General features: G+C 52.2%; 3 protein-coding genes across 3 annotated transcripts in view; 2 read left to right on the top strand and 1 right to left on the bottom strand.

The window, feature by feature from the left end:
- The first annotated feature begins 37,723 nt into the window (after positions 1-37,723).
- Positions 37,724-45,531, top strand: LOC116827310 (serine protease 27-like). The gene is made up of 6 exons (XM_032784723.2): positions 37,724-37,889; positions 38,334-38,360; positions 41,466-41,628; positions 41,839-42,110; positions 44,528-44,697; positions 45,142-45,531. The coding sequence occupies exons 1-6, from the start codon at positions 37,832-37,834 to the stop codon at positions 45,439-45,441; spliced, it is 990 nt and encodes a 329-aa protein (XP_032640614.2). The 5' UTR covers positions 37,724-37,831; the 3' UTR covers positions 45,442-45,531.
- Positions 45,532-47,722: 2,191 nt separating this feature from the next.
- LOC116827309 (prostasin-like) lies at positions 47,723-52,646 on the bottom strand. The gene is made up of 5 exons (XM_075064685.1): positions 52,570-52,646; positions 52,200-52,226; positions 51,295-51,535; positions 50,618-50,788; positions 47,723-49,926 (listed from the first exon to the last, which is right to left on the bottom strand). The coding sequence occupies exons 1-5, from the start codon at positions 52,644-52,646 to the stop codon at positions 49,663-49,665; spliced, it is 780 nt and encodes a 259-aa protein (XP_074920786.1). The 3' UTR covers positions 47,723-49,662.
- Positions 52,647-64,944: 12,298 nt separating this feature from the next.
- LOC116827307 (tryptase-2-like) overlaps positions 64,945-69,749 on the top strand; it is a 5,005-nt gene continuing 200 nt past the window's right edge. The window contains exons 1-6 of the mRNA XM_032784719.2: positions 64,945-65,113; positions 65,852-65,878; positions 66,051-66,213; positions 66,427-66,698; positions 67,802-67,980; positions 69,746-69,749. The exon at positions 69,746-69,749 is cut by the window's right edge and continues 200 nt beyond it. Coding sequence (XP_032640610.2) covers positions 65,041-65,113; positions 65,852-65,878; positions 66,051-66,213; positions 66,427-66,698; positions 67,802-67,980; positions 69,746-69,749 — 718 coding nt within the window. The 5' untranslated portion in view covers positions 64,945-65,040. The remainder of the gene's footprint in view (positions 65,114-65,851; positions 65,879-66,050; positions 66,214-66,426; positions 66,699-67,801; positions 67,981-69,745) is intronic.

Here is a 69,749-nt window from a genome sequence, read left to right as displayed (position 1 = left end):
ATGTCTTTCTGAATAACATACTGGGTAAGCTGTGTTAGCAGTATGTAAAAGAGAAACGAGTCCTGTGCAACCATGATCATGACTAAGCCAAACCGATGCTACACTACTGCAGGTACAGTGCTAGGGGTAGTTAGCAGCTGTCTTCAAACAGACTGTGTAGGGGAAAGCACGCTGCAGCGTGTGAAACTGACAAGCCTCACCAGCCACAGCGGTGCTGAGACAGTGTGGCTCACATTTGCATAGGCATTACCGGTGCTGTTGGAGTGGTGCATTGTGGGGCAGTATCCCGACAAGAGCACCTCATCCCATTTTTGCGGTGCCCTGTGGGCTTGGGGAAGCCGGGACAGAAGGAGTTGCGGGTCAATTTCGCTTCGTGTCCAACCATCCCCCGTGATGCACCAATCGCTCAATCTCCCAGACAGTCACGTGTTTTTTCCGTCCAGTAGTTGGCACCATTGTGACCCTCTCCCAACGGTTTCGTGTGCAGCTGAATTTCCTGTGGGATAATGGACTGAGCTGCGGGGAGTATGCCTGATGATCTCGCCAGCACAGTTCGCGTTTGGCAGTTTGAGTTTATCCTCAAAGCCCTCAAAGTGACAGTGAGGATCCTGATCGATGATATGCGAGATCGCAGCCTGACGCTGTATCACACACTAAAATTGCTGTGCGCATTCACAAGAAATGCTCAGAGCACCGTGGAAGGCCGTTTTGGGCTCTGGCGAAACAGCACTGAGTGGTGGGAATCACAATCACTCATGGAGAATCCGTTCTGGATGATGATCAGTGACGCGAACGTTTCGGATGAGAAAAGCCATCTTCATTGGGACTGTGTGTCTAGTCCGCCTCGTCACCCTGTGGCACTAATACACAAGATGGAGAGCTGCCCTGCAGTGGAGCAACAGCGGGTGGCTATTGCAATCTGGAAGCTGGCAACTCCAGACAGCTAACCGATCCGTCGTGAGTCCAGGTTTGGAATGGGATCGACCTGGTTGTGGAATCGTATTGATACAAAAGTTTGCAGGTCCATTAATCGCATTCATCCCTGCTAAGAACCGTGACCTCTTCTGGGGAACGTGCAGGAACAGTTGTGGAGGGACTTTGCTACAATGTGGTCCCCATCTATCTTTTTGGGACGTGGAGTGAATAGTGAGTCGAATTTTATCAACCGAAGTGGACGCAGCAGAATTTAACGAAGCCACGCATACAATGTAATAACATATATGAAGAAGATAAGTAATGCTAAGCAACAGAAACGCCGGTAGCAAATACTCAGAAATGGGGGCAATAAGGGACGTTTATGTATATTCCTATTTTTGGCACACCTCACCTAGTTCCCAGACCGCAAGATCACAGTAGGGAATGTCGAAATGCCCATTGTGATTCTTGGAGACCCTGCTTACCCATCAATGCCTTGGCTCATGAAACCATACACCGGGAAGCTTGACAGAGCAAGGAACGGTTCAACTACAGGCTGAGCCGGTGCCGAATGACTGTGGAGTGTGCTTTTGGCCGTTTAAAAGAGGCGCTGGAGATCTCTCTACGGAAGCTAGACTTGGGGGGGGAAGCAGCATCCCCTGTGGTTATATCCGCGTGCTGTACCCTCCATAATATTTTGTGAAGAAGGGTGAAAGATTCAGTCAGGAATGGACCTCTTGAGGTTCAATGCCTGGAGGCTGAATTTGCACAGCCAGAGAGCAGGGCTATTAGGGAGGCCCAGCACAGGGCTACAAGGATTAGGGACGCCTTGAGGAGGAATTTGAGGCTGAAAACCAACAGTAATGTTTGGTGCCTTGCATGGGAGTGAAATGCAGTGGTTACAAAGGTTAGTAGGACCCTGTTTTTTCCTAAATTAATGATTTGCCAGTGCCTGTTTCTTTCCTGGGCTATGGTATCTTTTGAACTTTTCTGCACAATAAAGACTGTTTTTAAAGCCAAGAATTCATTTATTGAAAGAAAATACTTTCTTGACAGGACACACAACATTTTGGGAACCTAAAAGGGCAGGGGGATGGATGGTGTGAACTGTACAGTCAAGGGTTTGAATATGGTCCTGTCTGGAGTTGCTGTGCACAATGACTGCTGCACTTCAGGATGAAAATACTGCATGGTGATGGGGGTTGAGTGTAGAGGGTAAGGGTCGTAGTTCTCAGGACTGGTTGGTGAACGTACAGGTTTTGGGGGCAGCTGGTGGAGGTAAGAACCAGGATGCTGGGGAAAGGGGTTTGGAGCTGACATTGGGGCACAAGGGAAAGAGCTTTGGGACGGAGGTGGGCCAGCACGGTAGTGCTCTGCCTGCATGGCTACGAGTGACTGGATAGAGTCCGCTTGGCGCGCCCGGATGCTTATCAGCTGCTTTGTGCTTTTCTCCTTAGCCGCTGCATTTCTCTGGGGGTTCCTGCTTTCCCTTTCCCTCCAGTCCTGCAGTTTTTTACTCTCTCTGGCAGCGTGGTCCATAAGTGCTTTAAGCATGTCTTGTTTGCTTTTTCGCGGCTTCTTCCTGAGGTTTTGTAGCCTCTGCCCAGTGGATGATGCGGGCAGTCCAGTAGTCAAGGATGCTGTTCGAAAGACAAAAATGGCAACAGTTAAAACAGGACACAGGCTGCATTGTTTATAATCTCACCCAGACAGTTATTCCCACACAGTGAAGGAGTTTACAGTCTTCACTTTAGCATACTTTTCCCATACCAAACAGAGCGCACCTAACCCACAGGAGCCCTGAAATGGTGAGTAAGGGGGACTGATTGCTTCAGGGATGTGCAGGGGTTTTTGTGCCTTGGGGGCATCTACACTGAACACTCTCCCAACATTTTCCACAGGAGTTAATCCTGGAGGATATCTCGCTGCTGTGGGTCACCTGGGAAGAGCAGGAGGGTCTTCTACAGCAACACGGATTCCACCCTGGCCCCTATGCAGCTTGCCTGTGTGCAGCAATGGTCTCCCCACCCCTCGTGGCACAGTGACGCGGATGCGTTAGCCTGACTGGGACAAGGCCCACAGTGGCTCTCCTTATAAACTTGCACAAGGCATTGCCCATGCTCTGGCTGAAATTTTTGAAGAGATTACCGAGGCCGATTACCACGACATGATAGACCACGTCAATGGGCTATTCCACATCTAGGCATGCATGCATGCAGCCCTAACCCCCCTCCTCTCCCAAAACATTTCCATTCTGAAAATAAAAGCTGATTACCGGGAACCCGCTCCTCTGCTTATCCTTCTCCAACTACCAGCTGCTGCGACTGGCTACCTTCCTCCTGGCTTGAGAAGAGCTCCTGCCTGCATGTCTCCTGGGACTCTGGGGTGTCTCCCTCCATCCCAGTACCCTCACTCTTGGTTTCATCCCCCCTCTCCCTTCCCCACCCCGACCCTCCCCTGCTGCTCTGAAGTGTCCATCGTGGTTGTCGGATTGGCAGTGGGGTCACCCCCAAGTATCGCATCCATCTCCTTGTAAAAACGGCAGGTCGTGGGGGCAGCACCTGAGTGGCGGTTTCCCTCGTGGGTTTTGCAATGGCACTCCACAATCCTTTCTTTCACCTGCACTGCCGGTGCGTCCCTGGCCCCTCCATATGTGGCCTTGAATCTGCCATAGGTTTTAATTCCTCGGTGGAGCCAGCTGGGACTGCCGCTTCTCCATCCCAGACTGCCTGGGTCCAGCACACCATTGGTCATGTGGGGCTGTTTGGCTTGTGGGGCATGGTACCTGGAAGATTTGTGCCTAGCTTGGAACTGAGGAACAGGAAGTGGATTTTAATCCTGGGGAATTGAAAGGCGGATTGCATCGGGTTGTCATGAGGCAGGGCGTAGAGTTCGAATTGGTCATGAGCAGAATGCTAGAGAGGGCTTCTTGGATGGTTTTAGAGGCAATCAGGGCTTTGGTGCCATAAATCCCTGGGCGCAGCGCCTAATCTTATACCTCTCGCGGAGGTGGGACAAGGCGCGCTAACTGTGGCGATCAGCGTCTGTATGTTGCTTGCCGTCGTGGAGGGGTGAGTACGCACTTCAGCACCCGCACCGTGTAACCTGATAGTGTGCAAGGTCGTGTTGGGTCCTAGGCTATGGCAGGTTTTCTGTTGTCACTGGACCTCCTGGTTTTGCTTCTTCATGACTACTTGCTGGATTCCTGTTGTAAAGGGGTGGAGGTTCCTGCTGCGGGGCTTTCTTGGGCCTCCAATGCGTGCCTACACCAGCGTGGTGTTCATTCCCAGTAGGCTCCATGCTACTCACCCGACGAACGGTTGTTGGGAGGAGAAGGCCTGACTAGGTTTAGTTGTTGACAGCAAAGTACTAGCCTGTTAGGAGCTATGAACTACTAATCAGTGCCTGCACGTGGGTTACTCAGTCCACGCACAGGAGCTGGTGACCTCTCCAAAAGTATATTGGATGGAAATAGGTTCAGAAGGGGCATTATTGGAGGCTGGACGGTTCGTATGAGGAGCGATTATAGATGATTTCTAGTGGGAAAAGAGCAATAAAGTGGGGGGATGTGATTTGAGTCATCTAATCTGCTGGTGTGGGAAATAGATCGGAGTTGTTTTACTCTTTATAAACAGGTCAGGGGGTATCAAATGATGATAGGTCGCAGCGTTTAACACAAAAGATATTTTTCACGAAGCGCAGTGGTAATTTCAAGATATTGCATTTTTTGCCGCAAACTTGAATTTTCGTTTACCTAGTAGCGGACCAGACACTGGTTGGTATATCAGTCTTCTGTTGAATGGATCTGTGTGAATGGAGCGAGGGTGATGATCTTATCCTGATATTCCCAACTCTGAGCCAGCGTTCCGGATTAGTGTTTAGCGTTGGCAATAATTTCATTTGTGTGTATTTTTCGAATATTTTTTACAAATGGGTATGTCTTTGTTTTGGTTTTATTTTTATCCCTTTTACTGCGTTATTTTGTTGAAAGAAATGAGAATTTGGGTCAAGCATCCGATTTAAGAAAGGAAAAGCTTTTTTCTTGGTAGACGAATGGATTTTGGATTCTCGTATTGACTGAAAGATGCCATACCTTGTCTTTCTGTAATGTTGAAACTATGTTGAAGCAAGTTTTCCTTTGAACTTAATGGTTGTGTATGGGGTGGTTTATTGTTTGCATGAGAAAGAGATTCTGTATGGTTGGAGGACTAAGAGGTCATTTGCCAGGCTAGTCAGGGGACCATCCGCAGACAGAATTTCCCGACAGCCCCTCAAAGACTGAGATTGAGCTCACAAACGCGAGGTTTAACAGACTAGTTTTAAGCCACTAAGCTATCCCTCCTGATCTCTTAGGTCAGGCACAAGCAGGTGTGTGTGTCATTAAAATACCAGTTGCTCTCCCAGGCAGCAGGAGGTAGTTAGACACCAATATATGGTCTTCAAATATTGTTCAAGTTCTTAGACATGTTGATGCTTCTCTTTGTCTTTCCCTCTGTTTCATGCAGTTCATCTATCTGAAAATCCCCCTAGCAAGAAGCACGTCCAATCACAAATACACTTAGAGAAGCACAGCAAGATTTTAATCAATATCTGCCAAGATTAGAGCTGTGAAGACAGTTTCTTTCAGAGCAGCAGGACTAGACATCTGCTGTGTCGCACAGCCAAAGGGCAAGGAGCATTCTGCTGCTCAGCGCTGAGCGAGAAGGAACATTTGAAGCAGAAGCATGAGAGAGAGAGTCCAGTAAAAAGTCAGGAATGCACCTGCAGGTGCCCGTCCGATTCAGATCTCGATTGGCGCTGTCAAGGGCCTCCTCAGCAAAGAGCCTGTTATGCCACACATGCATTTAGCTGAGCCCTGGCAGGATCCTTATCAGGCAGGATAACGAGGTGATGCTGCAGCTGGGAAGGGGAAGATCCTGCCAATGTCCCTAAAGGCCAGGATGTGACCTCACATTAGATCAGGAGGACCAGTTTGGAGAAGATAGCACTGAAAACTCTGGAGAGGGGATGTGCTGGCCAGAGACTGGAAGTCAGGTGGTTACTGCAAACTCTCTAACCCCTCCTCCCATTTTTTCTAGAGAAATTGGACTTTCAACACTGAGGATTGGTAGGTTTTATGGCCAAATAATTTACTGTCTGGATATTATGCCCTGCATTGCTGTGTGTGCCCATCTGGGGGGTAGTGCAGATGCCACAACATTTGCATGGCCTCTCTCCCTTCCCTCCCCTCCATCAGCCTCTGCTGGGCACAATCCAAGTGGATGCAGAGCACTGGGGGAAATAGGTTTCGGAAAAGCAGCTTTGCTGTTTATCCAAGAGTTCAGAGTATGGGTGTATGGCTTGTGCTGAAGCCCACGGTCTGTAGCAAGTTACACCCAACTAGAAATCAGTGCCCTCTGGCTGTTTCACCACAGGCAGGCAGGTGGGGGTGGAGGGTTCAAACACGGCTTGGATCAATGCTCTCCATCCTAGCTCAGGCTTTGGTTGGTTCCCTTCATTTCCCCCCAGTCCTGGTAGCTTGTTCTGGAAGTTTCTCAGGCAGCAGGAATTCTCCATGGCCTTTCAGGAGGAAACGGGGAGTGCAAACCTGCTCGGGCCCATAACTAAGCCAGGTCCCTACAACATCCAGGCTCACTTTGACTTAATTTACAAACCCTCTGGCCTTGAAATTGACCAACCATGTCACCATTTGATGTTTCCACCTGACATTTCCTGGTATTGTAACCATGGGGGTCCACCAAACTGGAGAATGGGGAGTTCAGAGGTTGTTGTGTGGGGCAGGGGTCACAGCATGTCACCTCTCACTTGTGTGCTGCCTTCAGACCTGGCTCCAAGGGTAGTAGCCAGCAACCTTTCTGAAAGCTAGAGGAGGTTCCAGATGTGCAGGAAGGTCCCTGCTGTTGGGAGCATCTCGGTCAGCTCATACCCTACGCCTCCCCGCCACTACTTGTGGAGGCACTCGGCTCCTCTACCATTTTTCGGAGCATCCAGAAATAAACCCTGAGCCCCAGAAGGACTGCAAGGAAGCCTCGAGCCCCCGCTGCAGAGTTCAGGGCAGAAGCCCCTGAGCTCAGGCACCAGAAGCGCCGGCAACAGGAGTGGGAGAGGGGCATGAAAGCCCTTAGCCTGGTGCCCCAGCACTGGCGCACCACACGAGGGGACCAGAAGCTCCCCTGTCCAGGCACCTAGAGACGTGACTGAAGCAGAAAGCTGCCAAGACCAAAGTCCTGATCCCAACGCCGGGCTGATGCAGCGCACTCACTTCTGCATTGCCTTTGCAGAGTGCTCTGATCATCCTCCCAGAGAGGAAGCCCTGTCAACCAGCCGGGCAGAGAAACAGCTAGGAGGCCAGTACTGGGTTTCTCCTGTCTGAGGGGTCCCAGCAGACGGGGTTGAGATCGGATTTTCACGGGCAGGGCTAATTCGATCTAGCCAAAAAAGCACAACAAGAACCAACAGCTGCCAGCTGAAGCCAGAGAAATTCAAATGAGACGGCATTTAGGTGACATTTTCTGACAGTGAGGCAGACTAGCCACTGGAACAAATTACCCAGGGAGAGGTGGAGTTTCTGTTTTCTGGTGTATCTCACGTTACAACTGCCTGTCATTCTGGAAGGTGCCTTTTAGGTGAATTACAAGCAATTGGGCTTACATATGTGCAAAGTGTGTGAAATTTCATAGCCTGTGAATAGAGGCCAGATTAGAGATCGAATTGAGTTTCATAATCTCTATGAAAAAGCTCAGTGTGGGGTGAGGAACAGACTCTGCTGTTTTACTGGGTAGCCTGCTTGTTCCCAGAATTCAATAATGTGAGCAAGTGGTGATCCGGGGTGCAGCTCAACATCCAGCTGGGCTGGCCAGGGGCAGACAGGTCAGGCCTGCAAGGCAAGTGGACTGCGGCACATGACTTTGGCAATCAGGTCTTTGGCAGGAAAGATGATGAGGCGGCTGTGACCTCACAGAGCCTCCTTGACAACAGCAGGTAGGACAGGGATGCAGGGACAGGGGGAACCTCGGAGAGCCCTGTAGCCTTGCTGCAGCAAGCCCTCCAAATCTCATGGTCTCTCGCTGAGGACAGAGACGTTGGTGTGCAGGAGATTCAGTGCGTGTGTCTGTCATTCCTGTGTGGATTTTTTTCAAAGACATTGTCATCTGTGTACAGGTAAGAAAAAATATAGGTTCTAGATGGAGATACAAGATCAGGGGACTCTATCCTCAGCAGAGTCAAAGACATCACCACCCTCCCTAGTGAAAAAGTTTTTTCCTAATCTCCAAGCCGTTCACACCTGCAACTTGAGAGCATTGACTCCTTGTTCTGTCTTCTGGCCAACTCTAAGATTTCATGAGAATCAGTCTTTCATAGGAAAATAATTCAAAAAAATGCAAATACAAAATCTTGAGTGAAATCAACCTATCCTGATCTTTAGTGTCTGGGAGTGTGGGCTTTGGGGGCCAGACTGAGACCCTCCTGGGCTAGTAACACCCAGGAAACCAGTAAAATAATTCCAGTTCTCTTAGCATCCAAGCCTTCCTAATCCAAGGAACACCTGAGGGCTGCGGGAGACAGAGGGGTGCTGAGAAGGTCTAACTCATGACTGAAAATACAGAGATGTGTTATTGGCTTTGCTTGGGGGACAAGTAACAAATCCGTTGGGATTCTTGCCACAAACAACGATCGCCCATTGCTCTTTAGAGCACAAGGGCCCTAACACGCCTGACTTGCTCAAATCTCTCCCCTGCTACGACTGAGAGAATTTTCTCCATCCCCCGTGATACCGAGGGAAAGAGAAAATAAGTGACCTCTCTTTGGTCACACAGCAAGGTCATACCAGAGCTGGAAAGATAAGCATAAGAAAGAAGTTGTATCAAAATGTTTTGCATTTCAAACTAACTGATTTCTTAAACAAAGGCGATTTGATGTGTGCTTAGTGAAGTGAAATGATCCATTCTTGTCTCCATGTGTTTCTAGATTGATGAACCAGTAGATCTATCCCCTAGTTTTTCTCCATAGATTGAGGGAGGAAAAGAAGTTTGCCTGTTTTTTGAATTCCCAATGGCTTTCTTGAATTTCTACAAACAAGTCGATTGAACTGAACCATTTGAATAAACTGAAAGGAAGACAATATTTTCTGCACCTTTCAAGGAAGCTACTGCTGCCCAAAGCTGGGTTAGCATTTCACCTAACTTTGCTTCCAGGGCCTTAGCTATCACATCAGTGGTGCGACTGTCTGAAAAACTTGGCAGTGAACATTTTCTACTGAATGTTATTTTTTCTCTTCTATTTAAATTATTTAAAAGATTGTCATAAATTTGGCCCTTCTCAGAGGCTGTCAATTTCAAATGTAATTCTGACAGTGAGGGAGACTAGCCACTGGAACAAATTACCGAGGGGAGAGGTGGAGTCTCTGTTTCCTGGTGTCCTATCATCATAACTGGTTGGGAAGGTGCCTTTTAGTGAATTATACACAATTGGGCTTAATAGGGTGCTAAGAGTGTGAAATTTCATAGCCCGTGAAATAGATGCCGGATTAGGAGACTGAATTGTTTCACGACCGATGCCGCTATGAAAAACTCAGTGTTGGGTGCGGAACAGACTCTGCTGTTTTACTGGGTTTCCTGCTTGCTCCCCAGAATCAATAATGAGCAAGTGGGGTGATCCGGAGTGCAGCTCAAACATCCAGCTGGGCTGGCCAAGGGCAGATGTCAGGTCTGCCAGGGAAAGGTTGGTGTGGCAGGGACTTCACAAAAGCTTTTGGCAGGAACTCAGCCCATTGAGCAAAGACAATGAGTTTGGAATTGGTCCTGCTTTGAGCAGGGGCTTGCACTAGATACCTCCTGAGGTCCCTTCCAACCCTGAGAGTCTATGATTCTATGAATGAGGGGTCTGTGACTTCACAGAGCTCCCTTGACAACAGCCAGCAGGACAGGGATGCGGGGCAGGGGAACCTCGGAGAGCCCTGTAGCTTGCTGCAGCGAGCCCTCCATCTTCACTTTACCAGATAAAGTTATGAGCAGACAATGGCTGGAAGTTGAAGCTAGACCAATACACATTGGAAATAAGGCGAGGAGCATTTTTAACATCAGAGTTTGGAGCAATTCACGGAGGGTTGTGCTGGATTTTCCAAACTGGCCTAATTTTAAAATCAAGCTTGGGTGTTTTACTAAAAAATCTGCTCTAATTCCTATGGGAATTATTTTGAGGCACATTCTATGGCTGAAGTGAAACAGAAAGTCAGATGACAGTGGTTTTCCTCTAGGCTTGGAATTTTGCTTCCCTCTTCCTCCTTCCCTCTTGTCCCTTCTTCTCAATTGGAAAACAGGCCACCAGAAAAGCCTGATTTCCACCCTGTTCCCCTTCCATTAGTGCTGTAAGCTGAAGGGCATTGTGACTTTCGAAGTGAATTCAGCCAGTCAGTGCTAACTCCCACAGGTGATTTTGCATAAGTCAGTAAATGAACCTGCAGGTTCCGTGGGAGCGATGCCCAAGGCAGGGCTCAGGCTTGGGTTTATGCTCAGGGTTAGTGGAGTCAGGGAGCGACAGGTGGCTGAGTTACCTCTGGTGTCACAATGTTACTGCTCGGGTTCCTCTGCCTGCTGCAGCACCTGAGCAGTGATGTCTGTCAAGGGGAAGGTTTTGTGGATTTGAAACTTAGAAAGCAGGAAGCGTCAGAAGAGGAATGGCTTAGACAGTTTGGCAGTAAAATGTAGGTTTTGTGGCAATATCCTGTGCGATTGCTACTGGATCCGGACGGAGACAGCATTCCTGCCCCTCCTACCACCTCTTAGCTGGGCCTCCATAAAAGAGACCAAGTAGAGTTTTGCACACTTGTTTGTTTAAGAGTGAGCAAATAAGGCCCAACAAATTACTGCTAGGATGAATTTTGCTGCCTCCCTCCTTGACTAGAATACAAGCAGTTTCTGATTCTTTCAGATGAACTAGTTCTTCTAAAATCAAGGGCAAAACCAATCAATGGCTTTTTCACAACCCAACCCCACCGCCCCAGAGATTTTTTTTTTTTTAAACTGGGTTTTTTAAGATTTATATTGAAAAAAATTTTTAAAAAAACCTATCAAGTCTAAAATGTGAAAAACGATGACAAGTGATGTTAAGGCCTCTAGTTGCTCCAGCCTATTAAAGTAATTGAAATAAATACCTATATGAAGAAGTCCATGTTTGCTGCCAAGTGTCAGAGGAAGTCAAAGCACTGAACTGTTGGAAAGTCATTGCCTAAGCACCTGGGGGTCCAGAAGTTATTGAAACACTCAGCAGATTTTGGCCAAATCACGGGCAGCGCTAGCCTCTTCTGCGGGTGCAGAAAGAATATTTTTCTTCATTCCAGTTGATGCAGCTACTTCATTCAAATGTAAGAAACTGATTGGGAGTTGAAAAAGGATGAAGGCTTCTTTTCCTCTTGTGATATATGAATAAACGGCTAGAGGAGAAGGAGATTGAGCTACTACTTCTAAAATCTGGAAGGACATTATGAGCAGGAACACTCAGTTCAGTGCACGAACTAGAGAGATCCTTCTTACCTCAGTTTGTTTGAAATGAAAACAAATGGTTCAGTCAACCTTTTTGTTTGTATGTATCCTGCAAAACCAGCAAGTCAACATGTTTGAATGGATCCCTATCTAGAATCCTAGAAAGACTAGGGCTGGAACACAGACCTCAGGAGGTATCTGAGTCCAACCCCCTGCTGCAGGCAGGACCAACCCCAACTTCATTAATCATGCCAGCCAGGGCTTTGTCAAGCTGCCCTTAAAACTTGTAAGGATGGAGATTCCACCCACCTCCCTAGGTAACCCATTCCAGGGCTTCACTACCCTCCTAGTGAACTAGTGTTCTTCCTAACAGCCAAGCTAAGCCGTCCACAGTGCAACTTGAGACTATTGCTCTGTGTTCTGTCATTGGCCACCACTAAGAATTTCATGAGAATCAATCTCTCCTTAGGAAAATAACTCAAAAATACAACTACAAAACATTTGGAATGAAATCAATCCACCCTGACTGTAGTGTCTGGGGATGTGGGCCTCTGAGGCTAGCCTGAGACCCTCATTGGCTAGAACCACCCAGTGAGCCAGTAACAATATCCAATCCTGTTACCGTCCAAGCCACCGTAATGCAAGGAACAGCTGAGGGCTGCGGGAGAATCAGAGGGGGTGCTGAGAAGGTCTAAGTCATGCTTGCCAACCCAGAGATGTGTTCTTGGCTTTGGATGGGGGACAAGGAGGGGGGTGCAAATCCGTCAGTCCACTACAACAGGTCCACTCGGAGCCAGGGAGACTGGGAATTGAGTCCTGCTGGCACTTCCAGCTCTGGCTTTCTGGAGGAGAAGGGAAGACATCAGCTCCCCTAGCTGACCCTGAGGCACCTTCTGGGCCCAAATGGGTGGCCCCGTACAGCTATGGAGTGTGCGAGGAGCGTTCCGCTAGTGGCATTGTATTGTTTTTCACAGCCAGTTTCGATCTCTGGTTTCTACCCCTTGCCCTGCTGGCAGGGCATTGTGCGGCATCAAGGACCCGTTGGAGGCCACCTGGGTGCAGGAGATCGAGGAGGGTGAAGGGAGGAGCAACCCTGAGCATCTGCCATCCTGCACCTTCCGATCTAGAAGAAGTAAGTGGAGTTCTCCAGAGCCATCCCTAATTGTGGTGGGAAATATCCCAGCACTAGGGCTCCCAACCCGTGCTCTTGTCAGGGATTTGTTTCCCCAGATTGAGGGTTCTGTGCAATGGGGTGGATGTGTCGGGAAGAGAAATTGCCTCAGCAGAAGGGAGGTGGCAAAGGAGCAGGCAGGCTCGTTAATGAGAGGCTTCTTTGAAGCCAGACTCATGGCTGCTCCCCACTCACTTCCAGGATGGAGCGAATAAGGCAGATGCTCAGGAGGGAAGGCCAGGCACGTGGCTCCAGAGCCAAGAGGAAAGATCAGCCAGTCTTCCCAGGAGGAGAGCGGCCCTCTGTCCCCGCAGGCGGGGAAGAGGCTTGTGGGCAGGGGAAAACGAGGAGCTGCATCCCATGCTGGAGGAGAAGGAAGATACCAGCTCCCCTAGCTGACCCTGAGGCACCTTCTGGGCCGAAATGGAGGTGACCTTGGGTTCAGCTATGGAGGAAGGAGCCAGGAGAGGCCAGGAGCCGGGGAAGGCAGCTCTGGAGCTTCCTTCGCAGGAAGCCAAGGAGCCAGGAGCTGCGTCCCGGGGCCCAGCAGGAGCCGTCCTCGACCATGGCATCTGAGGAGCCCTGGGCCAGCCCGACCCTGGCCGCTGAGGATCCTCCTGCCAGTACCACCCTGGCCGCTGACGATCCTCCCGCCAGTACCACCCTGGCCACCGAAGAGCCTCTCGTCAGTACCACCCTGGCGACCGAAGAGCCTCTCGCCAGTACCACCCTGGCGACCGAGGAGCCTCCTGCCAGTACCACCCTGGCCGCTGAGGATCCTCCCGCCAGTACCACCCTGGCCACCGAGGAGCCTCTCACCAGTACCACCCTGGCGACCGAGGAGCCTCTCGCCAGTACCGCCCTGGCCGCTGAGGATCCTCCCGCCAGCCCAGAGCAGGAGTTGAGCGACTGCGAGACAAACACCAGCAGTTCTGCCTACTCCTGCGGTGCCAGCAGCTCCTCCATGGGGTCTGGCAGCCTTGAGATTAAAGGCTCCCTCTTTAGAGGTGAAGGGAGCCCCAGTGGAAAGGGAGGAGGACTGGGGCGGTGGGGGACTAGTAACATCCTGTGCCCATCGGCTCGCCAAGGCGCCGGGACTAACCCATGGGAGCCCCACTAACACCAGTGGGGGTGGCACAGCCACGCCCCATGGCAGGGGATACTGGGCAGAGTTGGGGAGCTCCAGCCTCCCCTGATCCTGTTGGCAGGGGGAGGGCTGACTGCCACTGGGCCCTGAGGCTGATGGAGCTGAGGGCGTCTCTGGGAGGGGCAGGGTGGGGCCCTTGCTGCCGTGAGGCTCCTTACACAGAAAGGGGAAACATGGAGCCTTCTCTGTCCACTGCATCCCCCCAGCAGCAGAAGGGATTAAACTTTCTCCTTCCCTCCCTGATGCAGACACCCCCAGTGCCCAGGTGTCGTGGGCTGAGGAGGAGGAAGAGGAGGAGGAGGAGGGGGAGGAAGAAGAGGAGCAGGAGGAGGATTTGTCCCCCGTCATGGTGATCCAGCAGCACCTCCAGGGCAGAGCTGAGGTACAAAAATCCCCCAGCTGCGCTGCCACCAAGTCTGTCCTGCTCCTTGTTCCATCCCCAGCCAGGCAGGCGGGTCTTGTCCCAGAGAATCCCTCACCCCCAATGGGGGGACACATCTCCTCTGTTATCTGGCACCCCAAAGTGGGGACATTTGTCCCACGCAGGCCAAGGTTTCCGCTCCTCGCAGACACTATCCCAGTTACAACCCCTGTCTGTGCAAGGCGACACTGGTTTCGGGAAGGGGGCGGCTTTCCCTGTCCAACCCCATGGAGGTCCTGAGTCCTGGAGGTGGTTTGGGATGGGCGGGGAGGTCCCTATGTAACAGGCTCTCTCTCTCCCCCCACCACACTCCTAGCTGGTGGCGGACATGCCCTAACAGCTCCGCTTCCTCCACGCCGTGCGGTGTCTCTGCATCTCGGCCCAGAAGCAGGGGCAGGACACCCTGGAGCCCCTGGTATCCAAAGCGGCCCTCGTGGACAGCATTGCAGTGAGTGGGACCCTATGCCCGGCCCCTGGGACGAGGGAGCCAGATATGGGAGGAAGCATTAGTGGGGCCCGAGCGGGAAGCAGAAGACATGGGTTCCTGGGGCGGAGGGCTGGGGAGCAGGGAAGGGGATAATTGTGACACTGATGGGGAGCTGGCAGTGCGGGGGGGGGTGCAGAGTTGAGGAGGAGAGGGGGAAGGAAGTTTGATGAATGGGAGGAATGGGGGGGGCCAGCTGGTTGGGGGTGGGGGTGACACTGGCTGTTTCTGCAGAGCTCTTTGGGCTCCTCCCGGGGAAGTGCCAGTGCGTCTGCAGGGCCTGAGTCTCACATGCAGTTTTGTTTTCCTTGGGTCTCCCAGGAGCTGATTGAAAATCTCTCTGGCCCGTCAGAGCCAAGCTTCATCATCCCCAGCTCCATGGCCACAGTTTCCTGCCTCAGGTACCAGGACCCTCCCGTCCAGCTGCACTAACCCTGGTGTGATCGGGGTCAGAGCCGGGAGTCACAGCTCCTCCGGCCTACCTGGGTTACCCCCGGCTGTGGCTGTTCCATCCCCCAGCAGGGGAGGGGAACGTCCCCTCTTTCCTGGCTGGGGGTTGATTTCACTCCAGTAACAGTTAGAATGGCCGTAGGGAGGGGATCACTGTGGGAGAGGGGGTCATGTCCATGGCAGTGCCAGCACCACGCTGGTGCTGCAAAGTGTAACATGGGCTCCTCTCTCCTGCCAGAAAACTGAAGCCGCCGCTTGCCCTGGAGCTAGAATCTCGCCTCCTGCGGGCTCTTCTGAACAGGATGTACACCCTGGGCACTGGGCAGGACACACCACACACTTCCGCGGGTAGGTCCTGATCTACTTCTCTGGCCCAGGAGCAGGAGCAGGCTCTAGTCCCTGCTCCCTCGCTTTGATGGAGCTGCTGAGAATAGGGGAGGGGTGAGCAGAGCTGGGAACAGGCCCGGGACAAACTGGCAGGGAGGGGCCTTCATTCCCTCCAGAGGGGATTGCGTTACCCCTCCATGGCTGATCCCAGCCTTCCTCCTCTCCTCATTCTCTGATCTCTCCTGCTGGACTCTCCCCAGGGATCCTACCTCCCACCCATTGCAGTTTGGCTGTCCATACTCTGCTGGGTACCAGGCCCTGCACAGAGAACTGCTAAGAGCAAGGATTGAAGAGGCAGCAGGCATCCGGCCATGAACTCTTGCTAAGTGTCCCTGGAGTGATGTGAATGGGAGAGGCCAGGATGTGCCTTTTGAGTCTTGCCAGGGCTCCTGGAGAATCCTCCTAATTTTCCCCTGACTGGTGTAGCCCCATGTCCCATGACTGACGGGTGCTCCCTCTTCTTGCAGGCTCTGCACAACAACTATTCACAGAGCCTGGACATCCTGCTCAGGGGCCTGCTGACAGAGACCCCCACCATGGAGAAGCTGCAGCACCTCCTGGAGGTGAGTAGAATGGGACGGTCTGGGGTGGAATTTCCCCTGAGCCCCGTGGGAGGGCAGCAAAGGAGAGACTAGAAGAGCCACGTTTCCATTGTGTCCTCCCAGCTTGGACCCAGCGGCCACACTGTCCAGAGCTGCCAGTGCAGGGGGAAGGAGCTGGGACTGTCAGCCAGAGCTCTGCACGGTTGCATTAAGCACTAACAGTGAGCACCAGGCCTGGCTGGGGCCTGAGAGACTGAAACCCCTCTGTGAGATGCAGGACATGGGCCTCTGAGAAAAGTCACTGGCTCCTCTCTAGGAGAGACCCTGAGATACAGGAGGGAGCCTCAGGGAATCAGCTCTTCTGTCCCAGGGACACTGCAGTTCCGGAGGATTGTCCTCATGGCCGTTCCATCCATCCTACCAAGGCCTTTGCAGCTGGGCTCCGGGGTCCAGGGCATGTGCCTTGATCCTGACGTGCTGTTTGTGGATCAGGGGTTCAGAGCAAATAGACCAGCCCCAAGACTGACCATTGTCCCAGCCTGGAGAGACAAGGAGCTTGTGCCCAGCAAGACGTGGGCAGTGTCATGAACCCCCTTTTCAAGCTCTGCAACCAGGGCTCGGCTACTCCACCCTGAGCACAAAGTCTGAGCTCCTTGGGGAAGGGGAGAGGCTGATCTGTAGAGCATGTACGCCTGCCCGCTGACCCTCCCCTGCCTCCTTCTCCCGCAGAACATCCATCTCTCTCTCTGGCCAAAACACCCAGGAGAGAGCCAGGGCCGTACAGACCAGCGCGGCCCTGCTCCAGTTTACCATCTCCCTGCCTGGATTTGACGTAAGTGACCTCTGACCCCAGCATCCTGCAGAGTCAGGGCTTGAGTCAAGTTCCTCATCTCCTGGCTAATTGGTCCCCCCTGGATCCGTAAGGCACTGCGCGTTCCGTAGCCCGCTGGCTGGCAGGATCGCGCCTAGCCTCAGGGCTCTTGTTATTCTGGACCAGCAAGGCAGCGAGTGCTCAGAGAGGGCCCTTGCCCTGCTCCCTTTGCTCCGAGCTCCCTTGGGGGCAGAGAGGAAGAGGGCTCTCGCTCCTCTCCCCCAGCGCCTCTTAAAGAGAGGTGGGAGCAGAGCTCAGGTCCAGGGGCGCTGGGGAGCTGAAGGGAGAATGGTGATGGATTCCCCTCTCTCCTCCTTCCACCAGACCTCCTCCGACTTCTCCAAGGCAGGCGAATTTGTGCTGCAGCTGGGTCTCTGTATATCCCACCCAGCCAGTGACATCAGTCGGCAAGCCAAGGGTGGGATATATTGGCTTTACTGGCTCCTGCTTCAGAAGAGGGTAAGAAACCCAGCTGGGCAATGGGACCCCATGGAAAGGAGCCTCTGGGAGACTAGCTCCAGCTGGCCATTGGGACGCCTGTAGAACTAAGGCCTCTCTGCTTAGACCCACTGTAGCGTGGCAGAGGAACCCCAATGGAAAGAAGGCCCCTCCTTTGAGACTCCCTTTTCTGGGCAATGGGATCCTCCAGAAAGAAGCCCCCTCCTCTGAGACCGACCTCAGCTTAGATGATGACTCTTTCTCTCCCCCTCTCTCTGAATTAGGGAGATGAGTGTGAAAGTGCCAGGGAAATTGGCTGCTTTATCTCAGAGCCCGGCTCTGTCCCCAGCCCAGGGAAATCAGCCACACCCCGTGGGGCAGCCAGCTCGTGAGGGGACAGGAACGGAGCTGTTGAGATACACATGGAGGGAAAGAGCCCATCATGAGGGCAGGGGCAGGAGCAGGCACCACAGGGGATGGACACAAAGCTTGTAGGATGTCACCAGTTGGGTAGCCAGGGCCAAATCCTGACTTCAGTGGGGTGTGGGGGGTTCTCAGTATTAGACACCCCCATGAAGAGGCACCCACTCCCAGAGCACAATGACTGTAAGGGTCACATGATTACTGTGATGGCTGAAACAAATCCCCCTTCTGGTACTAACCGCCTGCTATACGGACCCTGCGATTCCATTGGCCATAGATGCCACGAGGAGACTGGCCAGTGTGCACCCAGAAGGAAAGAGGCACTGAAAGCGGAAGGCCAAACCTCCCCAATGGGTGTGTCTTTCTCCCCCAGGGCTCAACACCAGAGAGGCACCAGACCTGTGGTGCCGGATGGGCTCCATAACCCCGAGAGCCTGCGGTATAGAAACCTGGCCAGGGTGGGAGAGGTAAGGACTCTCCGCCGGTGCATTACAGCAGCTCAGGTGGGAGCTGTCTCCCGCTGCAGTGAGTGTGTCATGGACACAAGGCAAGAGCCTGCTCCTTATTTTTCAGCAGAGTATGTGAGGCTCCTGGGAATGTCCGTGTGGTGAGACGTGGGAATGAACCCTATCTAAAAGACCCCTAAACTCTAGCGGGTGAGCTGCAGGAGCTATCGCTGCTGGGAGCAGTAGGGGTCCTGCGTTGTCTGTGTGAACTGGGTTCCAGAGTGCGCAGACACATTCCAGCATCTCATTGCACCTGCGATGAATCCTGCTCCAGAAAGAGCTATTTGAGGCCTCAGTGCCTGCAGCCTCCCCATCCCCCTCAAGCCTCCTCACCCCCTCCAGCTGAGGGCTTGGGAGGCTTTGGGCATAGGCCAGGGGGTGAGAGGAAGTGGACACCTTTCCCCAAGGGATCCCCATCTCCTAACATGATGCCTATGGGACAGTGGCTGCTGTGAAGGGCACTATAAGCCAGCCTCTGCTACTGACTCCTCCAGTTCCCCAGAGCAGCGGGGGTGGATATATAACGCTAGAGCCCGTAGGAAACCGTCTGAGGCCCGAGGCGAGAGGAAGCGCTCACAGGGTGGCATAGCGGGTTGTGCAGCCCCATCAATGAAGCAATGGCAGATGTGTCGGATGATGTCACGCCTCTTTAGGAAATAGCTTCTCTGCGAAGCGTCGGTTTATGCCCTGCTTTGAGCTGCTCAGGGGAACAAGCTGGCACACGACCAATGGACCTGCCTGCGTCACCTTCTCTCCTCCTGCTGGCGCATGGGCATGCGATGGGAGTATTTCAGTGCCATGGAGGTGAAAGGCCCTGGGGTTCCCTCCCCACTTGATCCCTTTGGTACCTTGTCCCCTATCAAGCTGGCCGGCTTCCCAGGATGAAATGTCTCAGCATCAGGCATCCTGGGCTGACGCGCGAGGAGGGGTCGTGGATGCCAGCACCCCGCCGAGGAAGATCTTGTTCTGCTCCTCGCGTGAAGAGCATTGCGAAAGACTCAAAACCAAAGAACCAGAGCCCTTGCAGTGTCCCAGAACCAGTGCTCCAAATCCCCTAGTGTCTCCAAGTAGAAAGAGTCCGGGGGCAGCCTGGTACCTGTGGGGTCTGTGCAAATGCCGTACAGTTCGCTGGTCCATGCTTCATCTGGGGAGCGGAGCTGGATTCCCACTGGGTTGGGAGGTAGAACTGTTTTCGCGGGGGGACTGAGAGGAGTGGGGGCAGGAGTTCATTCCACAATGGTGGGAGAGGGGATGGAAGTCGCTAGAGAAGAGAGAAGATTTTGCCTTGGGGGTTGGGTGAGGGAATCCGTCCCTCAGACATGGGGAGGAAATTTTGCTGGCTCCTGGTGCTGTTAATACCCTTCGTTCTCTTGGGTGTCCGAGTCTCTGATTGATCCTTGTTCCTTTGCAACAGGGGGACATTGAAGCAAAGATGCTGGCCGAGCTGTTTAACATCAGGTGCTTGCGCCAGGTCCCCAAAGCCCTGCAGGGGCTGTGCTCCGTGGGGCAGCAGTGAAGACCCTCCCGCCTTCGTAAGACCAGCTCCTACCCACTGCCGCAGGTACTGCTCTGTCTCACTATGCCTGGGGGGAAGGGCTGGGGGAAGCAGCCATAGAGCCCACAGCACTGAGAGAAACCAAGGCCGAGCACTTTGCTCTGAACACCCTGCCCCACCCCGACCTCTGGAGCTGGGGCCAGGCCAGATACTGGTTCAGAAGAATCAGGCTGTGGGGCTGGCCCAGAAGTGAAAGCATCCGCAGAAGCAGGGGTTATGCTCAATAGGCATTGCAGTCTGGGCGGGGTGGCCTGACATGGAGCCCCTCGCCCGTCATCACTGCTCAGACCTTCCCATGGCCCAGTGTCACCCCTGACGCAGCGAATGTCCGACCATCCCCCACCTGGGGCCCAATCCACCCACCTGGTATGAGAACCCTTCCCAGCCAGGAACGAAACTCCCCCCGAACACCCTGGGGCAGGGGAGGATCCTCCCCATCTGGCAGGTGGGAACTGAGACGCAGAGGAAGGGCTGTGGGCCTGGTCACACAATCCTGGGAAGTGGACTGGGTCCCAGCCTAGATCCCGTCTCCCAGGGGCACCTTCGCTTTCTGCCTCTTATTCTCCCCTCCGACTAGGCAGTCTGTGAGTGTGAAATGAACAGGGAGGGTGACAGGGTCCTGGCACACAGCCTGGATGGGAGCTCCCCTTGGCTTGGTCCCCAGGGTCAGAGACATCTTGTCATCCCGCTGTCCTTCTGTTATTGCTAAGAAAGGAGTCCCCCAGTGAAGGGTCTCCAGGGCTCCAGTAAGTCATCCTCATTCCCGCTCGCATGTACCCCCCTGCCCTGCCCTGCCCTGCCCTGCCCTCTGTGGGAGTGTTTGAACTGACAGGGAGGGTGACAGGGTCCTGGCACACGCCTGGATGGAGCTCCCTTGGGTTGGTCCCAGGGTCAGAGACATCTTGTTTCATCCCGCTGTCCTTCTGTTATTGCTAAGAAAGGAGTCCCCAGTGAAGGGTTCCAGGGCTCCAGTAATCATCTCATTCCCGCCCGCATGTACCCCCTTGCCTTGCCCTGCCTCCGGTTTCTCTCGTGTTGATTCCGGCTGGACTCTTGGCTCCAGTCTCTGGCTATGACTTTGGCGTGACCCTTCCTGGCTCCAGATTGGGGTATGAACACTGGCTCAGTATTCTCCTTGCCTTTCTCTAGCCTTGCTCCAGGCTTCACCCATCCGCTCCACAGCCTGCCTCCTCCTCTCCTGATCTTCCCCAACCCCTCGGATTTCGACTACATTGATTCGACCTTTGGCCTGGATATGGACTTTGGCTCGTACTACTGACCACCCGCTTCGACTCTGGCCCGGACATGGGCACTTGGCTCCAGTTCTGCCTGGAACGTACTCAACACCCGGCAGCAGTAGAAAGCCCACCATTAATCAACCGTAACCCCACCATGACCCTTAGTCCCTCACCTGTCACCGGAAGTCGCCCCATGGGGGTATTTACTTCGTGGTCCAGGCGGCCACATGACTGGAAGCAAGGTGTGTCATGTGACCCCTCTAAGAAATCCTCCACCCTTCTACAATAGGATGGGGTTTGTCCAAAAGGACCACCCAAGAGGAGATTTGACCAATCAGAGGCGAGTTCTGGGGTTGGGAAGGTGGCCCGTCCCGACGTGGGTCTTGTGACCCTCTAAGAACTCCTCCCACTGCCCTCACCAATTTGGATCGGTCTTGTCCTGACAGACCAACCCCAAGAGGAGATTCTGACCAATCAGGGCGAGTCTGGGCAAGGTGAGCCGATCCGGGAAGTGGGCCCATATACCCCCCTAAGAACTCCTCCAAGGCCTCTTGCCATCAGAGTGCAGCACCATCACCCCTTATCCAGCGCTGACGGAAGAGGCCATCCTCTGTCCAAGGACACATGGTTTAGAGATTGTGGAGGGCTGCTGCGAGGAAGCCGGACTCCTTCCCCCGTGAGAACTTCGGACTCTGTCTTTGCCCCGAGGCTCTGTTGACCGTCCGCGAGAAGCGCTAACATTCGCGACAGTTCCCGAGGGAGGAGGAGGAGCGGCGAGGGAGCCCTTTGGCCAACCGTTGATGGATATACTGGAACCCGACCAACTCCAATTACTTGTGAGACCACCCGATGCAGCATAGTAGTGGCCTCTCTTTGTTCCCCCTTAGAGGTGGGAATGTATTGCGGTCGGGGAGTCACCGGCGGACCAAGGTGAACCAGGTAAAGAATGATTAGTCAGGGTGAGTAAGCTTCCAGGACTTATCTGTACTGCTAGAGCCTGAGGGGCATGGCGGCAACCGGAAGAAGCAAGGCCTTTCAAGATTTAAAGGTCCTTGGAGCATCGGCTGTGGCTGGAGCCAGGGCCTTTAGATCAACCCGGGGCTAAGGGGCAATTTAAAGGGCCAGGGCTCTGGCCTGCTGCGGAGCCCAAGCCTTTAAATTCCCCCCGCAGCTCCGGCAGCCGGGTTCGGCGTGGATTTTAAAGGGCCAGAGTTCTCACCGCTGCAGGGGAGCCCTGGCCCTTTAACATCCAGCCAGGCCTGCTGCCAGAGCTGTGGGGGAATTTAAAGGGCTCTGGGCCTGCGCAGCTCAGGGATCTCTGAGCCCATTAAATTCGCCCAGCCCGGCTGCTGGGCTGCGCAGGGGGAATTTAAGGGCTCGGGCTCCTGCGCCTTGGGAGCTCTGAGCGAGGGTGAAAGTTAAGCCCCGTACCGTCCAGTACGGCGTAGTGGCCAGGGCCATGCCATGACGGACCGCACCAGCTTCCTCAGACGGGGATTTAAAGGCTTGGAGCTCCCATGGGCTGTGGGAGTCAGAGCTTTAAATCTCCCCCGCAGCTCCGCGGTGGTCTGGTGCCGGGATTTTAGCGCTCGGGGTTTCTGAGCTGCGGAGCTCCGGGCCTTTCAAATCCGGCCAGCCAGGCAGGCTCGGGCTCCCCGCAGCAGTGGAGCTCCGGGTGGCCGGGCCTTTAAATCCATGCCCAAACAGCTGCCAGAGGGGCAGTGAGAATCTATATGGCTCAGGGCTCCGCGGTGGCCAGAGCCCGGGCCCTTAATTTGCCCTGAGTCTGGGTTGATTTACAGGCCCGGGAGCTCCCAGCCACAGCCGGTGCCCAGAACTTTTAAATCTGAGAGGCCCTTCTCTTCTGGTTGAGGGCCACACCCTCAGCACTCCGGCAGTACCGGTAAGTCTGGAAGTTACTTTCATTTCTGCTCTTGAGCCTTTAATCCTTGCCCCAGCCTGTGCTGGAGCTGCGGGGGGATTTAAAGGGCTCTGGGCTCCCGAGCAGTGTGGGAGCTCTGACCAGAGGTGAACGTCAGCCAGTCCGTCCCGTACAGCGTAGCGGCCAGAGCCAGTACACCATGCCAGACCGCACCAGCTTCCTCGGCGGAGATTTAAAGGACTCGGAGCTCCCCATGTGCTATGGGGGAGCCAGAGCCCTTTAAATCCCTCCCGCAGCTCTGGCGGCCAGTCTGGTGCTGGGATTTAAAGGGCTTGGGGGTCCCTGCAGCTGCAGGAGCTCCAGGTCCTTCAAATCCCGGCCCCAGCCTGGCAAGACTCGGGCTCCCCGCAGCAGTGGGAGCTCCGGGCAGCTGGGTCCTTTAAATCCACGCAGAAACCCGGCTGCCAGAGCTGCAGTGAGAATCTAAAAGGCTCGGGGCTCCGTGGTGGCCAGAGCCCCGGGCCCTTTAATTTGCCCCTGAGCCCCAGATTGATTCACAGGCCCTGGGGCTCCCAGCCGCAGCCGGTGCCCCAGAACTTTTAAATCTTGAGAGGCCCTGCCTCTTCCGGTTGAGGCCACACACCCCTCAGGACTCCGGCTGTAGCGGTAAGTTCTGGAAGTTACTTTCATCCCTGCTCTGAGCCCTTTAAATCCTGGCCCCAGCCCGGCTGCTGAAGCTGTGAGGGGGATTTAAAGAGTTCTGGGCTCTATGTAGCTGTGGGAGCTCTGAGCCAGAGGTGAATGTCAGCCGGTACGGTCCAGTATGGTGTAGCGGCAAGAGCCACTATGCCGTGCTGGACCGCACCGGCTTGCTCGGCAGGGATTTAAAGGGCTCAGAGCTCCCACGGCTGCAGGGAGCCCAGAGCCCTTTAATTTCCCCCCGCAGCTCCAGCAGCCGGGTTAGGGCCGGATTTAAAGGGCTCGGAGCTCCCGCGGTAGCCAGAGCCCCGGGGCCCTTTAATTTGCCCCTGAACCCCGGGTTGATTTAAAGGCCCTGCAGCTCCCAGCTGCAGCCGATGCTCCTGGACCTTTAAATCTTGAGAGGCCCCGCCTTCCCCGGTTCAGGCCATGCCCCCTCAGGACTCCAGCAGTACCAGTAAATCCTGGAAGTTACTTTCACCCTTGCTCTGAGCCCTTTAAATTCCGGCCCCAACCCAGCTGCCGGAGCTGCAGGGGGGAATTTAATGGGCTCTGGGGTCCCAGCAACCGCAGGAGCTCTGAGCCTTTTAAATCCTGGCCCCTGCCCGGCTGCTGGAGCTGCAGGAGGCAATTTAAAAGGTTCCAGGCTACCTGCAGCCACGGGAGCTCTGAGCCCTTTAAATCCCCGCCGAGGAAGCAGGTGCGGTCCGGCACCGCGTACTGGCTCTGGCTGGTACTCTGTACCGGAGTGTACCGGTTTACTTTCACCTCTGGATTAAGTGATGATTGAGGTCGTGAGACGTTCCCTAGAGCTCTGTTGGCCGCAGTGCCCATGACAGAAGGTGGTACGTTCCGTTCCGCCATGACATTCATAAACACATCCCATCTTCAAGGTCCATGTCTGCTGGGAACAGAGCGCGTCTGGGTCACGGCCCGGACTAAGTCGAGCATATTAGAACCATTCACCACAGAGCCTTTGTACACAAAAGCCCCTTTATCGTTCCATGAAGAGAGATTTGTAGCCTGGTCCAGCTTCTTTAGCAATACTAATGCATTTTTCTTAGAACGTCCTTCCCGTTATCCAGCACCTGCTGAGCAACAGAGTCCGAGGGCTTTGGTGTTTCTCTGGGGTAGCAGTTACATTCTCTCCCTGTTCTGGTAGAAACAGACTGATTTTCACTTTATCCACGTCGCTCGGCTTCACCTACATTAGGCACCTTTGAAGCTCAGCGCTGTAAGGTTTAGCCTTTTAGTATTCGGCTAAGTCAGTTGTTTGAAGAACAGACTCGTTTCAGCATCCAGTAAGCGAGTTACAGTCGGTTGTTAGCCCCCCGAGGATACAGAGGTCACCAGTGTTCTGAGTGAAGTGTCAGATTTTTCCCAGCTCTTTTTAGAATGCCATCCCCCCCGGGGACACAGCGTCCATCGGTTTTCTGAATAAAGCATCAGAGTCTTCCCAAATACTGGAATATAGGGGACTGGTGATGAGCTTATGGTTTTGGAAGAATGGTTTGTCAGTCCTTGGTGTTTTTTTCAGAACCCCTTGAGCGCATGCTCCGGGTTTGTGAATGTGTGTGGTTCTACACACGTTCAGAACCCCTCGAGCGTATGCTCTGGGTTTGTGAATGTGTGTGGTTTTTCTCAGGGTTTGGTGTGTCAGTGGCCGCTGAGGAACTGGAGTTGTGGTTGTTTTTTAGCAGAGTCTTGTTTTGCCCTTGGGTTTGACTGATATGAGGGATCTCTGAGCCCATTAAATCCGAGCCCCAGCCCAGCTGCTGGAGCTGCAGTGGGAATTTAAAGGGCTCTGGGCTCCCTGCAGCCATGGGAGTTCTGAGACAGAGGTGAAAGTAAGCTGGTACCGTCCAGTACAGCGTAGCGGCCAGAGCCAGTACGCCATGATAGACCGCACTGGCTTCCTCGGTGGGGATTTAAAGGGCTCGGAGCTCCCATGGCTGTGGGGAGCCCAGAGCCCTTTAAATCCCTTCTGCAGCTCCGGTGGCCAGTCTGGTGCCCAGATTTAAAGGGCTCGGGAGTCCCTGCAGCTGCAGGAGCTCCGGGCCCTTCAAATCCTGGCCCCAGCCCGGCAAGGCTCGGGCTCCCCGCAGCAATGGGAGCTCTGGGCAGTCGGGCCCTTTAAATCCAAGCCGGAACCCGGCTGCCAATGCTGAGGAGGGAATCTAAATGGCTTGGGGCTCCATGGTAGCCAGAGCCCCGGGCCCTTTAATTTGCCCCTGAGCCCCGGGTTGATTCACAGGCCCCAGAGCTCCCAGCCGCAGCCGGTGACCCAGGACTTTTAAATCTTGAGAGGCAACACCTCTTCCAGTTGAGGCCACACCCCCTCAGGACTCCGGCAGTACCGGTAAGTCCTGGAAGTTACTTTCACTTCTGCTCTCAGCCCTTTAAATTCTTGCCCCAGCCTGGCTGCTGGAGCTGTGGGGGGGATTTAAAGGGCTCTGGGCTCTACGCAGCTGTGGGAGCTCTGACCCAGAGGTGCATGTAAGCCGGTCGGGTTCGGTATGGCATAACTGCCAGAGCCAGTATGCCGTGCTGGACCGCAGCGGCTTCCTCGGCAGGGATTTAAAGGGCTCAGAGCTGCCACAGCTGCAGGGAGCCCAGAGCCCTTTAATTTCCCCCCGCAGCTCCGGCAGCCGGGCTGGGGCCGGAATTAAAGGGCTCGGAGCTACCACGGTGGCCAGAGCCCCGGGCCCTTTAATTTGCCCCTGAGCCCGGGTTGATCTAAAGGCCCTCCGGCTCCCAGCTGCAGCTAATGCTCCAGGACCTTTAAATCTTGAGAGGCCCCGCCTTCTCCGGTTCAGGCCATGCCCCCTCAGGACTCCAGCAGTACCGGTAAATCCTGGAAGTTACTTTCACCCCTGCTGTGAGCCCTTTAAATCCTGGCCCCAACCCAGCTGCCGGAGCTGCCCGGGGGAACATGCTCCGGGTTTGTGAATGTGTGTGGTTTTGCGCATGTTCAGAGCCTCTCGAGCGCATGCTCCAGATTTGTGAATGTGTGTGGTTCTGCGCACGTTCAGAGCCCCTCGAGCGCAGGCTCCGGGTTTGTGAATGTGTGTGGTTCTGCGCACGTTCAGAGCCCCTCGAGCGCAGGCTCCGGGTTTGTGAATGTGGGCCTTTTCTCAGGGTTTGGTGTGGCAGTGGCCGCTGAGGAACTGGAGTTGTGGTTGTTTTTTACCAGAGTCTTGTTTTGCCCTTGGGGTTGACGGATATGAGGTTTGGACTGCCCGGATGCTTCATCTGCACTCTTGTGCGGGTTTGCGTTGTTAAAGGTCTCAAAGCAGATTCCTGGTTCTTTGGCGGTTCTGGAGGATGTGTCCTTGTAGCGCTGACTAAGCATTGTCAGAAAAGTTGCCCATGTCTATTAAGGGTGAGGGGAACCATTTTACAAAACTGAACTTTACCATCTTTCTCACCCACACCTATGGATTCACTTAAAATACAAAACCTTATAGAACAACCAAACCAATAAGCAAAATATATTTTCTGGGCTTCATCCGTCCATCAGTCACTGATGCTGGTGAATTTTCCCTTTCAGCTGTCTCGTTCCCTTTTCTTCTCAGCTTGTTTTCCCTCTGCTCTAAGGATCTCATGTTTTCACCGTACTGTGGAGCAAACAGCATTATTATAAAACACAAGAAACCGTCTTGTAAACTTCAAAACTAAATATTCATTAGAGTGTTTTTCTGTTTAAAAAGTCAGCGCTTTAAAACAAATCATCCTTTTCAGGCTGTATGACAAAGATAGGTTTTGAGTTTATTTCTGCCACTTAAAAAACAAAACAACAAACAAACAACAACAAAAAACTCAAACATTTTTTTAAAATACATCTCATTTTGCAGAATAAAAACCAAACTCCTTTTAAAGTCTATTTTAAACCACATTTTGCACAGGAAAAAAACTCTGTTGGTTTGAAACAAACCAAATACATTTAAAAAACTCTACACCTATGCCTTGCCCAGACCTCTCTCACACACAAATCAGCAACTTTAGAAACACACCAAACCAAGTTTGCCTCCATAGACTTTTCAATACCCCCTTCCCCATGCATTTAAAAGTCAGTTGCAAAAAAGTTCCCTTTTACTAAGGGATCATGTCTTGCAGGCACATGCTTGTTCTGTTCCCCCCACTGTGTGTTTGGGCCTTCAGATTAAAGAACAAGCAAAAATGTGAGTTACTGTTACCACCAAATCCCTGTACACACTGTGCAATACCTAAAGTTTTTTAAAACAGTATTAAGCACAACTATAGTTAAAATGGTTTTTACCTTGGCCTGGTGGTGAACTGCAGCTTAAAGTTACTGGGTCCATGCTAAGCAGATCACACTGCAATGAAGATAGGCACCACTATTTTCCTAAGACAGCCTGGGCAAAGAGTGGCATTATACAATATAGAGTTTCAGAGTTAAAGTAAGCAAGCTGTACCTCTGTCTGCCGTCCAGCAGCCATTCAAGAAAGTTTCTGTTGAAAAGGACAGTCTCCAACAGACATGAGGTTTTTATACCATCTTAGCCCATTGGTTCAAAGAGACTTCAGCATAGTAGCTAGCAGGTTAACTTTATCCCCACAGCTCTGAACTAATAGATCCTTAAGGACTTTAGGCACCCCTCCCATAGCACACCCTGTTGTGATCTGGGGTAGGGGAACCAAGCTGTCTGCACAACAAGGCTTTTTTTTTTCTTTTTTCTTTTTTTCTGTAAGTTAAAATAAATTTTTCTGTGGGGCCTTCTTACAGTATTGAACAGGACCCATTTCCAAGCGGGGGGCCCTTTGCAGATATCAGTGAATGTCTTGGGGCTTGAGGTTTTTTTCTTTTAAACATGTTTCTTTCATGCTTTAAGTTTGGGGTGGGGGTGATTTCTAGAAAGAATGACCCATCGCGTTCAACCAATTCCAGGACCATATTTAATCTGTCCAATAGTGTTCCACCGACTCCTGGGGTCATATTGAAACTGTCCAGTTGAGTTCTGCCAACTCCAGCAGTTATATTTAAACTGTCCAATAGCAACTGCAAATTCCTGAGGTTTTATTTCATTTCATATTAATCAGAATTCACCATCCACCCCCACCCACCTCCATCAAATTTAACCCTATGGCAACAAGGGTAAGTAATCGCAGTAACCCTGGCTATTCAGTGAGGTGGTGTGTGGTTAAACCCCCTCAGTTCAACAGGATAAGTCAACTCTATTGTACTCAAACACGTATCTGAACAACCTGTTTGTTTTATTGTAAGCACATTTTTTAGGATTTTTCCCCCCACCCACAACACACATTTCAGCTTTTTGCTGTAAATGGGTCACTTTTACACACAACCCACAAGCGCTAGGTTCTCACAAACAATTGATTTTTTTATTGAAAAAACGTGCAGCTCCTTGAAACCAAACCAAGATGCTTCATTAAAACTTTTAGCTCATTTAAGGGCCAAAGGCCTTCTAACAGAAACACAGTCACAAAGCCCTTTTCAATAGGTTTTCTTTTTTTTAATTTACAGCTACCAAGTTTTCTATCATGTGTTTGTCCTCTCACCATTCTCTAACTGAATCCTTTTAGATTCCTTACAAATAGTCTTTTCCTTAAGCAGGAATCTGTAACTTTTTGTGTGGACTAGATGGCCAATATCATGCCGTGTCGTGGAAAAAAACGCCCCCGCCTTGTGTTTGGATCAGAATCACCTGAGGCCCCTTTATTACGAACATGGGGGAGAGGACCAGCTAACTGGCGTCCCCCTGAATATAGATTTTTCAACAGGTTTTCTAGAAAAAAAACACAATTAGTGATACACGTGTCCTTGTTCACATGATTGCCGTAACTGGAGAAATGCTGTGCAATTGAGTAGAGACCCTGACTGTGTTTTAAAGAAAATGAACCTGAAAATGCCTGCAATTTTTCCACTCCAGCTGTAAGCAGGTTATTTTCTTTAAAACACAGTCAGGAGCTCCACTGAATTGCACAGCATTGATCAAGGTCCCCCCTTACGCTGAATGTTCTTGGCTTAGGCACAGACACTGCACAGCATAACCTCTGGCAATAACGGTGTTTAATCAGCTTTCCAAACCCAGCTCAGCACACAGGCCCCGGAGCTTGCAGTTGATATCCACTGAAGTCCAAGTCACCCAGTCATGGGGCCATTGGGCTGGCACATCTATGACATGGCCCTCGTAATCTTCACAAAGCTTTTCCCTAAGGCAGTGCTTAAAGGCAGCATAAACAGCAACACGTACAATAGTCCGCATGACTTTTTTACGCTCACGATGTGGCACTGGCCCAGTTAGTTCTATGCCAAGCCTCCTCCGAAACACCTCATGGCCGTCATCCTCAGAGTCCTCTTGAACAATTTGTATCAGCGTTGAGCAAAACCAACGTGGGCCCAGCTCATCTTCCCTGCTTGATGCAACGCTGTCCAGGGCTTCCGAGCCATCTAGAAAGGCATCTTTGAGCTATTGAGAGCTTTCCAGAACAGAAACAGTGTAAGCACCCTACTGCTTGTTTTTAGGTTTACACAGCCCCCGGTTCCTTACCCATTAAGAAGCGATTGTTTGTTAATCATTCATTTACCTATGTGACGTCTTTTCCATTCACCTTGTCCACCGGTGATTCCCCTGAGCCTCAAATCACATTCCACCTCTAAGGGGGTGGACAAAGAGAGGCCACCATGCTCATTGGGGTGTCTCACAAGCAGTTGCATTTTGGGTTCTGGTTCCGGTTTATCCATCAATGGCTGGGACGAAGGGCTCCCCTCGGTCGCTCCCTCCTCCTCCTTGGGACTGTCACTGATGTAGTGCTTTCTCCGTGGATGGTCAAAGACCCTCAGGGCTAAGACAGAGTCAGAAGTTCTCAAGGGGGTGGTGAAGGAGTCCAGGTTTCCTCTCAGCAGCCTTTCCACAGTTTCTAAACCATGTGTCCTTGGTAAGAGATGGCCTCGTCTGTCCGGTGCTGGGCCTTATGGGGTAATGGTGCTGCACTCTGATCGACAGAGGGCCTTGGGAGCAGTTCTTAGTGGGGTCACACGGCGCACTTCCGGACGGGTCGCCCTGCCCCGGAGTTCTCCCTGATTGGTCAAAATCTCCTCTTAGGGCAGTCCTATTGGGTCAAAACCCATCCTAATTGGTAGATGGCAGTTGGAGGAGTTCTTAGAGGGGTCACACGACCCACTTGTGGACGGGTCACCCCACCTCGGAACTCACCCTGGTTGGTCAAATCTCCTCTCAGGGTGGTCCTTCTGGGATGAACCCCATCCTGATTGGTAGAGGGTGGCGGGAGGAGTTCTTAGAGGGGTCACATGACACACCTTGCTTCCAGTCATGTGGCCATCTTGACCCCGGAATTAAAACCCTCCATGGGGCGGGACTTCTGGTGACAGGTGAGAGGGACTAAGGGGTCAATGGGTAGGGCTTGGGAGGATCAAGGGGAGGGGTTAGGGTTTGATTGATGGTGGCCTTCCTGATAAATACCAAGATTACATGGATACCTTAGAAAGAAATGTGGACTCGTTACCTCCGGACCGGGACTATGACTGCCCTATTGACCTACCACCTTGTTTGAAAGTTGCTTTTCCCTGTATTTACGCATTGTTGGGACCAGAATTAGTGGATCTCCCTGCGTACAGTCATGGAAACCAGTGCTAAGAGCAGGCCCTTTTGGGGAAGAAGAAATGTGGGACTCTGCTACGCCTCTGTTTAGACAATCAGCTCCTGAACAAAGTGATCATTTGAAACCATTGCCCTCTGCTGTGAATCTCACAATTGTTGGCTCACAGTAAATCTGCAAAGGGTTTCATCAAACTTCATCTGCAAGGATTTCCAATCTCACGCTCGTTTGGGCAAGGGACAAATAGATGACAGATTTCAAAACACACGATGGACATTTTAATGGTCTGATATGCTAATTGAGCTAACCAACTGTCCTCTGACCTTGCAACACTTCATCAGTGGTGTATTTGGGGACAGTGACATCTATTCGGGTGACATATGTCTCTTTTTGGAGAACCCAGAGCAGCACACGCAGCACATCTGAACCTGGAGAGGTTTCGGCAGCATGGTCTTAACACAGAACTGGAAAAGCAGAACTTCCAGCCAACTCTCCACAGAGTTTTTGGGGTACATCCTCTCCCCAGAAGATGTTACGATTGATCCAAGTAAGGTGGAAGCCATTCATAAATGGGGTGAAGTTGGAAGTCCTCAAGACGTGCAGCGCTTCCTAGACTTCACTCATCCTGTGAAATGGAGACGTGCTGGCTCTCAGTGATGCGTAGACAGAAAACCACGCACCCCACACAGAGGTTGGAACCACCCACTCCCTGGTTGTCCTGAGGAGCCATGATTTCTCCAGGAGCTGGGTAAAGGGCGCAGGGATCAGTCTGTCAAAGGTAGGGGAGGATTGGGTGAGGAGAGGGTCTGAGAGGAGGAGGAGCGTGGGCTAGGCTCTGTATTTGGGTTTGGCAGGGATCGAGAGAAGGGACAGGGCTGTTAGAGGGCAATGCGAGGTGCGAGAGGGGTCGGAGATGGGGGCAAGGCCTGAAAAGTTCAGCTACTTTAGATCAACTGTGCCAGAGAATCACTGGTTGGAGTGACTGAAAGCTCTGACCTGGGGCTGGCCAAAATCCTCCTCCTCAGATGGGAACATCCCAAGAGTCTGCAGAAGCTGAGCCTCTGAGGTGAACGTTGTGGCCCTAACCTCTCTCTGCTCTGTACCTCACAGGATTCCAGCCGGCTGTTCCAATCCAGCAGGAAAACTCTGCCACCCAAGTCTCCCAGCACCTGGGCAGTGAAGTGCCACTTAACACCGCTGTGATGCAGAGACCTTGCCCTGGCTGTCTGCACAGGGCTGAATTTCACCCCTTCAGAGTGTAAGGAAATAATTGGCTGAAGTCCTTTTTCTTTTTGGACATCTGTCTAGTGGGAAAGAACCATGGGGATTTGTAACCTGTTTTGCTCCCATGCCTGGTGCTTCAATGATGCAGAGACGTGCTGACGCATTGGCTGATTTCCCCACCTTTTAATCTACTATCCTTCTCTTTTAACAGGTATTCTAAGTCCCCCCTGTGCGTGATATGGGCATTCTTGGGGGTGCAGATTGCATCAGACCTGCACCTGAGTAAATAATAGGGAATGAAAGTTCTGCGGCCAAATTCTCAGAAACCTTCCTCTTCCATGTAGGATCAGGATTTTGGTTTGAACTGATCTTTTTAAAAAGTGCTGAGCAGATGCTACCCTGTAAGAAGAGGAAATAGAAGCAAAAACTGAAAGACTGTTACTAAAACCAATGAACAGCTGCAGAGACTGGAGACCTGGCAAAGCAAACAAATGAATAGTGTGAGTAAATAACCTGAAAGCAAATGGGGAAGAAAATCTCATCTGGGTAATTGTGGCTCTTGGGGCAAAAATCGGGTTCTTGATACGTAGCCTGGCTGAGATCATCCCTTTTCCCTGGATCCCAGACCTGGGATTCAAATGTCATTTTCTGTGTGGTGTCCTTATTTTATTCCTAGGAGAAGGATCTCCAAAGGCGGTGTAAGGATCAGGGACTCTAGTGTCTGCCAGAAACTTCAGCCACCTTCACAGGTAGAAGTCACTGTCTTTCCTACAATGCCACTCGTTCTCTTCCTGCTCTCCAGATCTGCTCCCTCCAGCAGGACAGAGACACCCCTTAACTCCCCGAGTCCTGATTTCCTGCCATTCAAAGGGCTGGGGGTTTGCATTGCCCCCACCGCCACCATCAGAGACTTTTCCTATGGGAATCTCCCTAAAGCAGGGGAGAAATCTGTTCTTCCATTAGAACCAGTCTGCTCAGTAAATCCACCCACACTGACGTCATCTCAGATGCTTTGTTTATCCGAGATTAGTGGTCTCTTTGGAAATCCCTTAGCGTGTCAGGTGGAGCAGGGGATATAGGAGCACCAGCACATTCCCCTGAAGAACACCACGCTGTCTTTCTCTGGTCAGGTTAGAGCTCGCCGTCCATTGCGGAGGTGAAGACCAGATGGGAGCTGCTGAATTGACCTTGCTGTGCCATGTCCTTATGTGGATGAAGGACCTACATTGCAGGCATGGCCAGCAGCAGATGTAATACGTGTGTCCAGGAATGGGCTAAATAACCTACATTGAGAGGTAAGTAAAATCATGGCCACATGATGACATTACAGGAATTGGTGGGGATTGACCCAAGGTCCTTCAGCACAAGCCCCTCTCACTCACTGTCAACAAATCCAGCTCCACCCACTAGACCACACTCCATTCCAGAGCCCCAGAACCCAGGAGCCCTGATTCTCAGACCTGGGCCTCACATCACAAGCCAAACCTCCTCCCATTCTTCTCTATAGAAGGGACCATTGGCAAAACCTCCTCTACATTCCACATGTCAGAAACTGCAGCCACGGGTGACAAGTGAATGAGCTGAGATCTCCCCTGTGGGAATCCAAGGGGCTGCACATTTGGGGTTTCACAGGGAAGGCCTCTGGCAGCCGTTGACGGAGTGTTCCTGGGAGGAGATTTTCCATCTCTAACAAAGGGTTTCTGTTCCCCCCAGATCTCAGCTGCTCAGGAGAATGCGGGAGAGCCGAGTGCTGATGGGCTAGAGGGGTCCCAGGAGTCGCTGTGTAGCAGGGGCAGGGTCTGCAGTCACCATGGGCCACACCCTGCGCTCCAGACAACCCAGGCTGTTTCCCTGGATTGCAAAGAGGACTTTAGTTTGGGGAATCAGTGCTGGTGCCTGTGTCCACAGCTGGGATGTTTACATGAGGCTACTCGATGGTCCATGAAGCACCATGCAAGCAAAGGGATAATGGACATTAGAGAGCGAGGCTGGGACCTTTGCGGGGCTGCTGCAATCGAACATCCACAGCCAGAAGAGAGACAATGGGAAACGCGCTTCGATGGCTGGCCACAGCCACAGCAGCTGTCTCAGAAAGCTCTGCTCATGCTCCAGCCCAGAGGCAGGATGAACAGAGAGCCACACAGGGAGATCCTGGGTTGCAATCAGCAATACGCGGTTTTTTCAGTGAATTATGCTGCCCTGACCATCTATTTCCTGCAATGTGCACATCCAGCCTCCCTGGCTGACCTCAATAGGAGTTAGGTTCTCCGTGCCCACAGGACAGGACCGGCCTTACCATGAGGTGAACTGAGGTGGCTGCCGCAGGTGCCAGACTGTGGGAGGATGCGACTAGGATCCAAAGTGTAGAAAATTGTGTCTGGTGCTGGTGCATATGTTTTCTCCTTGCTGTAGACGCACAGAGATGGTGGAGTGCTGTGCTGGAGGAAGGGGGGCACAAGAAACATAACAGGCAGGCAGGGCCGGTGCAAGGATATTTTGCGCCCTAGGTGAAACTTCCACCTTGCGCCTTCCCCACCCCCCTGCTCTCCCCAGAGCATCGCTTATTGTAAACTTTCAGAAATGAATACTGCATAATGTGGCCTTGGTCATTCGAATTAATACACGTTCGGCTTGAAAACATATTAATTTCATTAGTTAGTCGACATATTGAATAAAAATAAAGGAATAACCTGACAGTGTTGAGATTGTTGTTTTCACTTTGCACAACATAGCCTGGATCTTAACATAAATCACATACATTATACACAATGCACTGTCCCTTCCTTTCTTCATTCTTCCATACCAAAGTCTGCCACATTTTATTCTACCTTTAGAATATCCAATTATTGTTTTTAATAAAGTTTATAAAATTAGAGCCTTGCATGGGGTCAAGTATCAGGGGGTCACTGTGTTAGTCTATATCCGCAAAAACAAGAAACTTGTTGGACTGGGACTGACCTGAGGGATAGGGGCTGCAGGGGAACAGAACAATGGGGGATACTGTGATAGGCTGAGTGGCTGAGAAACCTGCCTAGGAAGGTTAACCGCAAGCAGCGCAGCAGAGAGAGTGCCGGCACGTGCACCCTCAGTATGCACTTCTCTGGCCAGGTCAGCATGCGAGTTGCCCTGTTTGGGGGGTATCTCAGTCCCTCTTGACAAATGGGCTCAGGCAGTCTTCCTGCTCACATCCTTGCTGGTGGCTTCATCAGTGGCTGGTCTGGGGACTGGGGACCACCCTCTCCCCTGGGTCCCAGCCCAGGGGCCCTCTCATTAGCAGCCCAGGTGCAATCTTCCCCACACCTCACTGCTTTTCCCCTGAGCCTTACCTACCTCTCTGGCTCTCCTCTCTGGGCATGGCAAGCCAAGTCACACTCCCTCTTCTCAGGGAGTGACTGGAAACTCCCTCCCTCCCACCTCTTCTGTTGCCAGCTTCCTAGCTTATATAGGTCCTGCCTCTTCCTGCCCAGCGGAGTGTGTTCTGCTTAAATCCCTGTTCCCTGGCTCCTTCTCCTGCTGCACCCTGGGCAGTTAATTGTCCCACTCAGCCATCTTAACCCTGCCAGGCAGTGTGCAGGGTGAACTCCCCATCACAGAACAAATATTTAACAATGGGCTGTGACGTTATCTGATTACAATATAACCATACAGACCATTGTTGCAATCACTGTTAAATATTTGCAGCAAAGGTTGTCAAGGAAGGTGTCTATGAAAAGGTTATAAAACTGCTTGTTATGGTTATGCTAGCTGAATGCGTGTATCACTTTTGTATTTGAAGTTGTAAGTACTGGCGCTATACCTGGATTTCAAAAGTTGACTCCTTGCATAATGCCACAAGGTAACACTCAGCACATCTTGGAGGAACTGTTCAAATTAAGCGGTTCATGAAGAAACACTTGGTTGACAGAAGACTATGGAAGATGCCCATCTACACTGAGTGGACTATCGTGTAAACATGCTGTCTGGAGTGTAGGTAATGGCTTCCTGCAATGACTGAGGGAAATTGGGCATGAACAAGTGGCTGGCCCATGTCTCTCCAAACTCCATCTTGTTGCTGTAATTTTCAATCCTGCTTCTTACCTCTGGAGGAACTTTACTACAAACTGAAGCTCTGAACGATGGACTGAATGACCCATCCAAGCTGTGGATGCACTCCAGAGACTTAACTTAGTCCAGCAATTTATGCCATCACTACTACAAACCTGAACCAAGAACTTTGCCATTGCCGTATGTGATTGATTCTTTCAACCAGTTTTCTTTCTTTCTTTCTTTCAATAAACCTCTGGTTTTTAGATACTAAAGGATTGGCACCAGGGTGATTTTTGGGTAAGATCTAAGTTATATATTGACCTGAGTGTGGGGCTGTTCCTTTGGGATCAGAAGAACCTATTATTTGATTAGATTGATGGTAAAGAACCATTCATCTCTGAATCCAGTGGTTTCGGGGGTGATATAAGAACTGAAATGCCTTTATGTTCTCTTGTTAGCCAGCCTGGTGAAACAGGAGTTTGCTTTTGTGGCTGGTTTGGTCTATCTTAGAATGACCACCAGTTCTGGGTTGTGTTTGCCCTATTTCATCCTCAATTTGGCATTCTCAACTGTGACCCACTAAGGCTCGGTTACAGTTTAATTGGCCCACTCAGCCATCTGAATCTTGCCAGGCCCTGTGCAAAGTGAACTCCCCATCACAGGAGCAAATATTTAATAAAGGCCTCTTCAATCTAGCCCACAAAGGTCTACTATGATCCAATGGCTGGAGATAAGGTGTAAAATTTTTAATGGGGAGAGTAATTAACCACTGAAAGAATTTACTAAGGGCCATGGTAGGTTCTTCCTCCCTGACAATTTTAAATCAAGACTGGTAGTTTTTCTAAAAGTTCTGCTCTAGAAGTTATTTGAGGGCCATTCTCTGGCCTGTGTTATACAAGGGGTCAGACTGATCTCAGTGGTTCTTTCTCACCTTAGAATCTATGAACCCCCCTGATAACCGTACCCCCATTGCAGCCTTAGCTTTGCCAGGGCCATGTCCTTGGCCAGCTGTTCTTGGCACATTCAATTGCTAAAGAAACAGAGAAGAGAAAATCGCCATGCACCTCCTCTTGTTAACCTTGGCCATTGCGAGTTTTTGTTTGGTTTTTCAGTCTGCCACTCGTGGGGCACTTACAGGCAGACCAGAGTGAGAACTGTCATGCCTTGCTCACGTGCTGAATTTTGAAGCATTTGTTTCCTTGAGCAGCTTATTGTGGGATCAATCATATCTGTTCTCCCTAGCTCTGGGAGGGTGGAGGCAGGAGCTGTGTCTATAAAACCCTCTCCAGGCGTGTTCATTCCCCAGAGGGGCTTTGGTCGGAGAGATGGAGGCAGCTAGTTTTAGCTAAGACAGGACCAGGTGAGGCTGGATCATGGGACATCTCTGCTCCCCACTGGCCATAGCGCTACTGGCAACGAGCCTGGCTCAGGGTGAGTGTGGGATGGAGGTGAGATGGGAGACAGGGCCCTACCTCCCATGGGGAGGGGAGAGAAAAACTGGCTTGTTGGGGAGGGAATTGGGCTAGTGAAGAAGAGGTGGATCCAATCCCTTTGCCATTCATGGAACCCCCGCTCCCCATCTAGCCCCTATTTCTGCATTCACTCCTGAGCTTCCCCCTTCAGACCGCTTGTTGTTGGTGACTATGGAACCTACAGATGATGAGTTGAATAGCAATGCTTCTAAGATGTGTAACTCTTGCTGTGGATAGCAGAGAGGTTTCACGAGATTGAGTGGAGCCTGAGAACTGTAGGTGAAGCTACTGTCATCCATTCTCTCAGAGACACTGTGCAGACTGTGTATAATGTACAGCAATAACTGTGCATCACTCCCCCCGTCCTTCACACATTAATATCTGTGACTTCTTTGCTCCCTAGGTGCCCAGGGGAGTCAGAATCAGGCAGGTAAGACACTCACAGGAAAATGCCATCCTTGCCTACCGTGGGCATGTGGAATGAGAATGAGGTTGGGAGCCAAGGCTACTGGGTCCTATCCCAGTCATGGGGTGGGAGAAAGGCATAGTTAGAACAGGGTTGATAAATTGGTATTATCAGGGTTACCGGTAAGGGTTAAGGTTATTTTGGGGTTAAGGTTATCATTGGGTTAGGGTTAAGGGTATCATTGGGTGAAGGTTATCACTGCGGTTATGAGAAAGTTTATAATGGGAGGTTAGGGTTGAAATATGGGCTTTCTTGTTTGCTTGCTTTTCCACAGAGTGGCAGAAGCAGGGTGAGTTAAAGTTTTACCAGGACAGCTTGTGAAAATTCAATTTTCTTATGTAAATAACACTTTTACCTTTAAATGCCCTGGGGCTGTGCTTGTGAATTGCGTGGGAACCCAGGTGTTCTGGTTGCATTCCACCTCCCAGAATTAGTCTGTGATTTCTATGGGATGCAGAGTTCTCTCTCTCTGGCTTCTAGTGCCCCTGATAATACCTCAGCATAACCCTGATGATAACCCTATACCCATTATAACCTATCCTAACCTTAACCCTAACACTATGATACCCTTAATCTTAATCCCACAATAACCTTAAATGCATGATAACTGTATCTTTACCACCATGAGAACCTTAATCTAACCTCCATGGGAGCCTCAACCTCATAATAATTCCAGCCCTGCCTGCTCTTTCTTCACTCCCTAAGCGCTTAGAACATATCTATACCCAAACTCACCCAGCCATGTACTGGCAAGGACATTATATCTGAGTCCAGCCAGTGACAATGAAAGGGGCTCGTGGGATCTCTGTTAAAAGCTAAGTTTGAGCTGATTGCCATGGTTATTGCGAGACATTTGTGCATGGAATTAGGTTTACATAGGATGTTGTGCTCCAAATCTGATGGGGAGTCTGAAAACTGAGCAGCCATGGAGATTGCCTCTCATCACTGGTTGGATGAGATGTGGGTTGGAGATTTAAAAAGACAATTGATTCACTGGAGAATCTTGGAAGATGGGGACTGTGACGTTCCCCTGGTGTTATGTGGACTGGTGATCTGCTAGTTCACTCCAATCCTTAACCCTGGGAGCCAGTCTGACCCTGCTCTGCTGTGAGAGCCCCCACTCCTGGGCTGTTCACGTGCACCCTCTAGCATGTCAGCTGCCCCCTTGGATTGTGTAACCAAATGACACTAGCCAATATCTCTGGTCCCAGACACAACTCTAGGAACCTCTGTCTAGTTATGCCCACTGGCTGCTGCAAGCTTATATGAGTTTGTCATTTTAACAAAGAAATGTATATGCACCTGGCTTGTTATCCCAAGAGGAGCCTCTGACATGCTTCGAACCAAATGCACTGCTTCACGTGGAACAAACAAATTTATTAACTACAAAGATAGATTTTACATGATTATAAGTCAAAGCACAAGAAGTCAGATTTGGTCAAATGAAATAAAATCAAAAACGCATTCTAAGCTAATCTTAACACTTTCAGTGCCCTTAGAAACTTAGATGCTTCTCACCACTTAGAAGCTGGTTGCCCTTCAGTTAGGTTCTACCCTTTGGTCAGTGCTTCAGTTGCTTGGTGATGGTGTCTGTAGATGGAGGTGGAAGAGAGAGGAAAAGCAGGGCAAACCTCTCTCCCTTTTATTGCGTCCTTTCTTCCCTCTTGGCTTTGCCTCCACCTTCAGAGTCAGGTGAGCATTACCTTGTCGCAGTTCCAGACTGACCAAAGGGAGGGGAGTGACTCACTTGAGAGTCCAACCGATCCTCTGTTGCTGCGTAGGCCAGTGTCCTTTGTTCCTGTGAGGCTGGGCTGGGTTTGTCCCATCCATGCCCTGATGAGGTGTGAACTGCCCCTGTGCTCCTGGAGAGTTTTGCCTGGGCCTGCTTTAAGCCATCAGGGCACATTTTCAGCCCCATAACTATATACAGAACTGCCCCTCTGCTCCTGGAGAGTTTTGCCTGGGCTTGCTTTAAGCCATCAGGACACATTTTCAGCCCCATAACTATATACATGAAATTACAGCGTATAACATCACTATAGCATTACTGTAACAACAATTACTATAACATCACTCAAGTCTGACATGACCGACTTGACATTGGATACCACACAATGATATTATAAGGATGAACATAGGGGTGCAGGGTATTCCCCCGAGATACAGAATGTCACAGGGACCTTGTGACTGGATAAGAGCAGAAGGTTGGTCCATTACAGTGGAACTGGATGTGAGTTGTATCCCAGCTTTATGGGCTGGACAAGGGCTGGAAGAACTAACCATTGGGTGAGAAACACCTTAGCAGATAGACAGCACCTTGCTAACAGGTACAGGCCCTAGACTGTGTTTTATGTTTTTCTTCTACCTGTGACCTTACATTTCCACGTTCTGTTCCTTGCCTTTAGTTTGAATCTCTGCCTCAACCTCTGCTAAATAAACATCAGCTTGGTTTTAGTATAGACATGTCTAGGTGTCAGGAGCTAAGGAGAGGGTTGAACCGAGGGGAGAGCAGGGTGCTGGGGTGTGCTGTTTCCCTGGAGGCAGCGGATCGCTGTGCATTGTGGGTGCGCAGAAGACAGGGGACTGGGCCCTGGAGCGTAACAGAGTTGGGTGTGTAAAGTGCTGCCTGCAGAGGGATAGAGCAGGGCTCATGGAGCACCTGGGATGCCAGCCACTGGTGGCTGGGAGGGTTTCCCCGGGTGGGCACAGACTTGCCTCCCTCCTGCTGGGAGCAGGGGGTTACCACAGAAAGTGTCACAGTGCTCGTGGGAGTTAGAATCAGCCAGGTAAGGTGCCCAAAGCAAAACAGTAGCATTAGCTGCCCTGACGTGCAACCCGCGTGTGGCTACAAGCCAGGACTCAGGGGTTCTAGCCCCAGCTCTTGGAAGGGAGGTGGGGGTGAAGGGGTTACAGCAGGTGCATTGGGAGTCAGGACTCCTGGGTTCTTTCCCAGGCTCTGGGAGGGGAACAGCTGCTCTCTTATCATCAGGGAACACTTATAATTATTTATACTTTCCCCATTTTAGCTCCCTTGCCTGGGGATAATGCATTTCCCTCTTTTCTTCCCAGCCTGTGGCAAGCCGTTAGTCTCAGGGCGCATCTTGAATGGTCAAGATGCCAAGGCCGGGGCCTGGCCCTGGCAGGTCAGTGTACAGAGATACGGTTCTCACATCTGCGGCGGTTCGCTCATCTCCGAGAGCTGGGTGGTGTCAGCAGCTCATTGCTTCGATTCGTGAGTATCCCAGGCAGTGCAGAGACAGTGACTGCAGCTGTTCTGGAAAGAATCCCACTCCCTCTCCACTGGCTTCCTATTGTGCAGCATCACTGTGTGGCTGTTCCCCAGCCGCTCCACCCCAGAGCCGGCTGTACCTCAGCGCCAGGCGAGCTGTCCTTGTGAGGCATTGCTGGGGGCTTTTCCCTAGTCAGATTTTCTTGCGTTCAGGTCTGCAGCCAATTCATCATATCGGGTGCTGCTGGGTGAAAACAGGATTGTCGGTGAGACCCCAACCCAGATGTTCTCATCGGTGAAGAGGGTCGTCCCCCATCCCAATTACAACAGTAGCACTTTCCTTGCCGACATCGCTCTGGTAGAGCTGGAGAAGCCAATTGCATTCACGGCCTCCATCAGCCCTGTGTGCCTGCTCGATGCCTCCGTCCGTGTGCCTGCTGGAGACGCCTGCTGGGTGACAGGCTGGGGGAACGTTCACCCCGAAGGTGAGGCACACTTGTAGCTGTTAGAGAGGGAAAGGACAGGGGAAAGGCCCAGTACTGGGTGAAGGTTACGGGCGGGGTGATTGTAACCTCATCGGTACACAGATGGACTGAGTTACACAGTTCCATGGTTCCATGGTTATCCAGGCACAGTTGTGCAGTTACAGAGTTATAAGGTCGGGAGTTGATAGAGTTCTTTACAATCACGAATGGGAGAAACCAAATGGGGAAGTGATATTTACCCCTTCAGATAACACAAGAGCCAGTGGTCACCCAGTGAAATGAATAGGCAGCAGGTTTGAAAAAACAAACCAAAGGAAGTATTTCTTCACACAACACACAGTCAACCTGTGGAACTCCTTGCCAGGGGATGTTGTGAAGGCCAAAAGTTCAAACAAGAACTAGATAAGTTCAGGGAGGATAGGTCCATCCATGGCTATCAGCCAGGATGGGCAGGGATGCAACCCCATGCTGTGGGGGTACCTAAGCCTCTGACTGCCAAAAGCTGGGACCTGACAACAGGGGATGGATCACTCAAAATGGCCCTGTTCTGTTCATTCCCTCTGAATGACACCAGCCACTGTCAGAAGACAGGATACTGGTATAGGTGGAGCCAGTATGGCCGTTCTTATGTTTAAACGGCCACAGTTTCGCAGGTCCCCAGTAATATAGTTACACAGGTATGGTTGTACAACCACAGGTTTGTGTTTATACAGGTTCAGTTGTATCATCATATTGTTATACAGCGAGAATTATATGGTTATACAGGTAAACAGTTGCACAGCCGCACAGTTATGCAGGCACCATTCTACACGGGCCTGGAAGGGTTTGATTTTTGTCAGTCCGTGTTGCTTTCACTCTACACTGATGAAAAAATGTTTCCATTGCTAATCACTGAAATTTACAGGCACGCAAAGGGAGAGACACGCTGTTTGAGAACTTATTAGAGTTTAATTTAAGGATATTTACTTGGCTTTTTTTGACATAGGATACTGACAATTTGTGTTTTAATTTTCATACAACTTTGATTCTTTGAATCTCAGCCTCTGCGGTCATTAAATTATTATTGTCTGGCCCAACCCCATGTTCTTCCAGAGCTGTGAAAATTGAAATGAACAAAATGAAAAAAAACCCAAAACCCTTAAATCCATAATTTTGTGAAAATTTAAATGGCTGAAAATAAAAATAACCCTTAAAAAGAAACATCAATAATATCCATCCAGTTATAATAGTTGGATTCTGCCAACCCTAGTTATACAAACACGCAGTTGTGCCGGCAGCTTTATATGGTTAGACAGTGAGATAACCGCAGCTCCGAGTTATACACCGGGGACAACCCTTAGTTACTCCAGTACCTCAAGCTGTGTGGATGCTCTGATTTTGCTCGAAAGCTGTGTTATCTTCACCATTTCAGAGGAGGGTTAAACTGAATGAAAACTAGCCACTCTTGGAGCTGTCTGTTTCATTGTGTGTGTGTAAGAGAGAAAAAGAGCATTTAAGGGACTCAATTCCTGGCACAAGGAAGGGATGTTCCTATTTGGGGGCGGGGTGTGTGTGTGTGTGTGTTCCTGGCGCAATGAATGGATGTCCATGAGTGTGTGCCCTAATGTGGGTTTCAAAGCACATCTGTGGGTGTAGTTGGCACCTGTATCTTTACCGATGCTGGCTCCAGACCAATAGGAAGCAGTGTCAGAGGTGGCCACCAGCTGGCACCCAGCAGTATCAGATCACACACCTAATTATATCTTCACGGCCATGTGATAACCTGGCCTGGAACTGAGCAGCATCTGCTCAGAGATTTAAACCCATTAAACCAAAGCAGGGCAAACTGTGTGTAGACAAGGCTCAAAAAGTTCATATGTGCTCTACAGGCTTGAGTGTTAAAGGGGTTTAGGCACGTAAAGATTCAGACAGGCTCCAAACTGGGTTACTCAAACGTCGCTGTGCAGGTTTGGTGCCTAACTCCCATTGACTCTCCCATCAGATTTAGGTTTGAAAGTGTCAGCTTTTGCAGATGCCTATGAGCTTTCCAGAATCCCACTGGGCACCTTCCTGCGCCTATTGGTGCCCGAATCCCTTTGACAATCTGGCCCCAAGTGGGGCTGCAAAGCTGAGCAGAGCAACACCTAAAGTATCTTTAAAATCTGGGTTGTTGCCTTTAGCGTGAGTTAAACTGGCCGACTGCCCTACCCCCACCCCAACCCACACCCACACCCGACCCTGCTCCCCTTCCAGAGCCAGGCATGGAAATCAGGAGATCTGACTTCCAGCCCCACCTGGTCAAACCCATAGACCTGGTAGCTCTCCCCGCCCTGCCCCTCAGAGTTGAGAACTTCTTATAGATCCTTAATGTGACAGCTTTTTATGTGACTTCTCCTCATGCTACGTGCGTCACCCTGCCCTCGGGCCTTTCATTTCAGTGAGTTCTTCCCTAGCGGAGACACTGCAGGAGCTGGAGGTGATCACCGTGGACACCACAGTCTGCAACGATCTCTTCCGGGAAGCATTACAAAAGCCTGCGGGTGACAACCCCATCAAAGAGGACATGATGTGTGCCGGGCACATGGAAGGCTATAAGGGGACGGCCCCGGTGAGATTCTGTGACTGAGATCGGGGCCGGTTTGTGCTGGGTGTGGCACTGACCCTGGTTGATATTGCGAACCCCATAGTTCCTAGCATGGTCTCCCTGTTGACTTGGTGGTGTGTGTCGGGGGGACCCACCAAAGAGGGGCCCAGATGGAAGGGCTGAGGCTTGAGTTCAGTCCACAGTGTCTACACAAGAGTATCGAGCCCAGAGACTAAAAAGTCAGCAGGATCCATTAAATCATCCATTCTGACCTGTATAACCCAGTCTACAATCTCACTGGGTTACCCCTTTACCGAGACCCAAGACTTGTGTCGGGATAAAGCATCTCCCAGAAAGGCAGCCAGTGGGGATGTGAAGCCATCACAAGATGGAGAATCCAATACGGCCCTTGTGGCTGATGGAGACTGGTCCCCTTCCTTCCAACCCTATTTCTTTCCCTGTCTCTAGGGTGACTCTGGGGGACCCCTGGTGTGTGAGGAGGACGGGACCTGGTACCTTGCTGGGATTGTGAGTTGGTTACTGAAAAGACTGAACAGTGTTGCTGCTGGTTACCCCGGGGTCTACAACCGCCCGAATGTCCACAACGATTGGATCCAGGAGAATGTGCCTGGTGTGAGTTTCATGGTGGTGAACTTCACTTTGAACAGTGCCAGTCCCTCTACCACCGTCACTACGAACAGTGCCGGACCCTCTGCCAGCATCCCCGAGATCCTTCTCCTCACTGTGCTTCTGTGGCTGACCTTGTGACCCTGGTCCTTGACTGGTTCCCCATCCCACACCAGCCCTTCCTCACCCTTGCTGCAGAGAGACCATGTCACCTGTGACACCAGACCACAGTATTCACACCCTGCACACTATTGTAACAATCTTTGTGCAAAATGCACCTTGTGCGATATGATTTGAAAACTAATAACTCTCTGATCATTCATGTATGTATTCATATCCTTGCGTGATTAACCTTTCCTCCCCTCATTTCCCCCCACCAATCACTGGTGAATTCAGACCCAATTCCCTTGGGTCTTACACAAGGAAAAAATCAATCAGATTCTTAAAAAAGAAAGCTTTTAATTAAAGAAAGAAAAAAGTAAAAAATATCTCTGTAAAATCAAGATGGAAAATGTTTACAGGGTCTTCAGCTTATACAGACTAGAGGAACTCCCTGCCCCCTAGCCTAAGTTACAAGTTACAGCAAACAGAGGTAAAATATCCTTCCAGCAAAATACACATTTGCAAATAAAGAAAACAAACATAAAACTAATCCACCTTTTAACTAGTTAGTACCTACTGTTATGAACATGAGAGACTGTGTTAGAAAGAATGGAGACCGATCTGGTTGCACGTCTGGCCCCTCTTAGCTCCAAGAGCGAACAACACCAAAACAAAGAGCACAAACAAAGACTTCCCTCCACCAAGATTTGAAAGTATCTTGTCCCCCAATGGGTCCTCTGGTCAGGTGTCAGCAGGTTCACTGACCTTGTTAACCCTTTACAGGTAAAACAGACATTAACCCTTAACTATCTGTTTATGAAAGGATGGAATTGGGTGAAGAGGTGGGGTGGGGAAGGGGTGGAGTGGGAGTAGGGTTTGGGGCAGAGCCAGGGGTCGAGCAACCCCCAGCACCTTGGAAAGTCAGCGCCTCTGGTCTCAGTATGCCAGGCCCCATGTGCTTTAATCCTTTGGCTGAACAGAGCCCAGGCACGGCCCTGGCCAGGTCCCCAGGGGCCGCTTTGTGCGAGTTAGGACTTTGAGCATTTAAACAAATGTATTGATTTCAACGTTCACAGTTGTAAGAAATGATGAGGTGGATCTGACAATGGGGCGGAGGGTGTCAGACAATAATTATTTAATTACATTGAAATGAATTGAAAGCGAAAGCTCCAGAACACAAATTGTCAACATCCCTTGTTCAAAAACACAAAGACAAGAGCCTTAAAGTAAAGTCTAAGAGGTTGTGGAGCTGCCTTTTCTCACTGCGGCTGTCTGCGCGTTTCAACCATTACTGATGGAAAAGTGTGTGTGTGTGTGTGTCTCTCTGTGTCTGTGTGTGTGTGTGGGCGCACGCAGTGAAATCTGACTTTTCGGATATGACCTGGGCGGCATCCCAGAGATCACAGAAGAGGGATTGCAGCAAAGAGCAGGCCTGGCCTCTTGCCCTGATTTCTCCTCCGCAGGGAAACAGCTCAGAACTCAGAGAAACCACCCGGGGCCCAAAATGGAGAAACGGGTGTAAACACTCTGCTGTGCATTCAACTGTAAACCTCTGGTCCTCACGGTGGAGGGGAGGAGAGACAAGGGCCCTGGGTCAAAAGTGCAGGGGACTTCTCAGCAGAGAGCCACATGGTCAGGGGGACCCCTAGGGTCAGCCAATCCCAGCCCCTGCCGAGATGCAGGATTTGTTGTGTCTGAACCACCCAGGACAGATGGTTTCGCAGCTGCTTTCTGAAACCGCCCAGTGAAGGAGCTTCCAGCCCCTCCCAAGGCCTCCGGGGAGTGGGGCCTCCATTGTCCTGCTGTTCTTACCCAGCCGGGGACCAGCCCAGATCGCCCCCCATCTCCAAGCTGTCTGGCCCCAGGGCTCAGGTGGGGCTGGCCCGGTGGGGGGCTGGGCTCCCAGCTGGCCTGGCTGCTGGTGCTGGTGCGTGTTCCAAGCTAAGGGGGGGACCAGAGCAGCCTCCCACCGAGAGAGAGTCACAGACATCTAAGGGGGGGGTAGCCTGGAGAGGGCAAATCTGCCCTGGGGGGGGGATAGACTGGAGGGAGAGATCCTCGCCCCGGGGGGATGGTAGTTTCCCCCTCCCCCCCGTGACCTGCCCCATAGCTCGCTCTTCTACCTGGAATTTTCTCCGGCAGAACCGAAAGTAAAACCTCCGCTGGTTTCTGTTTCCTCCTGCCCTGCAGTCGGGCACTGACCCCGCAGGAGATTGGCTCCCAAGGGTGGGAGAGGTGTAGCGAGAGGAGAGGCTGTTAATAGCCACTGCTGGTGCAGGCTGGGAGCCAGGACTCCTGGGTTCTCTTCTGCCCCTGGGAGGGGGGTGGGGTCTAGCATGGGGGTGTCCCAGAGCTCCCTGGTGCTTTTTCTTTCATAAAATGGAGGTAAAATTGATCATCAAAACATTTTGCAATGTGTGGGATTTCTTTCCTCCTGCCGAAACAGCTCACAGCTGAAAAAAAGTGTCACCTGAAATCTTTCATCCGGCCTTGTGCTGGGGAAGGAGCTTTCTGCTGCCATCTAGTGATAGAAGCGAAGCGCCAGCAGGTGATGAGTCCAGGGATCAGCTGGTTGTACCAGAGACACTGTAAAAGGATACTCTGAAAAGGGTCATGGCATGATCTTAAAATTACTGGACACTTCAGAGTCGCAAAAACCTTAGCCAAGCGAAGGGTGAATTTCTGCTGGGTGGATGAGGAGGCAGGAAACATGATGCTGCTTGTGAAAAAGAGCTCCCCTAAGGTAGGCAGCGCCAGGACGCGGCGGTAACTTGTTGGGGGCACTGATGGGGCCCGTTGCTGCTGACATGGTTGAGACTTTGCTGGAGACAGAATCTCGGAGCAAACGTTGGCTGGTCACTATGGACAATTTCACAAACCGGCCCCTAAGAAATCCAGAGGCTGGAACAGTCGCTGGGATCCAGCAGATTGAATTCTTCACCAGGTCTGAGCTCACAGGTAAGTTACGCACAGATCATGGGTGAAGCTTTGAATCCAAAGTGTTTCAACAGGATGGTGAGAGTCTAGGGATCCACTATCAGGGTCAATCTACTCTCAGGGTTGTTTGGATCAGGCTCCTCAGGGAGGTTGTGGGATCCCTGTCACTGGAGGCTTTTAAGAGCAAATTGGATGAACCACTGCCAGGGCTCATCCAGATTTATATGGTCCTGCTTCTGCACGAGAGGCTGGACTAGGTGACCTCTCGAGGTCCCTTCCAGCCCCACAGCTCTCTCGTTCCCTGTAAGGTCATATGGGGAAACTTAGAGGCGGATCCTGCTCGGGTCCCACAATCCTAGGGGAAGGAAGGATGAGAGCCCAAAGCTGGATAAACCTTGAGTGGGAGAGGACCCTCCGCAGACTGAGCTGAGTAATTAAAGTGGTGTATAGGACAGAGTGGGGTCCCAGGACTAGCCCCAAAGCTACCCAAAGGACGATCTGAGGGCACATCAGGGGGCGGGGCAGGATTTCAGCTTGGCAGCCCCCCAAATCTGAAAATATAGCTGTGGAAGCTGAGGCTAGAAGGGTTGTGACACTGATGAGTCCCCCATTGGAACAGATGGGGTAGGGATTGTCTGAGGCTGCAGCTCTCGCAGACACAATTGGTGTTCCTCAAGGGCCCACTGACCCCAGCCCGGAAGCCAGGAGCAGAGTTTGATGCAAAAACATTTTATTTTTGACCACATGTGATGGGGGTGCAGTGTCCATATATGCAGTCACACATAGGGGCCACTGTGGAGCTGTAGGAGGGGCTACCTATAAACCTTGCCCCACCTAGACCGCCCATCTCCCAGCGAGCCAATCCCAAACATTCCTGGTCTGCATGCCCCCGCGCTGCCCCCTAGAGGTGCTTGGAGCACTGCCCCTTCTCGCCAAGTGATTAGTTCAGGCTCTCTGCAGACTCAGGCAGCATCGCTGCACCAGTTACACTTGTGCCAGTTCACCCCTCTCTGTAAAATCAGCCCAGGCTCTCTGGAGATGCAGCAAGTGTTGCTGTTTGGGTCACATTCTGGGAAGTTCACACAACTCCAAGCAATCAGCTCAGGCTCGCTGCAGACTCAGGCAGTGTTGATCTCAGTCACACTCAGGGCAGCCCTCCCTTCTCATTGCAACAGGGTCAGGCTCTCTGAAGACTCAGGCATTGCTGATAGGTCTGAGATCCTCTCCCATCTCCACCTCACACTGCCCCCAGACAGTGGAGGGTTTCAGTGCTGGGTGAATGGAGGAGGGAGAGATGGGGGGTGTCCCAATGGAAGTGGGGGGTCACAGTGACATCAGGAGAGTGGTGAAGAGAAGCATGTAGGTGCTGAAGGAGGATCTGGAGTCATTTACTCCAGAGATGCTGTTCTCCATGGATGTGGCTTGGCCCCCGGACACCACGTGCCCCCGTATCCATTCACCATAGGCCACTGTCCGGACATAGACACTGGGACGATTGGGCTCGCCACAGCCGTCCCCCCAGCTCACAACCCCCATCAGGAACCAGGTCCCATTGTGGTCACAGGTCAGCGGCCCCCCAGAGTCACCCTGGAGGAGCAGAGAAATTGGGATTAGTGAGGGCCTTCCCCTTCATCCCCATCCCGAAACATCCACAATCCAGCCTCTTAGGGCTATAGGCACAGGGGCCACCCTATGCCCCCCCCCATATATTTTGTCCAAACCAACATGAGAAGTGAAAGGAACATGGTGTGCTTTTCCCACGCCCTTTCCCTGAAGGATGCACTGGTGGTAGAGGTGGTGTCCCCGCTACGTTCACAGGTTCTGGGGTGACTGTGTTCTTCCTCTCCTGCCTTACACAGAGACCAGTGGCAGGGCTCCCCAGAGCAGTGGAGCTGGGAGTTAACACCCTCCATATTGATGCATCGAGTATTTACGCATCTCAGAGTGACTGGCTCAGGCTCTCTGCAGACTCAGGCAGGCCTCAGTTACTCTCTAGCCACATTGTCCCTCTTTTCTACCCAACACAAAGGTTCTACTATTCCTTTGACCACAAATAAAAGCTGGGACTCTGCCCTAATCACAGGACTCCAGGAGCTGGGGCCTAGGCATGGCGTTGTGACTCCACATGGCTCTAAAAGTCAGAGGTGCTCCTGCCTGCTCGAAGGAAGCTGAGTCCAGACCTTCATGGCTGCAGCAGCTGTTCTGCAGTGCCCTAGATGGCAACAGGGAGCCAGGCTGGGGCTCACGTGCATCCACCCAACCCAAACACCTCGCTCACCTGGCAGGAGTCCCTCTGCCCTTCAGCGTAGCCGGCACAGATCGTGTCAGGTTTGACGGGGTCCCTGCCCATGTTCGGGGCTGGGTCGATGTTGTAGAGGGTGTTGCAGGCTGCAGTGTCGATCAGCTGGACCTGCACCTCCTGCAGCGTCTTGCAGGGGTGGGAGAGAGACTGCAGGGGAGAGAACCAGGTACTGGATCCATCGCCTCCTGCAACCTACCCCCATGCCTGACAATTTCCTGTCCCCTTCTACCTCCCCCACTCACTCTCCTCCCCTCTAGCCATCCTTCACCCCATCCCCTCCCCATGTCCTATTCCCTTCACCTCCCTGCATCCATTCCCCATCTTCACCCAGCTTCTAGAGCCGCACCCAGCCCCATAGGACCCAGTCTGTGCTGCGCTGCCCCCAGAGAGGGGTTCCAATGCAGGGACCATCTGTATCTAAAACACAAGGTTCCCACCTGAGATCAATAGATTAGCTGCCTCACAGATGGCTGAAGGATACAGACAGTCAGGGGTAGCCAGCTGGCAGGGAGCAGCAGAGAGCTGGGCGGGGATTATTTCATGATGCAGCAGGAATCACAGGGCTCCAGGAGCATGGGGCTTGAGTCACAGAGTGATAGCATCTCCCCCGGGGGATGGTGTTACCCTGAGTCTGTTCTCCCCCAACCGGTGACCCAGCACGTCTGGTTGTCAGGGAAGGAGTCGGAGGGGCCAGGCAAGCAGAAGGGGAGGATTTTGTCGGTGTATTGCACTGGCTTTGCCAGCTGCACTAGGGCGATGTCGGCTGCAGGGGTCCCCCTCTTGTAATCGGAGTGGACAAGGATCTGGCGCACGTGGGACGAGACCCGGTTCGGGGAGAGGCTGAACAGCTGGTGCTCCCCAAGGTTCGCACGATAAGCAGACTGGGGGAAACAGCTGGGGAGCAGAGGGAAAGCAACGATCAGTGGGGGAAACTGGATTGCAAATATGAGCAAAAATGCAGTTGGGTCCAGGGAACACCTGACGGTAAGAGGCGGCCACATCTGGGGCAGGGCAGCTGGGAGAAAACCACCCAGGACGCCGCAAGAGGATGGTCCACCTGATTCTGAGATGCAGCCACCTCTGGGGTGGGGCATCTGGGGAACAGCCAGACAGTGATGCCATCCAGAGAAGGTTTGCCTGGCACAGATCCAGGCAGGACGTCTGTCTATTGTACCGGTCCCTACCCATCCCAGTTATTCACAATAGGAAGCAAAGAGCTGCTGACACAACCCACTGGGCTGAGAGGAGGGACCCGCCGCAACAGTGGTGTCTATTGTACTGGATGCTGACCTGCCATGGCCACTGGCCCCTTGCGGCGTCCCCTCCCCCAACAATTCGGCCAGAGATTCTGGGCTGACCACACCCTGGAGAGGAACAGCATTGAAATGAAAAGAGCAAAGAACCAGGAGTCCTGACTTTCAGCCCCTCTCCCTCCCTCCAGTAGCCCCCACTCTGCTCTCAGAGCTGGGGATAGAACCCAGGAGTCCGGGCTCCCAGCCTCATTCTCATGACACATGCCCGGGGAGGTAAGGCTGGAGTTTTGCAGTGGGTGTCTTACCTGGCTGATTCCAGGTCCCCTGAGCACCTAGGGAGTAAAGAAAGAGAATGGAAAGATATTAATGTGTGTGCTGGGGGTGAAGGGGGCTATTCACAGGCATTGCAGAAGGTGTGTGGAGGCGACTGAGTGCTAGTAGCTCCACCCATTGCCCCAGAGCAGCCCTGCCATCCTCAGCATCAGCCACAATTCTCACCAGTAGGTGCAAAAATCAACACTCCCCGTTGATCTGAGAGGGGCAGTTCAGGATTGAATGCACAAATCCAGGGCGGATGGCTGGGGGATCTATGACGAGCCAAGGGGTTGGATCCCTCTGTTATTCACTAGCCCAATTCCCTCCCCCACAATCTGTATCTCACTCCCCTCCCCCTACATCCCCACCCCACACTTACCCTGCAGCAGGGTCATTGCCAGCAGTGCTAGGGCCACTGGGGAGCAGAGAAGCCCCATGGTTCAGCCTTCCCCAGGCCTGTCTTGGCTGCATGCAGCTGCCTCCAGTGCTCCGACCAAAGCCCGACTGGGGAATGCAAGTGCTGGGGCAGGTTTTTATGGGCATCTGTGTGCCCCTCCCTAGAGCTATAGAGAATAATGGGGACTCATTTTCTGGGAACCCAAGCAAGGAAATAACAGCTGCTAAATTCAACGTGCTGAACAGGTTGTGACTCCTTTCATTCTGCTCTGCCTGGTGGCACCCCAGTACAGGTGTCCTGAAAAACCAAACGAAAAGATGTGATGGCCCAGGTCACTGCCTGGTGATTTTCACTTCCCTGTGTTATTGCCAACTGAGTGTGCTCAGAAGAGAGTGACAAGGACAGTGCCTAGGTGAGGGATGTGGTTATCCTGGGGTAGAGGATATCATGGAGTTAGGGTGAAAGGTATCGGGCGGATTGGGGCTAAGGTTATAATGGGATTAAGAGTATCATGGGGTTAACGTGAAGGATATCATGGCTTTGAGGGTTAAGGTTATCATGGGGTTAAGAGTATTGTGGGGTTAAGGTGAAGGGTATCATGGGGTTATGGTTAAGGGTATCCTGGGAGTTGGGATTGAGTTTATAGTGGGGTTTAGGTTTAAGTGTCATTTTCCACCCTGTTTTTTTGGCCCTGTCACCCTTCTCTTGGCACGACTCCAGTGACGATTTGGGGATCTGCCCCATCCAGCTCGGGAATTCCAGCTGATTGTGTAAAGTTGGTATTATGAAATTGTTGGGCTGTGGAGCCTTCATGTGGAACCCAACATTTCTTGACCGGGGAGGGCTGGGCCAGCAAAACTAGGGAGAATGTTCATTCGTTAGACCTTAAATGGGCACCCATTCAGGCAGACACACCTTGGAAATTGCTGTCCCCTGATGGAGAGGATGAGGAAGAGTGTGTGTGTGTGTGTGTGTGCGCGCACACACAGGATTTCCCTCGTGGCTAAATAGCCTGTGTGTTTTGAGCTGAGAGGAAGGGCTTTCACATCACCCCCAATCACCCATTAAACCCACCAAGCTCCCATCCCCCCCTCACCTTTACACTCTGACCCAGTTTTGCCCCAGCCCGTGACCCAGCACTTTTCCCCAGCTAGGAACTGGGTGGAGGGGCCGGGCAGGGAGATGGGGCAGATGGTACCCGTGAAGTTGACAGGTTCCGTCAGCTACACCAGGGCGATGTCAGCGAAGCACGTGCTCTGGTTGTAGTCGGGGTGCCTGACGATGCGACGCACGGGGGACGAGATGCAGGTCGGGGAGGGGTTGGGGAGCTGGTACTCCCCCAGGTTCACACAATACTCAGATTCATTGCGATAGCTGGGAGAGGAGGGGCAGAAAATACTGATCAAGGAGGGAAGATAGACAAAAATGCAGCCACTTCTGGGGCAGAGAGGCTGGGGAACAGCCACAAAGCAACGCAATGCCTCACCCAGCGCTAAGATGCAGCCAGCTCTGGGATGGGGGCAGCAGGGGAACGGTCACACTGCACCATGGAGATAGTGTGACCAAGAGCAGGAAGTCAGCAATGGAGCTGAGGCCATAGACAGATGTCACTGCAAATCAAGTAGGGGCAGCCTGGGATCCCCTTCCAGAGTGACTCACCGATTGAAGCAGTGAGCGGCTGACACCACCCATTGGGCTGTCATAGATGTGGTGGTATTCACGTTTTTCATCATCATATTCCTGCAGCCAGGGCCATCGACCCTCCTGTGCATCCTGCCCCCCGATGATACGGCTGAACACTGCACAAACCAGGGGAGCCACGTTAACATGGGACAAGGTGCACACCTCTCCCACCCAGAACTAAGGATAGAATCCAGGAGTCCTGAGTCTTTACCTGGCTGGTCTTGACTCTCCTCAGCACCTGTGGAGGGAACAGCAATGTTGGGGAGACATTACAGCATGGGGGCCATAGGGACAGGAGTGGCATTAGGATCCAAAGGAAGGCAGGAGGATGGAAGGTGCGGAACTACTAACTGTGGTATGTAACTGTGGTATGTATCATTTCAGTCAGCTTCCGTACCTGATGAATTGAGGATTAGCTAATGTGACACCAATTTTTTAAAAGGGCTCTGGAGGTGATCCCGGAAATTACAGGCCAGTAAGCCTGACTTCAGTACTGGGCAAACTGGCTGAAACTATAATAAAGAACAATATTGACAGACTTATAGATGAACATAATTTGTTTAGGAAGAGTCAACACGGTTTTAGTAAAGGGAAATCGTGCCTCACCAATCCACTAGAATTCTTTGAGGGGGTCAACAAGCATATGGACCAAGGGGATCCAGTGGATATAGTGTACTTAGATTTTCAGAAAGTCTTTTCCAAGGTCCCTCACCAAAGGCTATTACGCAAAGTAAGCGGCCATGGGATAAGAGGGAAGGTCTCATGGATTGGTAACTGGTTAAAAGATATGAAACAAACAGTAGGTATAAATGGTCAGTTTTCAGAATGGAGAGAGGTAAATAGTGGTGTCCCCCAGGGGTCTGTACTGGGCCCAGTCCCATTCAACATATTCATAAATGATCTGGAAAAAGGGGTAACCAGTGAGGTGGCAAAATTTGCAGATGATACACAATTATTAAAGATAGTTAAGTCCCAGGCAGACTGCGAAGAGCTACAAAAGGATCTCACAAAACTGGGTAACCGGGCAACAAAATGGCAGATGAAATTTAATGTTGATAAATGCAAAGTACTGCACATTGGAAAGCATAATCCCAACTATAGATATAAGATGATGGGGTCCAAATTATCTGTTACACTCAAGAAAGAGATCTTGGAGTCATTGTGGAGGGTTCTCTGAAAACATCCACTCGATGTTCTGCAGCAGTCAAAAAAGCAAACAAAATGCTGGGAATAATTACGAAAGGGACAGATAAAAGAATGAAAATATCCTATTGCCTCTATATAAATCCATGGTACGCCCACATACTGAGTACTGCGTGCAGATGTGACCGCCCCATCTCAAAAAAGATACACTGGAATTGGAAAAGGTTCAGAAAAGAGCAATACAAATGATAAGGGGTCTGGAGCTGGTTCTGTGTGAGGAGAGATTAATAAGACTGGGACTTTTCAGCTTGGAAAAGAGACGGCTAAGGGGGGATATGATTCAGATCTATAAAATCATGACTGGTGCAGAGAAAGTAGAGAAGTATTAGTTTATTACTGCCCATAACACAAGAACTAGGGGTTGAAATTAACAGGCAGCAGGTTTAAAACAAACAAAAGGAAGTATTTCTTCAGACAATGCACAGTCAACCTGTGGAACTCCTTGCCAGAGGATGTGGTGAAGGCCAAGACCACAAAAGAACTACATAAGTTCATGGAGGATAGATCCATCTATGGCTATTAGCCAGGCTGGGCTGGGAGAGTGTCCCTAGCCTGTTTGCCAGAAGCTGGCAATGGCGCAGGGGTTAGATCACTGGATGATTCCCTGTTCTGTTCATTCCCTCTGGGGCACCTGGCACTGGCCACAGTTGGCAGACAGGACACTGGGCTAGATGGACCTTTGGTCTGATCCAGTGTGACCATTCTTATGTTCTTATCAGGCTGGAATACAAGCCCCACCCACTGTCCCATAGCTCCTCCCATAATCCTCATACCACACCCCAAATTGTAGGTGGCTACCATGTGTCAATAGGTTTAAGAGTGAACATCGACATGAAGTGAATGAGGGCTGCTCTCAGCTCTCTCAGGGCCACACGTGCTCTTTCCACCCATCCAAGCCTGAGGGCAGGAGATTGGGGCATAACAAATGGGAGGGGTATTGGAGGCAGTGGCTCCGGTGGGGGGGTAGTCAGAGGGGTGGGAGGGATCAAGCGGGTGATGCTTGTCGGAGTGGGGATCAGGGTCCCCTCATGCACAACAAGGTCTGGAGACCAGCACTGTCATTTCTGCTCCTCTCTGGGCAGGATCTATTTTCCTCACGTGCCCCCAGACCCACAAACCCGCTTACCCAGGCCCTGGCAAAGGGTCAGAGCCAGTCCACTGGGGCAGGATCTGGATCTGATCATGCCCTTCTGGTCTGTTCCCCGTGGCTCTGCATCGCTCCCTCTTACCATGCGCTGGGGTCGGCAGCACCAGCAGAAGGAGCAGCACAGCCAGCTGGGAGCAGAGACCCCCCCATCATCCTGGCCCACAGAAGCTCTGGATTGGGATGGTCCAGCTCAGCCTCTAGCCAGCGGATCAGGAAGCTCTGGCTTCAAGGCAGTGGGTTCTAAACCCAGGTGGAGCCTCCCTGTGGGCATGGGGGCTGATTTTGGCTGGACCCGCTGCCAGATGTGCTGATGCTGAGGAAGCCATGGCACCTCGGACTCTGGCTCTCTGGCTCGCAGCCCAGCGTTTACATTTCTGATTCACAGGAAGGTGAAAGCAGAAGCTCATGAACCCTCATCTCTGACCCCTACTCCATTGTGAGACACTCCCGTTCACAGCCCGGCTCCCCTCTGCACAGAGTCTCTTTTCCTCACGTCCCCCAGACCTACAAACCCACGAGCCCAGGCCCTGGGAAAGGGACAGAGCCAGGCCACTGGGTCAGGCTTGTCCCTCTGGTCCATTCCCTGCCTGGGGGCAGGATCGTTCTCTTCTCTGTTCCCCCCAGGGGAAGTTTGGCTGGTGGGGATGGGGGTTCCTTTGACAACCCACGTATATTTAAATTGCTTCTCCCTGTTTGGCCTAAAGGCAGGGGCGGCTCTAGGCATTTTGCCGTCCCAAGCACGGCAGACAGGCTGCCTTCAGCACGCCTGTGGCAGGTCCACCGAAGCCGTGGGACCAGTGGACCCTCCTCAGGCATGCCGCTGAAGGCAGCCTGCCTGCCGCCCTCATGGTGACTGGCAGAGCGCCCCCACGGCTTGCCGCCCCAGGCACGCGCTTGGCGTGCTGGGGCCTGGAGCTGCCCCTGCCTACAGGCAGTCAAACCGGAAGCGGCGGCGTGGAAGCTCCGAGCCTGCTTTCCACCCAGGTCTCCTGTCTCTGGCTGGTGTCAGGAAGTGGTCAGCTGGCAGATGCTTGTCCAACCTGTTCTTAAAAGCCTTCAATGACAGATATATTCCACAGCTTCCCTCGAAAGCCTATTCCAGACACCTTAACTACCCTTAGCGTTAGAAAGCTCTTCCTAACATCTAATCTAGATCTCCCTTCAACCTCCTCAAGATTAAACAAGGTCAGTTTTTTAACCTGTCCTCGTAGGTCAGATTTTCTGAACCTTTGATCATTTTTGTTGCTCTCCTCTGGACTCTCCAATTTGTCCATATCTTTCCTAAAGTGGGGTGTCCAGAATTCAGCACAGTATGCCACCTGAGACTTCACCGTAGAGTGGGCAAATGCCCTCCCATGTCTTCCTGACGACACTGCTTTTAATACAGCTCCAAAAGATATTCGCCTTTTTTGCAACAGCGTCCCATTGTTGACTCAGATTCAATCTGAGATCTGCTCTAGCCCCCAGGTCCTTTCCAGCAATACAAACCCCCAGCCAGTGATTTCCCATTTTGCAGTTGTGCATTTGATTTTTCCTTCCTACTTTGCGCTCGTCTTTCCTGAAATTCTTCTCTTTGATTTCAGACCAACTCTCCAATTTGTCAAGGTCTTTTTGACTTCTGATCCTGGACTCTAATTAATCACTATGCTTGAAAGGATCAGATTGTTACCGGTAAACGTCAATTTCACTGCATCCACCCCAAATGATGAACAAATATTTCCATTGACAATCATCAAAATTTACCAATAGGAAACATAAGAAAAATGTATGAGAGGGGTGGCTGTGTTAGTCTGGATTTGTGAAAAGCAGCAAAGAGACCTGTGGCATCTTATAGACTAACAGACGTACTGGAGCATGAGCTTTCGTGGGTGAATACTCACCTCTCTGAGCTGTGGTTTCAGGCTCTCTGCAGACGCAGGCAGACAGTGCTGCTCTGATTGCCCTAAAAGGGGAAGAAGGAGCAGGATACTGGTCAAGCGACCAGTGAACTGGAGCAGTTTCAGACCCAATGGCAGTGAAAAGCCTGAAAAAGTAGATGCTCCTGGAGCTCTCTACAGCTGTCAGCTTCAGAACAAGCTCTGGTGGCAGCAAGGTCCTCACTGAGCAAACTGCAGTGTGACTCTGCAGCTGTCCCCCAGCCACCCCACCCCAGCATCAGCTACAGCTCAGTGCTGGTTGTACGTCCCCTGAGAACAGGGCCGGCTCCAGGCACCAGCACAGGAAGCAGGTGCTTGGGGCGGCCAATGGAAAGGGGCGGCATGTCCGGGTCTTCGGCGGCGGGTCCCTCAATCCCTCTCGGAGCGAAGGACCCACGGCCGAATTGCCGCCAAAGAATGATACATCACGGCTGAGCTGCCTCCTAAGTGTGGCAGATTGGGGCTTTATCTTTTTTTCCCCCCACTTAAAAAGGCTGGATCCGGCCATGCCCGAGAAGCATTGCCACAGTGCAGGGCTTTTTGAGGGGTTTGTTTGCTGTCTTGTTTTGCAGCCAGTATGAATTCTGGTAACCCTCCTGTTTCTCTGAAAGAGCAGTTCCTACACTGCTTTCGCTTTCCACCTGCGTGAGACAGGAAACCAACCTAATGAAAGATAGAAGGTGTCATGGCCAGCGACTGATATACATCAGTGAAACGTGACATCTGTCACCAGTGTCTCTGCAGCTCTTCATAGTATAATCGCTGCCGTCTGGCCTCAAAGCCTGGGATCCACAGCGAAGACATTAGGATGTTGAGAAGTGAGTCTCCCTTAGCAGGGATCAGAGTTAGCACCACATTGAGGTGTATTGGACCCAGCTTGCACCCCTCTTGCAGCCCTTGTGTCAGGGTCTCGGCAGAGGTTAAGGAGTGGTTCATCCTTATTGGCCTGCTAACCCCAGGGTTGTGAGTTTGATCCTTGAGGGGGCCAGTTGGGGATTGGTCCTGCTTTGAGCAGAGGGTTGGACTAGATACCTCCTGAGCTCCCTTCCAACCCTGATATTCTAGCCTATCTTTAAAGAATCAGAAACTGGGAAATACCAAACAGGAGGGTTTGTACTCAGTGGCAGTAAAAAGCCTGAGCACAGAGATGCAGGCTACAGAACACTCTGAACAGAGCAGGGTCATACAGCAGTGAGTGCCAAACAAAAGATCCATTAAGAAATATATGAAGAACCCACCCCAGAGGTGGTCGCACTGCAGTGCTGGCTGCTGGGGGACTGTTATCCAGCACTGGAATGAGTCAAATATTTGGTAGGGAAGGTTTTTGTTTTAGGTCTAAGAAAAGTCTCATTCCTGAGAAGAGGCACCTGCCAGGTTATTTCTGTGTGGTGAGGAAGTGGTAACATCCAGTAGTTCCCGAGGGGGCTGTGTCTCTGCCAGGGCTCTGGCCAAACTCTCCGGCCCCGGGCAGTCACAATGCCCGGCACTTCCAGTGCCCTTTAACGCATGCACTTTTCCAGGCCCTGCTGCTCCGAAGCACATGGTGTCCAGTCCTGTTCATGTGGCCCTGATCTGTACGGTTCCCGTTTATCCCATTCCTTGTCCCCAGCATGAGGCTGCTGCTTATCTTAGCCAGCGCAGCCACCCCGACTGCAGTGCCCTGCACGGCAAACCCCTAGTTACAACTCACTCTCCCAGGCCCCTTCCCAGGCCCGGCCCCTAAGAAATGAGGCAAGTTACTAATATCAGGCCAGGCCTACACCCAGGGGCAGGGTCATCTCCCGTCTATTCCCCACTCCTCAGGAGGCAGGATCGTCCCCTCCAGTCCATTCCCCAGAGATGTGCACCTCTCTGATGGGAACAGAGCCAGTGGAGAGGGTGCTAAGGGCCAGGCAGGAGGCTAGAATTGAAGGTTCAGAGTGGGTTAAGAACATAAGAACGGCCGTACCGGGTCAGACCAAAGGTCCATCTAGCCCAGTATCTGTCTACCAACAGTGGCCAATGCCAGGTGCCCCAAAGGGAGGGAACCTAACAGGCAATGATCAAGTGATCTTGCTCTTGCCATCCATCTCCATCTTCTGACAAACAGAGGCTGGGGACACCATTCCTTACCCATCCTGGCCAATAGCCATTTATGGACTTAGCCACCATGAATTTAATCCAGTTCCTTTTAAACGCTGTTATAGTCCCAGCTTCACTATACCTCCTCAGGTAAGGAGTACCAATAAGTTGACTGTGCGCCGGTGGGTTGTGAAGATACAACTTCCTTTTATCTTGTTTTAAACCTGCTGCCATTAATTTCATTGTGACACCCTAGTTCTTGTATTATGGGAATAGGTAAAATACTTTTCCTATCCACTTTCTCCACATACACTCAATGATTTTAAGACCTCTATCAATCCCCCTTAAGTCCTCCTCTTTCAAAGCTGAAGAGGCTAGCCTCTTAATTCTCTCCTATTGGGACTTTCCAAATCCCTAATCATATCTTAGTTGCCCCTTTCTGAAACCTTTCTAGTGCAGAAATATCTTTTTGAGTGAGGAGACCACCATCCTAAACAGTATTCGAGATGTTGACATGCCAGGATTTATATAAGGCAATAAAGATATTCTCTGTCTTATTCTCAATCCTTTTAAGAATTCCTACACACCGTTTGCTTTTTTTGATCGCCTCTGCGCACTGTGTGGGCATCTGCAAGAACTATCCACGATGACTCCAAGATCTTTTTCCTACTCGTTGTAGCTAAATATAGCCCATCATATTGTATTATAGTTGGGGTTATTTTTTCCAATGTGCATTACTTTACATTTATCCACATTCAATTTCATTTGCCATTTTATTGCCCAATCACTTAGTTTTGTGAGATCTTTTTGAAGTTCTTCACAATCTGCTTTGGTCTTAAATTACACAGACTGTGATGGAGTAGGGCGTGAGGAGGACTGACCTGGGAATGTTGCGTGGGAGTGTTACCGGGACTGTCTGCACTGATGATGGGATATCAGGGTGTGACTGAACCTGAGGGACAATAGCTGAGCATGTAACCTGAGCCAGGAGGGGGCTGAGGCCAGGTGACACCTTCTGCTGAGGAAACTGGACAAAGGCTGGAGGAGGAGCCGGGGGTGTGGCTGGGTGAGACGGCTGGAGGAGGTTTCAGTTTGGAACTGGCTGGGGAAACGGAGAGAGACCTGACTGAGGGGTCCTGTTGTCTGTACCTACAAGCTCTGTTTTGGACTGTGATCCTGTCATCTAATAAACCTGTTTTACTGGCTGGCTGAGAGTTACAGTGAATCGCAGGAGGTGGGGTCTGCAGGGCCCTGACTGCCCCACACTCCATGACACAGACCCCAAATGCATCCTGGGGAACCCCACCAGTAGTGTGACAGCAGCACAGCCAGGTCCTGGAAGAAGACATCGGACTCGTAAATTTGTTATGACTGTAAAGTTCATTGCACTTTAGAGACTGTTGCTCTGAACCTCACCCAAGCCATTTCCTCACGGGGTGCAACCTGGACTATGGGACCACGGAGACCTCTGTCCCACTAACCTGCGGGGAGCCTCTCATGCTGTGATGCTGTGACAAGCTACAGGCCTCTGGCAGGTGCTGCACCCACACAGATACCCACAGGCAGGGATCCACCCACCTGAGTTACATGGATGCTTCTCCCAGCTGCTCATGAACCAAAAGTCGAGAGGCCCCAGCCAATTCCCCCTCAGCCTTGCACCCCAGAGCTGTCCTGTGTGGCAATGGTCAGAAGCCTGGCTGGTGCGAGTTCATTACCCAGTTTGCCCCTCCCTCAATTTGCAGAGGACATGTACCAGCCTAAGCTGACATTTCCCCAGCACTTCAACCAAAACTTACTTTTTAAGGTAAAATATAAAATAGGTTTATGAACTACAGACAGATCGATTTTAAGTGATTATAAGTAACAAGCGCAGACATCAGAGTTGGTTACTTAAGAAACAAAAAATACATTTGCAGTCAAAGTTCTACAAACTAAACAAGATTTGAATGAAACAGAGTCTCCCCCTAACAGATGGTACAAACAGATCACAGATCCTCAATACATAGGATGGATTCCAGTATCATGTGACATGGTCACATGTCCTGGGAGACTTCAAGCCTCCATTCTTCCCAGCCTGACCTACAGGAACACAGGATGGCTTTCAAGTGAACAGAGCCATTTATTGTCCTGGTTAATGGGAGCCATCAAGACTCCATGCCATTATTAATGGCCCAAACTTCGCAAAGTTACAATAGGCCCTGAATTATAGTTCATATTCCTAGTTTCAGATACAAGACTGGTACATTTATACAAACAGGATGACCACGCTCCGTAGATTATGAGCTTTGTAACGATACCTTACAAGAGACCTTTTGCATGAAGCATATTCCAGTTACATTATAGTCACACTTATTAGCATATTTTCATAAGACTTATGGGGTGCAACTGTTATACCAATAAAAACTAGCAGGATCTTATTAAAGGCGACAAGACATTTGTCACATTTATTAAAATACCATAATAAAATAAAAGAGAACAGCAAACAACGTTGTTTGGTTAGTTATTCCTATATCTCCATTCACACAATCATTCATACAAGTTCTGTGTAGATATGATAGTTACCAGCCTAAAGTTGCTTGTGAAAGAATACTGGCCAGGTACCCTGTACACAAGAGTGGAGCCGAGTCCGGGTCAGGTGCACCTGATGCTCCTGGAGGCTGGCAGCAGAACCATAGACTCAAAGTCCTCAGTCTTCAGAGTCCAGCTTTATAGGGATTTTTCCCTATGTTAGTTCATGGGAGTTGCTTCATTCTGCTGTTGTTAAATTAATCAGCAGGTGGCTGGCTCCATGTTGGCAGCAGAATGTTACCCAAAGTCTCTTATCTCACCCTTCTTTTTTACAGGCTTTTAGTTTGGATTCAAAGTCTATAGGTCTTGCTGTGTCACGCTGCCTCTGGGTTTGGATTGATCACCCGTCAATTGCAGGTGTGACTTTCAGCCTTGAACCTGGCTTTGATCTTCCTTCTGTTGTTCTTTTGTCCTTTTCTTTTTAGGGTGGATGCTTTTTACTTTGTTTAGGGCTGTTGTCTAGGTCTTCAGCCGTTGGTAGTTGAACTTTATCTCATCAGGACAGGCTGGGGCTGGAGGTTGATTCCATCATCCATACATGCCTCATTCACACATCTAAACTAACTAATAAGATTACAGCAGGGTTTGCAAAAATGAAGGTTGGAGGAAGCTTTTACAAAGTGGAGTGAGTGTTTTAAAATGGGGTTTGAATTACAATATGGCAAACAGTGAACAGAAGTTACAATGTAGGCAAGTGTAGTGAATGGTGAACAGAAGTTACATTAATAAAGTGAACAATTAAAAACAATTTTATTTATCAGTTCTACACAACGTCACGCCAGGCCCTGCACAGACCCCCTGACTGAGATCGAGGCCCTGTCACATCGGGACCTGCTCAGACGTCCTCGACTGAGATCAGGGCCCCTATCATGCCAGGCCCTGCACAGACCGCCCCCCGTTTCCCCCTGTCTGAGATCAGGGACGCTGTCACGGCAGGCCCTGCACAGACCCCCCTGACTGAGATCGGGGACCCATTGTGCCGGAGGCTGCAGAGACTGACTGCGTTTGGGGCTGAGATATATCAGCCAGGGCTGTGCGGGAGGAGCGGGGATTGGGTGTGAAGTTTTGGGAGATGGGGCACAAGTGAAGCAGCCATGGCAGGGTAAAGGAAAAAAGCCGCTCTGAGCTCAGTGGTGCCGGCGTGTTTCACTCCCCTGCCACCAAACTGCTGCATGAACAGGAAATCTCTCTGGTGCCCCCGGCTGCTGGGGGCCAATGAGCGAAAGCAGCATGGGAGGCTGCTGCCAGTGACACCTGCCTGGGGAAAGTGCTGGACAGGCAGGTCCCTGGAAGTGATGGGGAGCGGGAGGAGGTACCGAAGAACTGGCCGGCCACGGGTTTCCTGACCCCAGAGCACTGGCCAGCCGTGGGCACCAAGCACTGGACAGAAGGCCTGGACTGGCTACCTCCAGCAAAAGGACAGTCCTGGGCAAACCTGGGCAGCGTCCACTGACTGGGGATGGTTCCACAGGGCAGGCCTGAGCCACAATCCTGATTTCTCCTCCCGATGGGGATGGTACGGCAAGGACCAGATCTTGGCTAAGCCGCCCAAGGAGTCGGGGGGAGCCGAGGGTCTGTGAGCTTCTGCTTTCATTTTCCTGTACGTCAGAGATTTAAACAGGAAAATGCTGGGCTCTGAGCCAGAGAACTGCAGGATCAGAGATAAGGGCTCAGATGTGCAGTGGCTCCTTGATGCACCCGGCTGGCGGTCAAGTGGTCTTGCAGAAATCACACCCCACACCCACGGGGTGGCTCCAGCTGGGTTTATAACTCGCTGCCTTGAAGCCAGGGGCTGTCTGCTCTGATCGCTGGAGGCTGAGCTGGGCTGTCCTGACCCAGAGCTCCTGTGGGGCAGGATGATGGGGGGGCTCTGCTCCCAGCTGGCTGTACTGCTCCCGCTGCTGGTGGTGCTGCCGTCCCCAGTGCACGGTAAGAGGACCCAAGGGAGCCAGAGGGATGCGGAGCTGCAGGGAACAGACCAGAGGGGACGACCCTGCAGCCTGGGGAGGGAATAGATCTAAGGGGATAATCCTGCCCCCTGTGGCTGGAATTGACAGGAGGGGACCATCTTGGCCCCCTGGGGATGGAATCGACTCAGGGGGAAGATCCTGCCCCAGTAGACTGGCTCTGTCCCTTTCCCAGGGCCTGGGTTCAAGGGTTTGTGGGGATGTGAGCAAAACAGGTTCTGTGCACTGAGGGGCAGAAATGATGTGCCGGTCCCCAGGCCCTGCTGTGAATGACGGGATCCTCAACCCACTTCTGAGACACACCCACCACCCCCGCCAGGGCTGGCATGACCCCTCCAGCCCCTCTGACTCACTCCCAGAGGAGCCATGGCTCCAGCAGCCTCTCAGCTTCTGCACCCGAACCCTCTCCTGCCCTTGGGCTTTGCAGGGTGGAGGAAGGACATGTGGCCCTGAGAGAGCTGGGAGCAGCCCCCTTTCACCGCATGTCAATGTTCACTCTGAAACCTACTGATGCATGGTCGCCACCTATGATTTGAGGCAGAGTATGTAGATTATGGAAGGAGCTATGGGACAGTGGATGAGGCTTTTATTCCAGCTCTTTTCTCCACCTTCCACCCTCCCCAATCGGACCCTTGTGATGTTCCTCCCCCAATGGCCTCAACTCTGTAATGTCTCCCCAACATTTCCATTTCCTCCGCAGGTGCAGAGGAGAGTCAAGAGCAGCCAGGTAAAGAGTCTGGACTCCTGGGTTCTATCTCCTGCTCTAGGCGCGGAGTGGGGTTTAGGGGGTTATGGGTGCGGGTGAGGGGAGGAGCCAGGACACCTGGGTTCTATACCTGGCTTTGGGTGGGAGATGTGCACTTTGTCTCATGTTAACGTGGCTCCCCTGGTTTGTGCAGTGTTCAGCCGTATCATCGGAGGGCAGGATGCACAGGAGGGTCGATGGCCCTGGCAAGTCAGTGTGCAGAAATATGATGATGAAAAAAGTGAATACCAGCACAACTGTGGAGGATCCCTCATCTCAGCCCAGTGGGTGGTGTCGGCCGCTCACTGCTTCACACCGTAAGTAACTCAGGCAGGAGCGGGGGAAGAGCAGGTTCCTCTTATATGGTTTGCAGCAACATCTGTTTGTGGCCTCTGCCCCCTCATTGATCCCCTGCTCTTGGTCAATCCATTCCCACGGTGCTGCACAGCTGTTCTGCTGCTGTGCCTGCCCCAGAGATGGCTGCATCTCAGTATCACACTATCTTCCCCTTTTCCTTTTCTCTCCTCCAGCTCCGTGCCCCCTTCCAAGTACCGTGTGGTGCTGGGGGCGCACCAGCTCCTCAACCCCTCCCCGAATCAGGTCCTGACCAAGGTGCAGAAGATCATCCCCCACCCCAGGTACAATCAGACGAACCTCGTTGCTGACATCGCCTTGATGAGGCTGAAGAAGCCAGTGGAAACCACACAGTTCATCCGGCCCATCTCCCTGCCAGAGGACTCCCGCCAGTTCCCCGAGAATGAGTGGTGTTGGGTCACCGGCTGGGGACAGGTAGAAGTGAGCAGTAAGTGTCCGAGGTCTCAGAGAGGCACTGGGAGGCCATAATCGTTAGGGGGTTGGGGAGAGCAGTTCCCTGCTCTGTCCCTGCCTCTGCTCCGCCCCCTCCCCAGCCCCATTCCACCCCTTGTCCTAATTCCCCTCCCCTGAGTGACAGAGCCTGGGGGTTAGCAGGGGGCCTGGTGCCAGCAGCAGGAGTGGAAACCCCCTGCCCCGGCACTCACCAGTGGTGGTGGGAAATGGAGGCACCTGGCTCCAGCCTGCTCCTCTCTGCTGGCTCCCAGGCATGTTGCTCCACTTCCCACCACTGCCGGTGAGGGTGGGGAGGCAGGCCCGGCCCCTGCTGCCAGCACCAGGCCCCCCACTAATCCCTCAGACCACCCTGTGCCCTACAGGGCCCCCCAAAGCACGGAGCCCAGGGCAGTTGCCCCAAACCTTCCTATGAGAAGGGCTCATATGGTGGTCATGGATACTGTGACCATCTCGGCTGACCTCCTGGAGAGCACAAGCCAGAGAACATCCCTGACGGAATTGCTGCTTTGATGAGACCAGATCTCTGAGCTGGCCGCCCCATCTGGATTTACAAATGGAGAATCCACCACGACCCTTGGTAAATTGCTCCAACCGTTAATCGCCCTCACTGTTAAAAACTGACACCTTATTTCCAGGCTGAGTGTGTCTGGCTTCAACTTCCAGCCACCAGATCATGTTCCACCTTCCCCTGCTCGACTGAAGAGCCCGTTATTAAACACTTGTTCACACTGTAGGTACGAATAGACTAGGCTCAATTCACCCCTTAACCTTCTCTCTGTTAAGTTAAATGGATTGAGCTCCTGAGTTAGAGGCCTGGAGTCCTGGATGATCAGAGCCATGGGAGGGGCAGCACTGCCTCCTGCTGGAGGGGATTTGGGGGGACACACACGGGGACACGCCTGCACTTGGCCATAGCAGGAGATAGTCACCTGCAGAAATGTGCCTTGGCAGCCAGACTCGTCTCCAGAATGGCACAGGCCTGGGGGAAGCTGCCCACAGGCACAAACGGCTCATCTGGACCCCTGTGCACTGGGCTGGTGGAATAACCCTCCCACACCCCTGGTTCTCCCCCTCCAGGGCCTCTCCAACCACCCAAGACCCTGCAGCAGCTGGAGGTTCCCATCATCGAAAGAAAAGTGTGCAACGATCGTTTCAAGACACTGATTCCACGCTCACCTCTGGGTTCACACCCAGTCAAAACCAAAATGATCTGCGCTGGGTACATGGACATGGACAGCCCCAAGGGATTCTGCAACGTGAGAGCCTTTCCTCCCAGGGATTGTGGGTATTACAGCACCGCTGCCCAGACCCCGACCGAGACCAGGGCCCCAGTCGCCAGGTGCTGCCCAGACCCCAGCTGAGACCATGGCCCCAGTGTGCCAGGCGCCACCCAGACCCCAGCCGAGATCAGGGCTCTCTTGTGCCAGGTGCTGCCCAGACCCCAGCTGAGACCATGGCCCCAATGCACCAGGGGCCACCCAGACCCCAACCGAGATCAGGGCTCCCTTGTGCCGTGCGCTGCCCAGACCCCAGCTGAGACCAGGGCTCCCTTGTGCCGTGCGCTGCCCAAGACCCACCGAGACCAGGGCGCTCCCTGTGTGCGTGCGCTGCCCAGGACCCCGACCGAGATCAGGGTCCTGGCCAGTGCTACCCAGACCCCGACCAAGATCAGCGGCTCCCTTGTGCCGTGCACTGCCAGACCCCAGCTGAGACCAGGGCTTCCCTTGTGCCAGGGTGCTGCCCAGACCCCCAGCTGAGACCAGGGCTCCCTTGTGCAGGTGCCACACAGACCCGACTGAGATCAGGGCTCCCTTGTGCCGTGCGTGCCCAGACCCCAGTGAGACCGGGCCCCAGTGCACCAGGTGCCCCCAGACCCCACGACCGAGATCAGGGCTCCCTTGTGCCGTGCGCTGCCCAGACCCCAGCTGAGACCAGGGCTCCCTTTGTGCCAGTATGCCAGACCCCACCGAGATCAGGGCTCCCTTGTGCCGTGTGCTGCCAGACCCCGACCGAGATCAGGGCTCCTCCTGGTGCCGTCGCTGGCCCAGACCCCAGCTGAGACCAGGGCCCGCAGTGGCAAGGTGCTGCCCAGACCCGAACGAGATCAGGGCTCCCTTGTGGCCGTGCCTGCTGCACAGACCCCGACCGAGATCAGGGCTCCTTGTGCGTGCGCTGAACCCGACCGAGGATCAGGCTCCCTTGGTGCGCTGCGACTGCCCAGACCCCGACCGAGATCAGGGCTCCCTTGTCGTGCCGTGCTGCCGCCCAGACCCCCGACCGAGATCAGGGCTCCCTTGTGCCGTGCGCTGCCACAGACCCCGCTGGACCAGGCCCCGTGTGCAAGGTGCTGCCCAGACCCCGACCGAGATCAGGGCTCCCTTGTGCCGTGCGCATGCCAGACCCCGACCGAGATCAGGGCTCCCTTGTGCCGTGCGCTGCCCAGACCCCGACCGAGATCAGGGCTCCCTTGTGCCGTGCGCTGCCCAGACCCGAACCGAGATCAGGGCTCCCTTGTGCCTGTGCGTGCGTGCCCAGACCCCAACGAGATCAGGGCTCCCTCTGTGCCGTGCGCTGCCAGACCCCGACGAGATCAGGGCTCCCTGTGCCGTGCGCTGCCCAGACCCGACCGAGATCAGGGCTCCCTTGCCCTATGGCTGTGTGCTGCCCAGACCCCGACCGAGATCAGGGCTCCCTTGTGCCGTGCGCTGCCCAGACCCCGACCGAGATCAGGGCTCCCTTGTGCCGTGCGCTGCCCAGACCCCGACCGAGATCAGGGCTCCCTTGTGCCTTGTGCCGTGCGCTGCCCAGACCCCAACTGAGATCAGGGCTCCCTTGTGCCGTGCGCTGCCCAGACCCTGACCGAGATCAGGGCTCCCTTGTTCAAGGGGCTGCCAAGACCCCTCTGACAGAGGTCACTGCTCCTGTTGCTCAGACCGGGTATGTTCTGTGACCCTCATCCAGCCTTCGCTCTCACGGTGACAGCAATGCGGGGCCCTGACCCCTGTTTCTCTCTCTCTCTAGGGCG

This window comes from Chelonoidis abingdonii, chromosome 4, assembly GCF_003597395.2.
Source record: "Chelonoidis abingdonii isolate Lonesome George chromosome 4, CheloAbing_2.0, whole genome shotgun sequence".
In the NCBI taxonomy this organism is placed as follows: domain Eukaryota; kingdom Metazoa; phylum Chordata; order Testudines; family Testudinidae; genus Chelonoidis; species Chelonoidis abingdonii.
This window is presented reverse-complemented; position numbering and strand designations above follow the sequence as displayed.

Coding starts and splice junctions, on each gene's coding strand:
- LOC116827309 (XM_075064685.1), bottom strand. CDS start 52,646: ATGGGGCTTCTCTGCTCCCCAGTGGCCCTAGCACTGCTGGCAATGACC. Junction 51,536..52,199: donor GGGGACCTGGAATCAGCCAG/GTAAGACACCCA, acceptor TCTGCTCCCCAG/CTGTTTCCCCCAGTCTGCTT. Junction 50,789..51,294: donor CTGACAACCAGACGTGCTGG/GTCACCGGTTGG, acceptor TCTCCCCTGCAG/TCTCTCTCCCACCCCTGCAA.
- LOC116827310 (XM_032784723.2), top strand. CDS start 37,832: ATGGGACATCTCTGCTCCCCACTGGCCATAGCGCTACTGGCAACGAGC. Junction 41,629..41,838: donor GCAGCTCATTGCTTCGATTC/GTGAGTATCCCA, acceptor TCTTGCGTTCAG/GTCTGCAGCCAATTCATCAT. Junction 44,698..45,141: donor GCTATAAGGGGACGGCCCCG/GTGAGATTCTGT, acceptor CCCTGTCTCTAG/GGTGACTCTGGGGGACCCCT.